This window comes from Cygnus olor, chromosome 9 (assembly GCF_009769625.2).
Source record: "Cygnus olor isolate bCygOlo1 chromosome 9, bCygOlo1.pri.v2, whole genome shotgun sequence".
NCBI lineage: Eukaryota > Metazoa > Chordata > Aves > Anseriformes > Anatidae > Cygnus > Cygnus olor.
The window spans coordinates 11,184,898-11,255,712 of NC_049177.1; the positions used below are offsets into that span (position 1 = coordinate 11,184,898).

General features: G+C 43.7%; 1 protein-coding gene across 3 annotated transcripts; it reads left to right on the forward strand.

The window, feature by feature from the left end:
• The first annotated feature begins 1,507 nt into the window (after positions 1-1,507).
• RYK (receptor like tyrosine kinase) lies at positions 1,508-58,987 on the forward strand. 3 transcript variants are annotated; one of them, XM_040567029.1, is made up of 15 exons: positions 1,509-1,912; positions 18,459-18,580; positions 21,516-21,615; positions 22,881-23,015; positions 25,301-25,357; positions 26,701-26,845; positions 29,891-29,991; positions 32,757-32,882; positions 34,770-34,856; positions 47,722-47,791; positions 49,625-49,757; positions 51,015-51,124; positions 53,326-53,485; positions 56,944-57,080; positions 57,918-58,987. In XM_040567029.1, exons 1-15 carry the CDS (start codon positions 1,606-1,608, stop codon positions 58,027-58,029), a joined length of 1,902 nt encoding a protein of 633 aa, XP_040422963.1. In that variant the 5' UTR covers positions 1,509-1,605; the 3' UTR covers positions 58,030-58,987. The 3 variants fall into 3 exon arrangements, with proteins under 3 accessions (XP_040422964.1, XP_040422963.1, XP_040422962.1); XM_040567028.1 differs by having other exon boundaries at positions 1,510-1,912; positions 32,748-32,882; XM_040567030.1 differs by lacking the exons at positions 32,757-32,882; positions 34,770-34,856 and having other exon boundaries at positions 1,508-1,912.
• Positions 58,988-70,815: the final 11,828 nt, after the last annotated feature.

Consider the following 70,815-nt stretch of genomic DNA (forward strand, 5'->3'; position numbering starts at 1 on the left):
CTGGCCCGATGTCCCATGTTGCAGAGCGATTGCGACGCAGGTTTCGTCTCTCAGGGGAAAGGTGGGCATCCTGGGTTGCGGTGTGGCAAATAATGACATTTGAAATTTGGTACAGAAGAGGAAAGGGGCGGGAATGGCTGTACAGGAGATTCAAGGTTTCATAGAATCATGGAATCACCTAGGTTTAAAAGACCTGCAAGATAATGTCATTTTTTGTCATTTAACATTTTTATTTGACACTACGCCCCTTAAAAGCAGCTTGGGGATCTCCACAGGCAACTGCCTGAAAGGAAGTTGCAGTGAGGAGGTGTCGGTCTCATTTCTCAGGTGGCAAGTGATAGGACACTAGGAAATGGCCTGAAGTTGGGCCAGGAGAGTTTTAGAATGGATGTGAGGAAGAATTTCTTCCCCCCAAAAGTGGCAGAGCATTGGAACGGGCTGCCCAGGGAGGTGGTGGAACTGCCATCCCTGGAGGTATTTAAGAGACACATGGATGTGGCACTTTGGGACACAGCTTAGGGATGGACTTGTAGTGTTCAGTGAGGGATAGGTCTTTTCCAACCTAAATAAATCTATCATGTGTGGGGATGGCATAAAGCTGCACCAGGGGAGGTTCAGACAAGGTATTAGGAAAAAAGTCTTTTTGTGAGGGTGGTCAAACACTGGACATGCCTCCTAGCAAGGTGGCTGATCCCCCAGGCCTGTCAGTGTCTGAGAGGCATGTGGGTATCACCCTTAACAGTACGCTGTAACTTTTGGTCAGCCCTGAGCGGTCAGGCGCTGGGGCTCGATGATCTCCGCCGGACCCTTCCAACTGAACTGCTCTAAAATCACAGAATCACAGAATCATTAAGGTTGGAAAAGCCCTCCAAGACCATCTGGTCCAACCATCCCCCTACCACCAACGTCACCCACTAAACCGTGTCTCCAAGCACCACGTCCAACTTTTCCTTGAACACCCCCAGGGACGGTGACGCCACCACCTCCCTGGGCAACCCATCCCAATGTCCGACTGCTCTTCCTGAGAAGAGATGTCTTCTCATTTCCAACCTGAACCTCCCCTGACACAACTTGAGGCCATTCCCTAGTTCTGTCACTAGTTATCTGCGAGAAGAGGCCGACCCCCAGCTCCTTAAGGGGGCACCTCAAGCGGGGGGGAAACCCAGCAAAGAAAGCGGCTGACTAAAACGCTGCACCTCAGCGGGCAAAGTTGAAAAACTACCTCAAAAAAAAAAAAAAAGGGGGGGGGGGAAGGAAACGGTGCCGAGACCGAAACTTTCGAGGAGGGCGCCTCCGAGCGGGCACCTCGGCGGGGCGGGGCGGGGCGGGGCCAGGCCGGGTGGGAGAGAGGAGAAGGAGGAGGAGGAGGAGGAGGAGAAGAAAGAGGAGGAGGAGGAGAAGAAAGAGGAGGAGGAGGAGGAGAAGAGGAGGAGGAGGCGGCCGGGCGGTGGCCGCGCGTGCGCGGGGCGGCGGGCGGGCGCAGCCATGAGCGGCGGGGCGGGGGCTGGCGGCCGCGGCGTGTGAGGAGGGGTCGGCGGGGCCGGCGGGGCGGGGGGGCCCCCGTCCTCCTCGTCCTCCTCCTCCTCCACTTCCCTCCCCGTGGAGATGGTGCCGGGGCGCCGGGGCCCGGAGCACGGCGGGGGGTGGCGGGGCCGGTCCCTCTCGGCGGCGGCGGGGCCGTGCCGGTGGTGGCGGCGGCGGCGGTGGTGGTGGTGGTGGTGGGGCCCGCGCCGCCATCTCCTCCGCCTCCTGCCGCTGCTCCTGCTCCTGCTGCCCGCCGGCGCCGCCGGTCAGCTCGGCCCCGGCTTGGGCTCCGGCCCGCACGGCGCCGGGCCCCCGGCCTGGCCCCCCGCCGGCCCCGGGCCCAGCCTGAGCCTGTACCTGAGCGAGGAGGAGGTGCGGCGGCTGATCGGTGAGTGCGGCCCGGCCCGGGGCTGCGGAGCCTGGAGGGGGCCTGGAGGGGAAGGGGGAAGGGACCGGGGGGTGTCCGGGGCCGGGGGGTGTGGTGGGGATAGGGGGGTCCGTGGGGCTGGGCAGGGGTCTGTGGGGTTGGGGGGGCGGCTGTGGGATGTGGGGGTGGCAGATTTGGGGGGCTGGGGGAGGATGGAGGGGGCTGGAGGATGTGGGGGTCAGGAGGGGATGGTGGCGGTGGGGCTGGCCAGGTGTGGGGAGCCGCGGGAGAACTGGGGGGTGTGGACAGGACCCCGAGCGGCCAGGAATGAGCCTGTGTGGGGGGCTCGGGGGGTCTAAAGGGGAGGCAAGGGGCCTGGGCTCTTGTGCTGTGGTGGCGGGGGGCTCCCTGGGCTGGAGCGAGTGGGGATGATGCGCTCTGGGAGCGGGGTGACCCCGGAGGAGATGAGCCGAGGCCCGTGATTTAATTAGCACGGTGAGTGACATTCAGAGGGCAGAGAGGAGACCTGGCAATAATTGGGTGCGTGTGTGAAAGGAATCTTAATTTCTAGGCAGGCTGACAATTGCTGTGCAAGGACTTGGAGACAGTTTGTGAAGTCCCCCATCTGGCCCGCTGCAGAAGACTTTCGTAGTAGCTTTGTGTTTGGAGAGTCTCTGATTTAAACAAAGATTTGTTTTCTGTGGACTTTGGCTTGCTTAGAGTTGATGGATGGAGTCTCAAAACAAGTATGTTGGTATCCCCAGAGATTTATTTTTCAGTAGGTGTCCTATGGCTCTGTAAGCTGAAAAACAAAATCTTCCAGCAGCTTATGACTTCCTTTGCATCAAATGGACAAAATAAAAATATCTCCAGTGAACTTGGGCTCTGTAAGCACGTAGCTGACTGCAGTCAGGGGACCCAGGGGGTGAATAACGCTGTAAACATTTTTTTCCCTTATGGCTTGCTCTGGCGATTAGCATTCTGCTGTCATCATTTTTACATCGCATGTGCTTGCTGCCAGATGCTCTGTTGCAGATAGAGGATAAAACAGTCAGGCTTGCTGTTTAGCTGAGTCTCTAAACAAGTAATTAATCTTGGAAATACTGAATGGTAAGGTTTGAGCTATCCAAAGTCTAGTGCCTGAAATGTGTCGTAGATGGACTTGCTCAGGCTTCAATTGGTCCGCTACTGTAATTATTCATCATTAAGCATAACATGAAGAAGGAAGATTTTTTTTTTTAAAGTTAAATTGTACCCCATAATTTCCCTTGTGGGGGTGCTAACACGACTAAAGTCACTTACTGTTCAAGTTGTCTGTAGCTGTTTTACGTTGCTTAAAATATCTGCGATGTAATGATCTGTTCTGCGACCCCAAAGGCTTGGAGTCTAAATAAACTTGAGTCTACCATGGAAATAACAGGTTTCTAGTGCTCTGAAAGAAATATCAATTTATAGATCCTGATGAACAGATTGCATTTTAGGGGTATTCTGTCCTACGTACTAGCTGTTGCAGATAAGGCGTCGTCTAGCTGGGCATCTAGGCACAGATCTCCGGTACCTGCATGTATTCCTCATGCAGAAGAAAGCCCAAAGGGACACAAATGCATTGGTTGCAGTTCTTCACGCTTCTGAAGACAAAACAGTCTGCTCCTTTAAAACATTCCGCTCTGTAGTATCTGTAGTGTGTTTACGTCAAATCCAGTTTATTGTTGAAAATGCTCGCATCAGCGTGGGTGAGCTGCCCAAGTGGGCAGAGGTTTTCCAGTTCCTGCAGCTTCTTTGAGGAAGCCAGTGGTTCAGTGGACACTAGGACAAGTCACAGTAGATAGGAAAATGACAGTGCTTGCGGAAGTAAACTGTTAGGTTCATTGGAACTGCGAGTATAACTATAAAAGCTAGTTTCTTGTATCTTTTGTTTCTAAAGAAACTCAGTCTCTTGCTACTGTCTTGCTGCGGTTGAAGGGAAAACTCTGAGGCTCTCTGAAGTGCTAATAAACCCAAGTGTTACACAGAGTTGCTACAGCCTGTGGTGTGTTTCCATGTTTCCTAATGTCGCTCGGGTGCTTGTTTAGATCACAAACTTGATCGGGAGCAAACGTAAGCACGCAAAAATGTTGATTTGACCATAGACTGTGATAGAGTGCATCCTCCCTGCAAAGCTGGAGCGTCCTCGGCGGCTGGGGTAAGGTCTGCTGGTCCCACTGCTTGCCAGGTTGTACTGGCTCAGGGGACCACTGCTCAGAAATAAGAGTTCCGTGCCGTACTGAAACACACTTTGTGTTTTTTATTGAGATTGTCGCTCTTCTATGTGGAAGGTGAAGAAATATTGACTTAAGATTATTTGTGGCTGCTCTTTCTGTGAAGCAGAGAAAGCGCAAATGGTATGGTTTACAGTGGAAACTGCCTTCTGCTTCCCTGGGCGTGTATGCCAGATTTCCACCGTTATTCCATGTGATTCTGACCATGTGTCTGCCTCGAGATGAATCGTTTTGAAATCATCAAAACTTTACATTTACAGACGAAAACTGGTGAAAACTGGCTCGTCTTGTTGTGTGAGATCAATTTGTATTTTGAAAAAGCTGCAGCATTCCCATGATCTGAAAGCAGGACTTGCTATATGGCAGACAGATGCTCCCTCTGTCAGAAATATCTCTTGCCGTTCCCATGGAATTTGTTCTCAGCCGTCCAAACTGTGAGCCTATGGGAAAGAAAAGCTGTGGTTTTCACATGTGCTGGGTGGTGATCCCGCCAGGCGGGGCTCGGCAGCAGGTGGTATGGAGGTAGGAGGAGATGGCAGTGGGTCAGGGCACAGCCTGAGCGGTGGCAGCAGCAGCCAGAGGTGCGAGACAGGGGTGACGTGGGGTGATGCTTGCTGGGGAGAGCCGCCCAGAGCACCGCAACTCCTCTTAGGGATGTCTGCGAGCGCTGCCAGCGTGGTGCCCCGTAGCTTTTTGCAGTTGGTTTGTGTGGACAATGGCAGTTATCTCTTTTTCCAATTAGCATGGATCTGCGCATAAAACTAAACGTACAGTTAGTCTGGCGAAGCAGCTTCCTCTACATGCATGGCAGTGCCGTGTGGTTGTAGCACTTTTTTCTGGTGACCGGGCCATGGTGCTAAACACGCAGGGAGGATGGTGTTAAATCAGTGGTGAGTTATTCAGTAGGTGCTCTGTACTTTTATTTAGTGACTTCCATTCAAATCCTCACATGAAATCAGAATATGGTATTTGTCTGCTGCAGTGCTTCATCACTTCCTTTTTGCAGGGTCTGTGATATAAAGGCACACGCATCCCTGCTTTGCAGATAACAAACCAAGATTTAGAAAGTAACTTCAAAAATACCCATTAATATAGGTAGCCAGCTCTAATTATTAAGGAATTGATCAGATCTTTTAAAAGTACGTAGCATTGTTTAGCATTTAATGCATTCAGGGTGCATCTCTCTCAGACTTGAGTTTCAGCTGTGAGTTGCTGGCCGTTCTTCCTGTCCCTGCAGTATTTTTTATTTGTGGGCTGCAAACCTGTCAGCTATGACATTGGTCGTGTGGATAGTCTTCCTCGTAACACAGCTCTGGTTCTGTTTAGAGACAGGTCTAGCCTGAATATTAACAAGACTGAAGTCCTGTAGGGAAAAAAATACCGCATGGTCCTGTAATTAAGGCTATTGTAACGCATTTATATGAGGGGCTGTACTAAAGGGAGGGGGCTAATGGGATTGCGGGAGGATCTCTAAGTCAGAGGTCCTACAGCGTTTGCATGGAGTTTGCAAAGTTACTATCTTGGTCCTAGTTTCTTCTGGTTATTCATACTGAGTGTGGTGTGCTGTTGGTTTTCCGTTTGCTCTTGCTTAATTACAGAGTTAAATTAACATGCGACTTCTCTTATGTGTTCTAGAAATTCATTTGAAACCAGCGTGCAGCTGCCTAAAAGGGGCTGTCCAGTTAAGTGAGGTGCAAAACTGATGCAAAATCTGTTACAGTGCCCCCTGCCCTGTCCCTGGGCACCACCGCAAGGAGCCCGGCTCCGTCCTGCCGGCAGCTCCCTGCAGGCACCCATGGGCACGGGTGGGCTCCCCCGGCCCTCCCCTGCTCCAGCCCCAGCTCCCGCAGCCTCTCCTCGCAGCAGAGGGGCTCCAGGCCCTCCAGCAGCTCGGTGGCCTCTTGCTAAACTGTCTCAGGTGGCTCCATTTAATGACGTGGAGCGGGTTTCTTAACGTTGCTGTTTGGGCAGCTAGCAGCAGGAATTCATCAGCAGTGCTTCGTGGTGTTTGCAGTGACCGGAGATCCTCTTGGCTGTGTCTTGCCTGGTTAGTTCTCCCTGTTGTGAAAAGGACCTGAAAATTGATGTGCTGTGATGTTAAAATTATTGGGAAGTCAAAGTATCCATTTCCTGTGATTCTTGAAATGGTTCAGAGCCTTGGTCAAAGCCTGCTCGCACCTGCCTGCCACAGCATCGCAGCCTGGAGCACCACCGGTGAGATGGCGTTGTGCTCTGAGTGAGTTTTGGTAGTAGCACCTGACATAGATTTCCACGTGAGATGGGCAAAATGCAGGTGCTTGTACACGAAACCCGCTCAGGACAGAAACCACACACCAACGTGCCTCTATCGTTGCAGCCGAACGGATGAGCTGTCTGCTGAAGGGCAGGTGTCTGAGTACCCTGAGGTCCTGAAGCACGTGTCCATGTGATATGTGACCTGTAGCTCAGAATCTGGTTCTTTTGGGCAAATGTTCTTAAATCTTCATTTTCTAGCTTTTAAGTGCTTGCCACTGAAGAATTGTAGATTTTTGCATGGTATATGCAAAACGAAAAGGAATTTTTTCACTTCACATGAACTCAAAAACTTACAGCAAGTGCACACTGCTAGCAGGAAAGCAAGCTTCTGCCCCGACGGACGCCGTGCACCAAACAGTGAGCTGCTGCTGCTGCTGGTGGCCTCAAAGTGTGCTCGTGTGTGCCACTGGAATGGATGCACCGGGTTAGGGTAACTGTTTTATCACCTGTCCCTGGAAAGCCCCTCAGGTGATAGGTGCTTACTGGATGGCTTTTCAGTAGGTGGACGTCTCTCAAGCCCCCTCGAACCCAGCGGGATGAGGGGTGGCGGGGCTGTGCGAGGCTGCGTGCAGCAACATCTGGTGTGTGGCGAGCTGCAGCAGGTTGGGACAAGTCGCTTGCATCACGGAGTTGAGCAATCTGTTTTCGGTTTGGAGCCCTCCAGTCTGCTTGGATGCTTGTCCGTCTGATTTACCGAGTACCACAGTTCATGTCAATATTGTTCTGAGGTTTATGAGAACAAGCTGCATTTGGAGTTCCTCTGCCTTTCTCCGTGCTGTTACCTTGCTGTTAATTTACTCAGTTCAAATAGCGTATGGACGGCTTTTTCTTCAGAGATGTGTGCAGTCGTATAAACCCGTGTTTGTAACGTTTACGAACCAGCAGAGGAATATGCTTCCAGGAGTTTACAGTAGCCCGTGGAGGCAGCTTGTAGCCTGGGTGAGGACTGCCTGGAAATCCCTTTTTCTGCTGCCATTCCGAGGGCTGATGGGCTGAGGGAAGTCCAGGTCTTAATTGCATTGATCTACCCTGGATTGCTGCGGTTGGTTTCTGAGGCTGGGTTAATCACACCGGTGTGTGTGCTGGAACTGAAGGATGCTGGAGACCCGTGCCGGGCCCTTCTGCAAACCGGCTGGCGAGGAGGACGCCGTGGGCAGCTGGGGCTTGGCTTCCCCGTACTGCTGTGTCTGCTCAGCCTGGGAGGAAGCAGCCATTTCGGCTCCTGCGAGGCCCAGGTCTGTCCCGTGATAAATGTGCGTGGTTCCTGTAACGTTCGTGTGTCGGGGCCTTGGGAGCAGTCTGACCTCTGAGCCTGCCAGGAAAACAAAATCCCAGAGCTGCATTCCTCGCTCCTGTGGTTTTACACCTGCGTTCTGTTTGGCGGCATCTTATTTCTCACCATTAATTGTTCGGCCTCTTTGAGCACATGCTCTCCTTCTCCCTCTGGTTTGTGGGCAGAACGGGAACAAGAGGGAGGAAATGAAGGCAAAGAGCTCCCTTCGTGCATGAGAAGAGCCAGCAAGAAGGGCTCACGGTGCTGGGAGGAAGGCAGGGACTGACACTATTAAACACCAGCTGGGCAGAGGGAAGTACAGCAGATAAGAAACATGCTTGCAGGCGTGAAGAATCCCTGGGTGGCATTTTCCTGGAAGCCAGAGCTGTGCGGCCAGCTCTGCTGTGCTCGCTGGTATGTGGGTACTTTAACAGGTCAGGTATTTGAGGAAGTGTTGTTTTGTTTCCTCCTCCTCTGGTATTCACAGTTGTGTTTTGATACTGGAAAAGCTGAATTAAAGAGTCAAATTCCACACGTTTCGTAGTTCTGAGCTCTAGCAGGAGAGGATTTCGTGCTGACTGATTCCTGCCTGAAACTGCCTGCACCAAAGGATCACCAGGGTGTTGCTGCTTGGCTTGCAGTGGAAGGGCCCTGAGCTGGAGGCTGTTCCTCTAGTAAAGCGGTGTGCGCTTACAGTTGTACCTCGGGACACAGCTGTGAAGGCAAGGAGGCTGAAGCGCATTTAATCAGATGTGCCTCACGATTTGAAGTTTTTTTCTTTTTTTCCTGAATGGCGGCAGCACCAGCAGATCCCGTGTAAGAATGAATGCTGACACTCCCTGCAAATGCCTTGTGGCGGTACAAAGGGCGCGATGGCAGAGGCTTCAAACGCATTATTCCTCTTCCAGCTCTGCCTTTGTCCTTCTTTCAAGCGGATAACTCACATATTTGCCCTGACCGCTCTGGAGATCTGGGAGCAGAAGCAACAGCATGAAACTAATGTGATGCTTTAGAATTCCGCTGCCACTTACCGGGTGTTGAATGGCCGTAATTAAATTAACCGGTATATTGATTTCACCATGCTGCTTGGGAAAGATAAGGGCAGTAACGTAAGCGCTGGGGCTGCTGCTGGTCAGCTTGAGAAGCTGCAGCTGTGATGCCAGGGCTAGCATGGTGAGTTCGAGCAGGTTGGTAAACTAAAAGTGCTTGTCCTCTGAGGTGTGTTGGCCTTTAGGAGGCTACTTGATGGCCTTGTGCAGTAATTCCTTATAAAATGAAAGCCGTGGCGCTTTAATTTTTCTTCTGAGTAGAGGGGTTGCCATGGAGGTGAAGGGACCTGTTTAAGTTTGGGTGGAGTTTGGTGGTGTTTCAGCCAAGTCATGGTGTTGTGTTGAAACCTTCCCAAGTGCCTGAACAGGCATAGGGGCTGATTTATCCCTTCGGCAGTGCTGTCAGTCATGGAATTAAAGCAGGAGTCTCGAAGCCAATGGGCCTGATGCATTGAGGGAGGGCTCTGCGTGTGTTTTATGTTTTTTATAACTTATACTCAGCTGAGTACTCGTTCCTGAGCTCATCGTGCCCGTGTGGTTGCTGGCTGGGACACTGCTCAGAAGGTGCCAGCACTGCTGAACTGTAGTGCTTGTCCTGCTGGGATCACTCTGTCAGCAGGGGGATGGATTACTCTAATGAAAAGGAACAACAAAAAAAAAAAGGTGGCACAGCTTCTGTGGGTAGGTGACACCAAAATATTGCAAGCACACACTGCTCGCGAGTCCAAATGACTCATGGCGTATCTTGGTAAGGTGGTTACCTTTCGGCCAGGAGGATTACAGCAAAACAATCCTAAAGGGTTTGTGATACCCGTGAGCATTTCACTTGAAGCTGTTTATTTCAAGGCGTGTTTTGTCGCACACTAGCAGTTCATGAGCATGGGACTTTTCTTTCTGTTATCTAGTCCCAGTGGTTACTTTCCTTCTAATTCAAAAGGAACAATTTAAACACATGGAACTTCTTGATACAATGATGGTATCTGGGATGTTTGCCATTACTAATAGGTTACTTTTTTATTTCATAAATGTACCTAGCTACGGTGTGCTAAGAATTAAGTTGTATATAATTGAATCATAAAGCAAACTTTACTGAGCAAATCAGAGTTCCCTCTGTCACCTCCAGCCCTGTCTGTGCACCATTCTTATCCCAGCCATCCCACTTACCCTTGCCTGCTGCTTCGGGTACTAGATACGTAGGTTCCTGGTACCAATTTTTGCCTGCCTTCAAATACCTCAGTGCTATGCTTCTCTTCAGCATCTCTGTTTTGGACTCAACTCGTCAGGTAACTCAAGTGCACTGACCTGGCAAAGCCACTTGTGGTTTTGTTGAGAGGTGGTGGTTTTTTTTTTCCTTTTAAGTTTCAAATGAGCAAATTTCATTTTAAAAGTGTCCTCAGAACAGTTTACTTGTATTCTACTAAAATAGTTTTCTCGCAGTTAAGGACAGTGTGGTCTCCTAACCCTTTTCTCAGCTGTCTTTGTAGCCTATCTGTCAGAAAAATGAAGATTTTTCTCTAAGTGAAGGAAGGAAGAATAAGCAGACAGGCTGTTGAGGTGGAGTTGTTGCTATTGTTCAGAGACAAACAAAAAGGTAAGCAGCTGGGCGTTAGGAGCCTTCAACGTCTTTTGGTGTGGATTAAGTTAAATATTGCCAACCTCATTATGGATCATGAAAAGGTTGGGGTGGGGAAGAGACCTTTTGGAGATCATCTCGTCCAACTCGCTTTCACTTCAGCAAGTGCCATCTCCGTGGGGAGGCTTCCTGTTGAAGGTCTGCTCCGTGACTTCTACAAATGCCTTTTGGTGAGAAAAATGTTGTTTGCCAGTGGTGTTGAACTTGCAAATTCAGCATCTGTAAGGTGAATTGCATCGATTAGATGAAAACAGCATCAGGAAGGTGCATTGTGGGCGATCTGTCAGTGAATATTTGTCAGGATTTAATGAGAGCTCTCAGCTAAGGGTTTTCCTTCCCGTTCGCTAGCTGCTGTGAAATTTCCTACTCAGATCCCCTGCTATGGAGTCTTGGTTGGTTTTCAAGGATGCAGTCGTGCCTTGAAGTTATGTTAAATAATTCCTTAGGTTGAAAGCCTTGCCTACTGTCTGCCATCTCCTGCTGGTGAAAAGTTAGCTCTGCAGAGGTGTAACAGCCCTTTGTGTAAATAACCGGTCTGTATGCTCTCCGCTCCTGCCAGGCGCAGCGAGGTGAGCTTACAGAGCAATCGTGCTGTTGGCAGTGAGGCGTATGCCTCTGCTGGGAGAGGTTTTCTGGCCAGGTAAGAATGGATTTCATTCTGGAGCCTCACCAGCCACCACGCTACACGAGCAAGCTGATGTAGAACACCTCCACAACAAATTTGCCTGTTTCAGGATGCTTTGGTGATGTGTCAAGCAGTGATTTCACTTCTGACCTTTTCTGTGCACTTAATACTGTTTTTTTTGTGTTCAAGGTGTGTGGTACTGGGTTAGAAGACACTCCTTTCTAGCAAAGCACAGACTGAAGGTTAGAAAAATGGTTTAAAGAGCTCTTGGGTGAGACAGAGATGCACATAGGCAATGATACAAAGAGGTGGGAAGCTGTTTAAAGAAAAAGTGTGTGGGGGGGTTCTTTTGTCTTGTTCTTTTCCCAAGTCTCAGGTCTTAGGGGAAGGGCTATTCAACAGTCAGGGAAGGGAAGTTTCTAAGCAAAAGTTAGCAAATGTATTGATGAGCACTGGCAGGTTGCTGCCTGGTGGTTTGTCTTCCAAGCTTGCCACTGTGCCATGTCCCTTGCCTTTCTTTAGCACCTGGGTTATGAAAGCAAAAGCTCCTTCTTCCTCATCTTCATATTAAGGTTTTACTCTTTTCCTAGTGGCATGTTGGTCATCAGTCATCTTTTCTGGAGACTTGTGACCCGCACAATGTTTAAAAGCAAATATTTCAGCCCAAATTCCCAAGTGGCAGCCATAACTGGCAGGTTGTGTCATTGCGGAGAACTAAAAATGCAGTAGGAGGTCTTCATCTGTTGCTCGTTTTATTAAAGAAAGTCTGCTTTCGTTGTTGGGTGTGCTGGCTGTGTGCGAATAGGATGCAAGAACCATTTATATTTTCAGATGCTTAGTGTTACATTTCCAATAGTTCACTGTTTTCTAAATGAAATTGATGCATATGGAATTTGTATTTGATTTCCTTGTTTTTTAACTCCCAGTTGTGTTTTCAGCCTTGTGCATGTTGATTGCCGAGCGGAACTAATTAAATACATTCAAATTAGGAAGGCTTGCTCTGGGAAAGCGCTCTCTTACCCTACAAAAGAAGTTTCTGTAGCCAAGCGCTGACTTTTAATTTTACAGCCTTGTTTTCATGTGCTTAGCCTGGTATATTAAAATATCAAAAGTCTTTCAGCGCGTATTTGTGGAACCTTCTGTGGAAGTCACCAGCGAGGCTTAGGATCTGAGGCGGGCATTTCAAGCTTCGGGTGCATTTATAAAGAGCGAAGATGGGCGGAGGGGGCAGAACTATACAGTACCTTCCCTCAACAAAGTAAATTGCTCAGTGCTGGGAAAAACCTTTGTTTTTAAGGTGTAGGTTGCATGGACCAGGGCAGTGGATGGTGGTGAAGGGATGTTGAAGCCTGAGGTTCTTTGTCTCCTGTGGATGTTCACCCTGGAGCAGAAGTCCCTGCTCTGGCCAGAGGGCTGACCTGGACAAGATCCTCAGGAGAAGAGCTATTGTTCTCTGGAGCACGTGAAGCTCTGGAGAAATGCAGTATTTACACAAAGCTAGTAAGTTGTTTCACCATGCGGCTCTTTTCAATTAGTTTATTTCGGTGCCTGTGACTCAGGAGCAAGAGTGGCTTGCTTTGTGACGGCTGCAGTGATTTTGCATCAGGCTGCAGAGATTTCTCAGCTGTTTATGAAGAAACTCTTACAAATTACAGACTAGCATATTAAGAAAATTGGCATTTATTTCAGTCATCTGTACGCAGACAGGAGCCTACCAGAGGGCTGGGTAGGCAGCTGGGAGGGCCAGTTATGTCAGCTGTTGTTACCAGATTGCTCTTACTGGGATGCTACTTGTTGCAATATGAGTATGAGCTCTAGTCTAACAGCAGTCCACCTAACTCCTGTACTGCACATTTGTTTTAATTCTCTTGTGCTTTAGACAGGGTATTTCAGAATTGCATTGGGATGATTTGAGGTCTGCTGCTTGGGGTTTTATCCTAAATAGGCTCCTTCTTTAAGGAAAACATGTTACTGCTAGTGCATGTTGTAGGACAGATTTGCTTCATAAAAATAAAGTCTAATTTTTCCCATGCTGATAGAGGCAAGCTTCTTTTGTATATTGTGCTAAAAAAAAAAAAGACTTGAAGCTAGACTGCTTTTGCACAAGGGCATTTGAAAAGAAGTGTTTTGTTAGGCTGCTAGACTGACATGATCCAATTTTGTAGTGAACGCAAGGGCTGCCCAGCATCTTTTGCATTTGGGAAGGAAAATCAGCCTCTCCCCTTCCTTTCTGAGCTTCTTCAGATGTTTTGTTATGTTAAACAGCGAGAAGAATGACACTTTCTATGTGGTGCTGCTTAAATTCACCTTTTTGTCTGTGCTCAAGTTTAATTTATTCTTTCAAGCTTGTGCCCAAGGCTGGCGGGGTACAAAGTTGTGGAAGTTCATAATGAAATTTAGGGGTTGCCTGGGTAAAAGGGTGTCGGTTTTGCCTTGAAATGAAAGCAAAGCATTGGTCTTACAGTTCATGTGAGCTGGTGTAGGTTAGTCAGGTCCCAGTAATGAGAAACTAGATCCCTTGGTATTGTGCACGTGGGCTTGTTTAAGGACGCTTGCCAAAGCACAACTGCAGCCGATGTTTTAAGTTGTTCACCGATGGCCAATGTACTGCTTAACCCAACGGAGGCATCCACGCCAAGTTGCCTTTCCTCCCGTGCAGTTTGTAACCTAACAATTTTTGGTATTTCTTTTTAAGGTTCTCCTCCCTTTTCTTTAAGTTTTACTACTTTGGCTAGAAAATCATTATTGAAGAGCTTCCCATGTTCTCTAGCGGTTTGTAATGCATCCTGTTATTTCTTCTGCAGCCTTTTTCTCCTTTTATCACTGCGTATTGCAAAAACATACCAATTTGGGCTTGTTCCAGGAGGTTCTGTGTGCTCTGGCATATTTGCCTTACTTAGGATGCGAGGTGGAGAGAGGGTTTAACATAGGAGGAGCCTGTCATCTGACAGAATTACATTTATTTTTTCCAAATGGTGTCAGTCAATATGATTTCGTGGAGCATTATTACTTTGTTAGGCATTATTGAAATCTTAGGTACTTGGAAAACTAATCTTTCTTTCCTTCTTCTTTTTCCCAGCAACCTGCTACCTAGGCTGATTACGTCTTACACTGGTACTGTATTTGAAAGAGACTTACACATTAAAAAAGCAAACATCAAAAATTGAGATTGCAGGTGTGGGCTCTACGCATGGTTTGGAGAGGGGGGGGAAAAAAAGCCTTTACTATCTGGATAAGGTCACAGTAACATTTTAGCATAAGCTCTAGGTTAGTGTTGCTGCAGTCTTGCCCTCCATTTGGGGTGCTCCTGAGCATCCTCACTAACTCAGGGAGCTAAATTGACTGAGAAGTGTTCCCCTGTGGTGTTTTTGTTGTCTTGAACCTGCATTAGCTTTTTGCCAGCTTTACTTCCTGAACTTGGCTTGCTGAAGGTTTAAATAATGTTGCATGTAGATGTGAGTATGCGTGTCTGAATTAAAAAAAGGTGAAATGCAGAATAAAGGCAATTCTGAATTAAATAAACTGTCACGGTAATGGAGCCTCAAGTGTTTCCTGCAAACTCCTAAATCAGTTTTAATGGCTGCTCTGGAGAGAGTTAATGGTATGACTTAATCAGGCTGGAAATCAAAGTAGTGAGGCCAGCACAGTTTCATCGTGTGTAAAAAGGTAGGTAGATAACTAAGAACAAAAATCCTAACTACATAGGAGTGGTTCACAGCCAGTACTCAACATGACTGAACCGATTTGACTCCTCAGTGAGGCTGAGCATTGTCCTCTTAGTCCGAATTTGTGGGAAGAGAGGCACTGGAAGCAACTTACCCAACGGGTTTGCGGTGGTGTCCTCGCACAGGGTGGCTGTTGGGGCATGGCAGGCTGTGCCACGTGGCTTTTTTTGGCGAGAAAAGAACCCGTGCAACTCATGTGGAGTGAGATTGTTCCTTACACTGGCTAAAATGCTTGTGGAGCATACCTGCTGCTGCTGCAGCATTTCTGAGTAATTTCCGTAGGTATGGGGAAACCAGTTCCTGCAAGCACAAGAACTGCAGCTCAGAGGAAGCTCAGGGACCGGCGGAGCAAAGCGGTGGATCAGGAACACGCAGTTTGCACGACCCCCTGGCCGTCACCACTGCAGCGAGTTTTCCTGTGGTGAGAGCCGCGTCAGCACCTGGCTCCTCCTGGGCAGGCACAACCTCCTGCTGGCTGTTCGCGCCAAGATGCTGCACCTTGCTGTCTCCTGGCTCGCAAGTTCAACCACTATTCTTCTATTTTTTTCTATGATTTGTTGGCACGGTCAAGGTAAATTATATAGACAAAGCACATGAGGAAATTGGGATTCTGGAGGAGTGAGGGGTGATGAAAAATTAGGGATGGGAGCATAGTCTGGAAGGAAAACCGTACCAGGGAGGGAGGTGGGAGCTTGCTTTATGAGAACCTGCGTCCACATCAGACGTGCACAGCACACTGAGTTCTGTCTGTAGTCTGCTGATGGAAAGGATGTGCTGTGGGGCAAAGTGTTTTAACTGGTGGTGTGTCAAAGTTTAAAAAAAAAAATATATATATATATATATATATATATGCACCATAGGGTGCTGAGACACGGACATTTCCCACATATGTATTTATCTGTTACAGCATTTGGACGTGCATTTATCCATGCTCATAGAAGAAGTCTAGTGAGCCAGGCAGATTTCTGTTTAAGAATTAAGAGCTGTACTAGGAAACCTCTTAAATTATTTTTATGTGCCAGCATTTTAATTGGAGCATAATTTTTTGAAGCAATAAAATTTGACATTGATTCTCATGCTGCTCTTAAATAATGCTTTTAAATTCATGTAATCAACGTCACTTGTTAGTATCTAGCTTTTTATGGAAGTACAGGCATTAATACGCTAGTGGTCTATATAATGAAATTACTCAATATTGTAGCACAATTCTTCTATTAAAGCTTAAAGATGTGATTGATCTGCTGCAGGGTAACTTGGTTTTGTACACCTTTAGATCTCATTGCACATCAAGATACTTGTTTACTGGCTTCAGTTAAAGGAGCCTTTTACATGACTTTTATAAAGGCCAATTTTTATAATGGCCACTTTTATTGCTGTGCACGTGTTCATTTCCTATAATCAATTTCTCTACAAGGGTTATATTAAATCAGGGACTGTCACCTTGAAAATTCCATGATGTTACAAGTTCTGAACCATCGTTTTCTTGAACCTCAAATTATTGGCAAGACCCTTTATCAGCGAGAGAAGGCGGTTTTATTCCAAAAGCAATTTCATTGTTCCACTTTGTTGTTTCACCTGCTAATTCTTTTGTCCTTGTAATTTATTGGAATAACTTGTACATACTGGGTTTAATATAAATACTTTGTTTAATCAGTTTATGCCCGTAAACTTTCCCGTTGTTTTGTTCAGATCTAACAGTAAGTATCAGATAGTTGTGAGCTCTTTCACACGCACCTGTCCATGTTGTCTACATCTGATGCAGATTTTGTGTATAGGGGTGTGCGCACATTGAAAGTAGGTGGGTCAGTTGTTTGGAAAGTTCTCTCTCTTCTTTCAGAGTTTTAATTTTGGTTCAAGGTAGGTGTGTGCTTGTCCCCCCCTCCTCTCTATTTTACTGGTGGATGTGCTCTTGTACTTCCCATTAATTCTTGAGTGGAAAAACAGACAAATTGGAGAGGTGAGGTTTAACCTTTACTTATATATATAACTTAATATTGTCTCAGGCTGATTATAGTCAGCACATAAAGGATCACGTGTCTTTTCCTGTTCGGGGTCTTGTTTGAGAGCGTGTCTCCTTCGGATTGCTCTGTTCGATGAATGCGTTTTGTACATCCAGTCTCTAGGGTTCTCCCCCCCTGCGTCTGTGGTTATATACCCTTGGGTTTTGGTCGTGTTTCAGGATGTTAATGAGCCAGCAGGGAATAAAAGTGGCTAACGGTAACAAGAAGGAAGAAGAATGTCTTGGCTGTATTTCTGTGTCTTGTGAAAGCAAGGTGGATTAAATCAAGTGCTGGAACACGCGAGCACTTAGCACTCTGCCCTGATCTGTGCTCAGTTTTTGCATGAAACAGGAAGAATTATTTCTCTTAAGCTGATTCTCCCTTTCATCAAATGCAGCATGTCTACACAGTTTGTGTTCTATTTCTTATGAAAGGAAAAAAAAAAACACACACAAAACCACCACCACCAAAACATACAACCTTTTGTACTTCCCTAAATTCTTGGAATAACTTCAGGGTGCCTTAAATGCTGTCTTGCTGGAGTGGTAGTCTCTCCAGTTTTCTTGACTATCTAGCCATAATAAAAATAGCTCCGTTATTTATGTTCCCAGTCGTACTGTGAAGATTTTAATTGAACTCTGTTCCTGCTGCGTAGCTCCTCCTTGGGGCATGCACCTGCGTCTGATGTGCTCAGTTGTTCTCTTACTGTGTCGATGTTTTGCTGAGCATGGGTAGCATTGAACTGGGAGCAGTGGAAAAAGATGCCTCGAGATGAGACAAAATGGTGTTGATGACAAATGCAGTATTGTTTTGGCCTGAGAATATGGAGCTGACAATTTAGAAGCTGTAGGGAATGGGACTAATTTGTAGTGGCTGCTTTGCCACTAGTTGCTAATGACACCCAGGGCAAGCTGTAGGGTCCTACCGTGTATTTATTGCGTCCTTGGAATACGTGCAGTGAAAGATAATGGCAGCTTCAGTATTTTTAATATCAGACTGCGTATCTTTTTTACAAAAAATGGACTTTAATGTTTTGTAGTAAATAGCTCCGTGGGTCTTTCAGTTTTCTAGGTTTACTGAAATGTTCAGAAAGCAAAGGGTAGACATTAAACATTAGTATTACTTGGTGTACAAATGTCATTTCTCATTATGTGCTTTGTGTTTCCAATGCAATTGCCTTAAAGTTGACTCCATAGTGCATGTGTCAGCCTCAGTGGTTTGGAGGGTGCTCAAGAAATGGGCTATTCTGGGAGGAATTACCTACAATTAAAGAGCTGATAATCCAAAGCAGTTTGTTTTGAGGGTACACAGTTGTAAATAAGAGCAAAATTGGACGTGTGATTCCCAGCAGCAGACAGAGGTTCATTCATGAAGGTCTGTAATGATCCTTGTGGAGTAAGGACTCTTTTGGAGGTAATGCATCATGTGAAAAGTCTTGTTTCCTTCCACCACATTCCAGCTTCTACCTGTTTATTAGGCTGCGGCATCTCTGTGAAATTGTTGCTTTCCCAGGAGTTTGAAGCAATCTGACGTGTGAGCACTGATCTCCAAACCTGCAATTGCATTTATGGACTTGAGGAAGTATGTGCTTAAACATCCAAGCAATGAGTGGAGCTGGTGGTACTGAGAGCTGCTTTGTTGTGGTGTGGTGCTGCTGGTTCTGTCCTGCTCTCTTACTGCTTTCCTTGTTTGTTCTGCTCTTTTCACAGGTCTTGATGCAGAGTTATCTTACGTGAGGAATGATGTTGTTAATCATTATGCATTGTCCTTCAATCTCTTAATACCCAGCGAGACCAACAACCTTCACTTCAGTTGGTATGCTAAATCCAAGGTAAGCAGGCGTAATTTGTGTTCGAGTATTTGCTGCATGATTCACTTAGTGAGTACCTGCTACTATAATTGAATTTTTTTCTTTGCAAAAAATAGCATCTGGTAGTGCAAAAGAAATAAACTAAGAAGCTAAAATAATAATTATGTGATTGCAGACAATAAATTAAAATACTCTATATCCAAACTGTCCCTCTCTCCTTTTAAAAAGGGTAAGCACTTCTTTTGAAATATGTTATACTTCTTGCTTCAGAATAGACAGATATTACAGAGCCAGTAGTTTGTCTATCTTCTGGTGGTGAATTGAACACACAGAAGTGGCAGCCATGATCTAAAGCCTCTGAAAATCAGATGCAGAGCACTTGTATTTTAGAGTTTACCAGAAACAAATGCTTGGAGATGAGGAGAATCTATAAAAGTGGCATCTAGTATGTTATTATTTGAGTCTCAATTAAATGGAAGGGGATTTTCATTTTACTTAATCACCATAGCTGGGGCATGCAGTAACAGCTGTCATAAGATTGCATATGCTTTTACATTTCGAAGGATTTTCAGTTACTTAATTTATTTTTGTAGCTGAAATGATCTATTTAGTCTCTGCCAGATGTTTGTTCATTTTTTAAACTCAAACAATAGTTATTCTGCTCTTAAACAAGAAAGACTGCGGTAAAAGCAGTAATGTTTAACAGCTCTACCAGTGCAATTTCTAAAGACTGCTTCTGCCAGTGTTCTTTCCTCTGAGGTGTAACTTCTTACAAGATGTGAATTTTGGCCCACAGAGTTATTGCATACAATGCAAGCCAGCCCTTCTACTTCATACCACATTCCACTTTCACAGACATTTCAGTCACTTGCCGTTTGAATAGGACCTTTGAAGGAGTTTTCTTGTTACTAACAGCTTCAGCTAGGAGCTACGTGCATTGCTGTCCCTGCCCTGAGTTTCCTTGTCCCCATCTGTGAGTTTTGAATAGAAATTTTTTTACAGAATCACAGAATGGTTGAGATTGGAAGGGACCTCTGGGGTCCATCTGGTCCAACCCCTGATTAAGAAGGGCCAGCCAAAGCAGGTTGCCCATGACCATGTCCAGAAGCCTTTTGAAGATCTCCAAGGAGGAGACTTCACAACTTCTTTGGGCAATTTGTTCCCCCTGCGCAGTCCAAAAGTGCTTCCCGATGCTTATGCAGAACTTCTTGTGTTCCAGTTTGTGCCCGTTGTCCTGGCACTGGGCACCACTGAACAGAGCCTGGCTCTGTCCTCATTGCACCCTCTCTTCAGGTATTTATATACATTGGTGAGATTTCCCTGAATATCCTTTTCTCTAGGCTGAAGTTCCAGCACTCTCAGCCTCTTCTCATAGGAAAGGTGCTCCAGTCCCTCCAGTATCTTGGTGGCCCTCTGTTGGACTTTCTCCAGTACGTCCAGGTCTTTCTTGTCCTGAGGGGGCAGAACTGGACACGGTACCCCAGGTGTGGCCTTACCAATGCTGAGTAGAGCAGAAGGACCACTGCTGGTGATACTTTGCCTAATGCAGCCAAGAATACCATTAGTCTCCTTGGTGGCAAGGGCATGTTGCTGACTTACGTTCAACTTGGTGTCCACCAGGGCCCCCAGGTCCTTTTCTGCAGGCCACCCAGATGGAAAGCAGCTCTGGAGTTGTTCCTGCCCAGGGGCAGCACTCTGCATTTCTCCTTGTTGAACTCCCCAAGATTTTTGTCAGCCCACCTCTCTAGCCTGTCAAGGACAGATGGCTGCATGGCCTGCTGGTGAGGTGGCCGTTCCCCCCAGTTTTTTGTCATCTGCGAATTACCAGAGGGTGCACTCTACCCCATCATCCAGGTCAGTCCCCCAGTGCTGACCCCTCGGGGTACTCTGCTCAGTACTGGCCTCCAGCTTGATATTGCACCATTACCCTCTGGATCTGGCCCTTTAGCTACTTTTCCATGCACCTCACTGTCTGCTCAATAGCTTCTCTATGAAAATCTTATGGGGAACAGTGTCAAAGACCTTGCTGAACTCCAGGAAGACAACATCCACTTCTCCCCCCTCATCCATCTGGCTGTTTGTTTCATTACAGAAGCTTAGTTCCCCTTGGTGGATCTTTGTGACTCCTCCTGATGATGTCCTTGCCTTTATCTTTTGCATGTGTAGGTAGCCCTGCTTCAATTACTGTGATTGCACCACTTGACGTCTTCAGTGCTAAATGTTGTAGGATTGGCATATTGCCATTTCTAGGAGTACAGAAACTGGGTTACGCTTCTACCGTTGGCATCTTGATTGAAAAATTAGTTCCCAGTAGCTTGCGAACATGAATGTATCCCATGACCTTTTAGAAAGGGGGAAAAAAGAAGCTAACACACAAAGTCAAATGGAATTAGTTCAACTGAGTCTGGAGGGTTAGGGTGAGTTTCCAACAGGAACTTGTAACTCAGCTACAGTAGGTCCTGTGCGTAATGAATGACCGTTTGTGGAATCAGCTTCTTCAAGTGAAAACAGAATTTCGACTTCAGTTGAAGATGTTCTTTAAGCAATTTCAGCTGTGTAGTTTATAAAACTGACTAAAGGAGTGGGATTTTTTTGAATTCCTGTGGTGTTAACAAATTGCCTTCTGAACAAGCAAGTGTGAAAATATCAGTGAGTGAGGTTAGTGGTTTTATTTATTTATTTTTTAATACAGTGCTTTAATTTCTGACCAAAATTTTTGAAATGATTTCAAGAGTGGCTTTTCTTCTGACTTTCTTAATTTGAACCGTCAAGAGTCTGATATTTAGACTTCATATAAGAAACCTTGAATATGGGCACTTAAAATCACCAATATTCTCTAAAAATAAGAAACAGGCTTTTTTAATGTTAAGAAAACTAATCAAAAGGTATGCAGCATTTCTTTTTACTACTGTAGAGATTTCTTTACATGTTTTCAATCTCCCAACTGTTGTTACAGGTTGAGTATAAACTGGGATTTCAGGTAGATAATCCCATGGCTATGGCTATGCCCCAGGCCAACATTTCTTTACAAGGAGAAGTTCCTCGCACCCTCTCAGGTAAACAGATCACCCCATGCCACCGGACATGTACTGCTAGTGCTTTCTGATGGTACTTGTTTTTTTCCAAAGTGTGTGTAGTGTTGCATAAGACCATAACCTTTCTCTGTTAAACATTATAAGCTTACAGGTCTTCTGCAACTGTTATGACATTGCTGAAAGGGTATTATACATTGTGACTGCTAGTGTAAGAGTAATGTTTTTTCCATTGTGTAGTGGAGGATGAAGATCTTCCTTGAAATGAAACACAACGTTTTTGTGTTTATAGACACGCACACGTGTGTGTATATATATGTATGTATTTATATGCATCCATGTGCGCACAAATTTCGTTTCAACAATAATAATTAGCAATTGCATGGACTTCAAAAAAAAAAACCACAGCTTTTAACTTTGCTAGTCTACAGAGACATAATTTCAAGATGTGTGGAAGTTGTTAACATGTTAGTGTTTTTGGTAAGTATAAAGTCAATAAAACTATTTTGAATATGTATTAGCTGCTCTCTAGAATTTGTACTAGAAACAAATGTGTTTGTTTCAGAAAGTGCACAAATGATCATTGCTCCTTGATGTTCCTTGATCATTCAGTTATGGTTCCTCACTGCCTTGTGCTCTGTTAGATACACAAGTGGGAACAAAATACATGTTTTGATGTTTTGCCTTTGTACCACTTCTTTGTGAAGGCGGAGACTGGGGAATTAGACTTGTTGTGTCTGCTCTGCTGGCATCAATAATGCTGCTATGTAAGCTAGAAAGTAAATACTGTCCAATTAGTTTAAGCTTTGATTCCAGTCAGATTTGCAGAGACCAAAATATTTAAACTTAACTGTTGTAGAAAAAGCTAACCTTCATGGTGTTTGAGAAAGCGGCAAGGGAAATGGAAATTTCTGTGTTTCTGCTCTAATGCAGTTTTATATTGTGAGTCTGCTCTAATGCAGTTTTATATTGTGAGCACTCCGAAGCTAGTGGAAAGCTAGTGGTTTACCTCCATTTACCTCCAGATATAATTTTAGTTACGTGTAAACTTTAATGTGGCTCACATAAGGAAATTTATTTAAAATTACACTACTTAATGCTTTCACAGTTGTCAGAAATTACAAGACATAGACACTAACATAGCATTTTTTTATTAATAGAAAATTTTTACAAAATGTACATTAAACATCGTTTATAAAGACCCCTATCTGTTTAATATTCTTTCACCATGATGTCTGAAATGTGCTTAAACTTAATTGTAATAATGCCTGTTTGTTGTATGCTTGCAGTGTTTCGTGTCGAACTCTCCTGCACTGGCAGACTTGACTCTGAGGTCACAATACTGATGCAGCTCAACTTGACAATAAATTCATCCAAAAACATCACAGTTTTAAATTTCAAACGGAGGAAAATGTGCTACAAAAGTAAGACACTGTTTCAAATATTCAATGGTTTTTAGTGTTAAAGCAGGATAGGAAAAAGGTGTGGGAAGATACATGACAAGGATACATGAAGGACAAGCCTAACAATCCATGAGAGTGAATTGTGGAGAGGACAGGAAGAAACCAAGTAACATTTTGACTTCCAGAGAAAAATGTGTACAGTTGGTAAAAGCAGAAGCTGATGAATGAACAAATTCCCTAAGTGTTGGGCTGCACTGAGTGACCTTCTCACATATATAGCAAAAAAATAAAATATATACTTTCTCCCTTTTACTTGGAAGGAAGAAATTAGATTCTTCAAACCTGCAGTACTCTGAATATTCAAAGTTTTCTAAAAATTAACAGCCAAATCTAATTTATAAACTGAGATAGACTTAAAACTAACTACTTAATAAAGACTAACATCTGGTCACATTTCAGACTTTGAGTACAAAATGATCTTAGTAGATTGATAACGCAGGCTTCAGGAATCCCAGATTGACTTTCCTGGGTTTTGACTTAAGAATCTGCAAGCACAATTTATTCTTGAATTGTTGCTATCTCCTATTGCTGCTTCCTGGAAGTATTTTCATAGGCATCAAAAGAAGATTATTTTTGAGAATCTGGAGAGCTGTAATCTCCTTAAAAATGGCTGCTGTTTCCTGTCCTCAGGCAGAGTTTGAGCATGGCCACCTCTGTTTACACGCTCCTCTCAGCAGTGTTCAGTTTACGTAGAGCCTTTGAGGACAGTAGTTGGGTTTCAGAGGGGAGCCTGCAACTTCCCTGGAGTCTGAATGTCCACAGATGCACTTTTGCTAAATGTGCATGAAAGAGCATGTGTGGCTTTTTACCAGGTAACACCGATACCCATGCTCCTTGTACTGATGTTATGACAAAATCATTTTTAATTCAAAGTGTATCTCTTTCTAGTAGAAATGGAGATCTTTCTGATACTGTTTAAGACAGAAAATTTACCTTAGTTCATATTTTCTTAGGTACTTTTTCAAATGTTGTAAGTGGGGGAAATGTAGACTGTGTATGCATTCATACCTTATTGAGCTGCTAAGTCAGTTGAGGGGGTTTCCGTAGGTACTGCACCAGCATCAGGGTGTGGGAAGTAGAGCCACTTCTTAAATTATGCAGAAATAATTCTTACAAAGATCATGTTTCTGTGGGTTCATAATCATGTCAATGGCTTTTTTGAAAGTTGTATGTGGAGTGGTATACAGCATCTGGGGATTTCTAATTTAATTTAGTGCTTAAGTTAACAATATGCAGGAACTTGCTAGTGGTTTTGCTCAAGGCATTCCTAATACTTCCTCCTAAGGTTTAAAAAAAAAAAAAGCAAAAGCAAAACTCTCAGATCTTTTTTCCTTTTGCTTGATGGACTTTTTGACAAGTTTATCAGGCTGAACTAGCTCACCAAGGAGTCGGAAGGGGACTGTACTGGGGAGGCGGCAGCTCTTTGCAGCTAGGAGAAGGAAGGGGGATGTGCAAGTGCATCTGGGCTTTTGCAGTCACAGAAATCCATGATACTGCATCAGACGCATGTGAAACCTCAGTGAGGTTCATCTGAAGTCACCTCCACAGCTTGCTTTCCCTTGGTTTGCCCCTCCTATATTAGAGAGACCAGTAGTAAGCGTAATGAAGACACATCCCCTTCCTAAAGGACCATTTTCACCCCAGAACCCAAGCATTGTCCTTCTGGTTTTTATTCTTTTACCTTTTTTTTGAGTATTTAAACTTCATCCTTCAGTTTTAAAACACTCATGATTCCAGCATCAGATGAGAAGGCAAGGTGCTCAGGGCTGCATTTCTTAACTTCTTCCTGGGTGAGTTGCATTAAAGTCTTAGTATTCATTGGACATTCAATTAATAAATGATTTCGTATCCTATAGTAACCAATTCCGTGAGGTTTTTGTTTTGTGACTGTATGTATGCACACTTACTCTGCACCTGCTTTTTCTACTATCTGTTGCTTTGGACTTTGCAGACAAGCCAAAGGGTTTTTAAGTAGGTAGATCCGGTGGGTTCAGACATGGCCTCAGTGGGCATGCATGTTAGTGGTGACATATCTGACCTATGTGTCTTGAAGTCTGGTGATTTTTTTTATTTATACAGTGGTTAGGTGTTTAAAAATGGAAATCTAGAAATAACCATAGCCCATAAGCCAACTTGCCAGTTTGGAAAAACAGATTTGTTTTTCAAGAAATAGGCAATTGATTTTTTTTGAAGGACTTTAGTAATAAATGTGTGCCAAACTTAATGGTTTTTTCTCATCTGTTTAGAGCTTGAACCAGAAGTAAAATCTCCAACATCTGACAAAAATAGCAGCAAGGCTATCTGTAAGTAACTCTGAGTGTACCAGGTACTCCAAGTGTAAACAAATGAAAAACTTGTGATGGTCTTTGTTTCTACAGCTTTCCCTATGAACACTCTCCCCAGGTGTTTCTGCTAAACCTGGTGTTTTAGTGGGGTTTATGTGGTAACTTTAGCTGGGAATATATTCTAGTGAAGAACTACTCTTCCTACTATTGTAACAACTTTTTTTTAAAATCGTGTCTTGGGGGCTCTGTTTTCCCATACGTGACTCTGATCTATCTTTTTGACTTCAGGACTTGTCTGGTTTGCTGTTTTGACTTGTCAGAATCGAATGAATAGAATTAGGTGGTTTCCTTTACTCTCACTCCACTTCTACCTGGAAATACCATTGACAGGCTGTGCTCAGCCTTTGTGGAACCCAAAATGTAAACGCTTCTCCCAAAATGCTTTTTGAAAGCGGCAGAGTTGCTTAGTTTTCCCTTCACCACCCACTGCCTCTTGCAGGGCAGTTGTTCTCCACAACACCACATTGTAACCTGCGGGTGGCTGGGGTTACTCAGGACCCCCTGATGATAAAGCAGCTAAGCCAAGACCTGCCACCTCCTGCTTCCAGTCCCTTTGCACTGTGTTGCACCCATGGTGCAGTGGCAGAATTTTGCCCTAAAGCTTTGTGCAGTTGAGAGCCTTTTGAGAAGGAGGGTTAACTAGCTAGCCCCTGCTGGCTGTGTTAAGATGTGGCTCAGGGATCCATATACCACCCATCATACACCAAAATCAGAAGGAGAAGGTGAACTTGTGTGCTCTGCCATGTTTGGTCAATGAGCAAGCACCACCAGCACGTCTAGGCACTAATCTCACTTTATTTTACTGTATAGGTATATGCCTTGCTGTCCAGATAGGCAAATCCTGCTCTTCCAGCCCCACCTAGCAAGTCGGTGCCACTTGCTGTGTCTGGGCTTAGCTGAGCTGGAGGCTGGTTTTGACTGTGCTCCTGTGTTTGCAGCGTGGGAGCCATGGAGGAGAGTCAAAGGATTGTGTGGGGCAGGGCCTGCAGCACCAACAAGGCCATTTTAGGAGGTTGCTGGCTAGCTTTTATCATTCTGTAGGAACCTTCCTTTTTTCCCAGCAAATAAATGGAGGCATTGAGTGACCGCTGGCCTGTGCCCTGCCTTGCAGCAGCAGGAACCACCCATTTGAAGGGTACTGTGGTCTACCTCTGTGCTGGCTTCATCTTCCTATTCCTGCTGGACCTGGGTGGTGGGGACACTTGGGGCGAGTCTGGGAACAGTGCTGCTGTCCTGCCATGTAAGCACACTAGTTGCTTTTTCTGAGGAAGGTTCAGTAACTTTTCACCTTCGTGTTTCAGTTGATCCTGTAAATGCAGCTCCCACCACTTCTACCCGTGTGTTCTACATCAGTGTAGGCGTGTGCTGTGCTGTTATATTCCTGGTGGCAATCATACTAGCTGTCTTGCATCTCCACAGTATGAAAAGGATAGAGTTGGATGACAGGTATGTATTCAAGGTTTCCCAGGCCATTTTTTGGGACAGAACTCCCAGACTTGTGGGAGTTCTGGCCTCCAAATGAGTCTTCTGTAGTGGCTTGCAATTTCTGCTCTCAATGTCAGCCTGCAGCAGTGACTGCCTCTACAGGGTTGTGCTGAGTGCTGTACTCCAGAAAGGCAGCAGTTGCAGATGCTCTGCTGGTTATGGTCTGGAGGCTTGTGGCTGTCAGGTTTTTGCCAGTATAGTTGTGTGGATGATGTACACTGGAGAAATTTGGACAGAATCAGACCTCTGGCGATTGTCAGGATTGAAGGAAAACTGGATTGATATCTTGGCACGCTGAGAATATTTGTTTTTTCACTGACTTCTTCAGGCGCTTGAACTTCAGCCTTCTCTATTTCAATTGATTTACCATTGTTCAGTTTGGCCCTAGTGTAAAGTTTGGGGATTACAAGTGGTTGGTTACAAAACTGAAAATGTCTCTCTTCCAAATGGGTTATCAATCCAGTTAAACCAAAATGGCATGTGCACGAGAGGAGGACTTGTAATGTCAGCCCCAAGGGCAATACAGTTGGCATGTCCTTTCCTTTTTTCATGTATTGAGTGGGGTTTTGTTGAGTGGGGGTTAAACATTGAAGAGGAAAGCAGGTGGACTGAAGCTCTCTTGGAGGCTATGTGAATAATCTGCATTAGATGCAACTGTTAAGGAGCCAAGGGTTTTGAAACTGAACACTTCAAAAATGCAGTTGGGAATGTAGGTGGTCAGCGCTGTTGAAAAGATAACCTTGAATGGTTTTCGTTCCTGCCTACAGTCTCTCAGGCTAGCTTGTCCTCTGGCTCAAACAGATGCCGGCCTGTTTTTCTTTCAGTCTTTACTCCTTCTGTGTTCCCAGACCACTTGGTTTTGGGGGGGTTCAGTGTGCTAAGTGGTAACAGTACCTGAAGACTATTTCTCAGTGTCAGCTTTCCTCAATTGGTTTGTTCCTAAATTGTCTAAGGTTTTTTAATCAGTAGAAGTTCTTAAAGGATGTGCAGCTTCCTTTGCTTCATAAAGGAAAAGCATTAAATTTAGAGTGTGAATATACTCATCTAAGAATTTTTGAGAGACTCAGTCTCAGTCTAGCAGCGTTATTCTCCATTCCATCATACTTGATTTTTGCAGCGTGCACAAGAGCCAGCAAAGACCCTGCAAAGTGATGTTGTCAGTGCTTGGCTGAGAAACTGCTTTAGTGTTTTAATTTAAACTGTCTTGCATTAGTAATAGATGTGATCAATGGCTGCCTGATGGAAAGGCTAGCCAAGGAATGTGTGAGAGAATAAACAACTTTTGATTTGTTTTTAAATAACAAGCTCAAAATGGCTCTGTAAAGAGGTTCTGAATCAACTATGATAACGTCATTAGGGTTAACAATGTCCCAGGAGCAAAAGAGACTGAAAACCCCACTGCTTTTGCTCTTAATTTCAAAAGGCAGAATTAAATAAAAATGAGAATGATTGTTAAATAGAAGCTACAAACAGGCAGCTGAGTTTATGGGCTGCATATGGACTATTTGAGAAGATTGTATTGAAAGTTCAGTGCAAATGCTTCCATACCTCCTATCAAAGGTGCTTGAAAAAGTGCCAAGGAAAGTTGGCATGGCTTAACAGCAGGATAATGGGCGTTACTGAAAGCAAGAAGGCATCTTTCAAAAAGCTGAAATTTTGTGCAAGTGAGAAGATTTAAGATCATAAAGACAAACAAGTTAAACCTAAAACCAGAGTAAAGCCAACCAAAAAAAGTTGTTTCTCAAACTTGCAACAGGCATAAAACAAATAATTCTTTTTTCAGACTTGCCTGCAGCAGGAAGCCAGCCAGAGAAATCGTACAGCTATTAGGTGATCAAGTTACAAAAGGAGTTTTCAGGGAAGATAAAGCCATAGCAGGAAAACAAAGCTCAAGTTCTGTGTTGGTGTTTAATGTGGTGACCATGGCAGAATGCTTCCTTCTGGGGGACTTGCTGTAGCATGAATCACAATGGGGAGCTTTGAAGATAGCACAAAAAGTTAAAATGAGTGGTAATAAGTTGCCAGCACCAGAGAATATTCTTTCAAAAACTAAAGGAAGTTAAGGTGGAATAGCTATACCATCATCTGTGGCTTTTAACCTTGTCCTAAAAAATATGCTGGAATCATATGCCTGGAAGACAATGAGTGTGGCAATAACTTTAAAAAAAAAAAAAAAAAAATCTTGAGAGTTTTATAGCTGGTCTGGATCTCAGTAAGCCAGGTATTTTGTATTGTGAGAATTACTTTCTTTACTAACAACAACAAAAATTAGTAGGTGCATCTGTGATTATGGTACAATGAGGAGGAATTGGCTTCTTTAAAGGAAGTCCTGCTTCAAAAACTTAACAGTGGGCCTTGAGGGCATCACTAAATACGCCCAAAAAATCCTACAAGGACAGCTAGCATTGCTAGCTCAGTGCTCAAGAGCAGCCCCAAAAAGCAAATAAATGTTAACTATGTGGCCAGGGAGAGTTATACCCAAAAGCAATCTGTTCTTTGTTCTGCTAACTGTGTCGGCAGTAGTGGAGAAGTTTTTAAGTCTCAGAAAGGAGCGTGTGTGGGGACATGTTTGTGTGTGCTTGCAAGGGAGATCAGGAAGCTTGTTCCAGCCTTACCAACTGAGCTAGTAATGGGTACTGCCTTTGTCTGCAGGGTTTCTCACCTGTTCTTAGTCCATTGCAATTACAATAACTTTTTTGGTAGTATTTTGTCTCATGGATAGGGCAAGAAACATTTAACTACATCTTAAGTTTGCATGTTTGTTGAATACTGTGTGCAGCTGTGGTCCTTCTACCCCCCAAAAATCTCATTGTAGGACTGTTGTAGGAAGAGGAAAGAAGGGTGATGAGTGAGGAATGACAAAGTAGGCTAGTGAGAAACTTTAAAAAGGCCATTTGTCCAAAGTCCAGTCTGAAAAATCTTCTGTATTTAATTTGATACATTAATTTTGTATTTATTACAGTATCAAGCAGTTGTGTTCATGTCTATTTTTGTTTTTTGAAACAGCATTAGTGACAGCAGTAGCTCCCAAGGTTTATCCCAACCTTCCACGCAGACAACGCAGTACTTGAGAGCTGATACGCCAAACAACGCAACACCAGTAACCAGTAAGTGTTAATCTAATTACAGAGCCTTGCAACAGAGTGTCTTGGACACAGCTAGAGTATTAGTGGTAGGGTCACACTGAGTCTGTATTCAGAAATACAGAAACAGAAGAGCAGGAAAAATCTCCTGTCTCTGTTAGTTTGTCTCTTTTGAGTTCATGGTGTGTGGTTTTGTCTAGCCACGTCATAGTCAAGATTGAGGACTCCATAAGATCTGGGACACAGGATTCATCACGTGAGTGTGATACTGCCTTTGGGTCAATGGGATATTCTCCCTGCATGTAGATCTGTCAGTGAGAAAGGCTGCTCCAGTGTCTGAAGCATCTGCTTTCTTAGTGCTGGAAAGAAGCTGGCTTCTGCAGTATCAAGCAGAGGGTGGGATAGATCTGGCAGAGATAACAGTAAGGAAGGATCCGAATAGCCTTAGCCTGACCACTTGTTACTGACTGGAGACCAAAGCAAGTGATGTCATCGACTCCTGATGGTTATTTTAATCTTTTTGCCCTGTTGCTGCAACTTGCAAAGGAAAAGAACGGGGCAGAAAAACTTGACAAGGGTTATATATTCATGTCTCCTTTTTAACAGCTTTGCTTGAAAGAATACGGGGGCAAAAAAAACCATTTCCGTAGAGAAATAGAGAGCGAGCAGCGAATTAAAAAGAAGGGTGAAGTGGCAGTGGTTTATATGCTCTGCGATGAACTTATATGAGCTGTGTTCTATGCTAACTCTAATTCCTAACAGTATTTGTTATTTGCTGAGTCCTTACTTCTGCAGTTATTGTCTGTCATCTCTAGGGGAGAGGTACCCCGTATAGCATAGTTCTAGTAAAGGGACCTTCCTGAGATAAGTAAGGAGGAATTGATGCAGCACTGGGTGTGCAGGTCAGTCTCATCTAAGGCTGGACTGACCGTGAGCGTTTGCCTTGTCCCTTGTGCATGCACACTGATCTCTTCTGACCGCTTCTGCAGAGTGACTGGCTTTTCGTTGACTCGGGTCTTTGAGCTGGCACATAGCCTACCTGTATGAGTGCTGGTGTTGGTGCTTGGGGGGTATGGGTCTGCGTGACTGAACACTGAAAGAAAGCAGGACTTAGTCCAGACTAAATTGGCTCAAAGCACTGCTAGAAGGCCTGCTTTAAAAGATCTGAAGTGAGGTAAGGGTTTATGGTAAAACGTGAGGGGAAAAATGGGGGGCCCAGCAGGAGGAGTGAACAGTCTCTGTTAATCTCAGTTGGCTGTTTTTTTTTTTCAGTAGAGTAGAAATTGCCAAGCTGAAATTGTACGGTGGCCCTTGAGATCTCTTCAGGAAGTGGCTTCTGTTGTCATCTGCTGACACCAATGATTCTCTATCCTCTAATGCTCAAGAGTTTTGTATTAATAACCCAAAGAGTCTTTTTTCAGCAATCTGATAAGTAGAAATGTCAATGTCTACCCTTTATACATTCTAATGTTTATCCTTTGGAGCTAGGTTAAAAACAGTGATTAATGGCTTGATTGTTTTTTTAAGCAACTAATAAGACCCAAAAATCTCTCCCATTTTCTTCTGACTGCACTTAGTAGTGATACTAACCATCTGAAATCACAAGGGAGCAGTGCATGAGTATCACAATTACTGTTCAACCCTAGTGTCTTCCTGTTTCCTGCCCAGGTGTGGAAGCAGGTGTTTACCTAGGACTGAACTCCTGCAGCTTTGGGAAAGTCTTGGCTTTCTAAATTGAGTGAATTACCTCCTGAAACAAAAGAGATTTTTGTCATCTGAGTTCATCTTCTCTTTGTAGAAAGCTGCCTGGAAACTTTATATGGTAGAAGCATTAAGAGAAATGCATCTATTAAAAATTTCCTTTCCACATAGTTTGGAAGAAACCACGCTGTTGATGTGCTATCAACCTCAGGTTTTTAGGTTGGCCCTCTAAGTGGCACTGTTTAGTTAAAATGATTCTTGGAAACTCATCAATGAGCCTCATGCAAAACGGAAGACTACAAAGCAAGGTGGCCTACAAACGAGGTCCTTATTGATTATTAAACTCTCCTCACCCAGATACGTGTGGAAACAACTGTAATGGCACCTGTTTGCTTAGTGTGTTCAGTCCGCACTGCTTCAGAACGCCTTGTCTTTTAGGGGTGGGGGAACACCCCCAGAAACATAGGGAACGGTGAAAATGAATATAAGAAAAAGGGTTGGATGCAGAAAATGAACAGGAAGATCAATGTTAGACCTTCCACAGTCGTTTTAACTTTGCATTCAGTGACATTTAAATTTAAAATTTATTGTCAAAGTGACTCTCAGGCTTTTTCTCTAATAATTCATAGTCTTCATCATGAAAAAACAGTCAGGCCTCTTATGCCCAGAAGAGGGCACTGATATTTCTGGTTGTATTCCTGCTCCAGTGTTGGGGTAAGGTGTTTTCCTGCTGCCACCAAGTCTTCCAGCAGCCTCCAACCTCAGTCTTTACTTCCCTACTGGCAGGGGAGTGCAATGTTGTGTTAATCAGCTTCAGTGTGCAGGAAGGAGTTTTATTTACCTGGTGTTAATAAATAAAGAGACTTGGTTGCACGGCACTGTATAGAATTTGTGATTTTTTTCTTCAGAGATTATTACGTTCATGTGGCTTCTCCTGTTTGTTTTGTTGTTTAATGCTCTACGTAACCTTAAGTACACGCTGCTTGCATGTCTTTGTACCTGTAGGTGGTGCTGAGGTGAAGCAATGTGCTTGTGGTCTTATTATAAGGGTATTTATATTGGTTTGTTTGGCTCTGCTGGCTCCTCAGGTTATCCTACATTACGGATAGAGAAGAATGATCTTAAAAGTGTCACTCTAATGGAAGCGAAAGCTAAAGTGAAGGACATAGCCATCTCCAGGGAGAGGATAACTCTAAAGGATGTGCTCCAAGAAGGTATTTAAAGGACTCGGGACACTTGTTGGTTACAATATGGGGTATATATATGTATTTTTTTATAGCTAGATTTTTCTGAAATTAATCACAGGTGATGTCTCAGGTCTTTATGACTTTGGTGGAGGTAAAGAATGATGGATGATGTTTGTATTTGGGGTGTGTGGGGAAGCAGCTTCCAGAATTCGTTAGAACAGGGGAGCGACTAATTGTGCAAAGTAAATAATTCAGGTTGTCTGTGTTTAATAATCTGGTTCTTTAAGAAAGAAAAATAAATGAAAGGGTGAGATGGCTAAGGAGTGAGGTAATCGGTTGACGCTGTAGGTGGCAAAAACTCATTTCTGTAAACTGACGGATAACTTCATTTAAGGGGAAAAAATGCCACTGTCATCTAAATTCAGTCAGTCTCCACTTACAGCTTCTACTATGGACATCTAATCTACAGAGGCAAAATTAACAGCTCTATTATGAAAAATTTGACCTTTTTTGATCTTGTTTAATGTTTGTATCAGAAGTGCTCATATGCAGCAATAACAGGTTCTTGTTGATGTCGCATTTAGGAAATAGACTTCAATATTTAGGGGTTTTGCCAGTAGTTGTTGCCACTGCAACTTCCAAGTCTGCGTCCCTGTAACCTGATGAGAAACCACATTTTCCAAAGCTAGAGATCTGAGATACTAATCCCTTATAGGCAGAACTGCTAAGTGCTTTGCATCCCCCTCTGAAAAACAACGGGAGAATGCTTTTCCATTTTTAGGAAGTAGCGTTGTTCTCAATCCAATGGTTCTGCAGTAAGCTTTGTGCAGGTGAAGGATGTCTTGTGCTCCTGTATATTGTCTCTTGCCTGTAGCTGTAATGTTCAGAGTTATCTGATGACTGGAAGTGTAATCACAAGCTGAGATGGTGTCACAGCTATCTCGCAGAGTTGGTTTGCAGTCACATGGTAGATGATAGAAATTACTGCACTGTCCCTGAAAAGTATTCAGGATCCAGAAGATAGCCATACTTTATTCTGAGAGATGTACAGCCAGGCTAAGGCAATCCCTACAGAATATCTTTCAGCCTAATCAAACAGGGCAAATTAATGGGAAAGGGATGTAACAGGGGCCTGAAGGTGATGCGCACGTTGGTGCCATCATAATAACATGATCAGAAAGTGTCACTAACTCGGTCTGCATAAAGCATTAATTCTGTGTGTGTTACCACATTGAGATTGTTCTTACTCCAGCTGTTTAACGTAGCTTTTCTTCCTGCAATGTCTTTGTTAAAATATGTGAATGGAAAAATGTTAGACTGGAAAAACCAAAATAAAACAAACAAAAAAAAAACCTTCCAGCGGAGGTGAAACATTTGAATAATGTGATACTGTTTTTTCAGTCTGTTCCATGTGTACTGGTTTGTTTGAATCCAGTACTTCTCTGAACATGGTGTCTCTGAGGAATGTTTTGACCAGAGAATTCCTAACTAGTTGTGTGAGAAAAAGATGGAGCTGGAAGTTTTAGTGCAGGCAGTTGATGGGGACTGTGAATTGCGACAAATAGACCCATCATCAATACTGATGCTTAAATTAAATGGATTCTGTTGCTGTCATTGGTTCACTCCTGGCTTTTCTTTTTATATTTTCCTCTCAAATTATCTAGAACTTTCAGCATCTACTACATACAGTTCTGGATCCAACTCCTGCTGGTGTAGCTGTGGTTGGCTTATTTATTGTCAGTAGTTCTATTGATTTAATAGGGCATTCAAGTATTGTGGTTTACCCTCCATTATTCAAAAGTATCTGCTATGGCTGAAATGTTTTAAGGCAGTGTTTTCTGAATAAGTATTAAATTCTGTCAACGTTATCAAAGTGTTTTAACTGCATAGTACTTACTACTTTTCTCTTCATAGGCACATTTGGGCGCATTTTCCATGGAATTCTAATAGAGGAGAAAGACCCTAGTAAAGAGAAACAAGTTTTTGTCAAAACTGTTAAAGGTATGTTTACGTAAAGGGTGTGTGTGTCCAGTTGTTTGGACTGTGGTACATACTGAGTGTAACAAATCCATCTTTAAAAAAAAAAAATTGAGAAAAAGAATTCAAAAGGAAGCTGCTCAAAAATCAAAATCAATTTGGATGTTGTTGTCAGACAGAGAACAGAAATCTTATATGGAAGAAGAATGTGTGTTCACCACTGCCTTTGGTTACTGCATCTTGGATACTTTAGTTTAGTAATTCTCTTTGTAAAAATCTTTTTTCCCCTGGCATGGAACAGGTATTTCCACCTACAGCCTTCCCCTCGCCTCCCAATTGCTGAAAAGGCACCCCTTACGCATCCTAACATCTCTTATGAACATGGATGGCTGTACAGAAGATAAGGCATGGTTTCTGTCAGCCTTAAACTTTGCAGCTAAAGCATGAGAATTATCATTTAGAATGGAATTCTTACAAATACAGCATTTTTGTTCAAGAAATATGTTCAGTGATTTAAATCATGATTGGTAGGCTTTGGAAATGAGTTAAGTATAGATGGAAAGCATATTACCTATGTCCTGTGGATTGTGTCCAGCGTCTTCTCCGTCTATTAATCTGGGATGTTTGTCATTTACATTGGGTATATTACTGCTGTTGGTTTTTCATTTCACAAAGTCTTTAATTCTTTATTTTAAGATTCGGAGTGCCAGTTACTCTCATAATTACAAGATATTTCTGTTATTTCTTTGGGAGTGCCTCTGAGGTAGTACACTTTCATTCTGTAGCATTTTTCTTACCTGCTGAAGCCAGATAGAACTTCTACAGAAGTAGATATGCCACCCTTTGGAGGATCTTGGAACTTACTGCTTAGCAAGATTGTGGAAGCTGACTACTCCTGACTACTGAAGTTGTCTTTGGCTTTGTTTTTGGCATAACAAAAATAATGTTCCCCTTGTAAAAGGCAAGTATTTTAAATGATCTTTTTAGCAAGAAGCAATGTAACATCCTCAATTAAAAGAAAATTATGCTTCTTTCCAGTATCTTGGGAACTTTTCCTAAATTCTTCTTGCTTTTCTGTGTGCCCTTCCCTACCAAACAGTTCTGGCTGTTGTTTTGCTTTTATTTTATATAGTTTCAAAAAAAAAAGTATACCTTGTCACATGAGTCTCGTGTTCCTCTGTGAAGAACAAGACTGTTTAACTTGCAGCATCGTTCACAATTACTACCTTAACTTGTGATCTCCTTTGTTGTGTTACTTTGGTTCTTCTCTGCACAGATGCAGAGTCAACAAATGCTACTCCTGTGATACCTAAAATTGTTGTGGGCTGGGGCAGTGTGACATCTGTACAGCACTATCAAGCATGCTTACTCTCTATGGCATAGAATTAAATGACAAGACATCATCTGCAAGAACACATCTTAATTTAGCTGCCTTCCATCACCACTTGTCCAATTGCTTTACCAAAATGGGCTTTCTGGTCTAGTCTTAAACACGTTTCTCTATTGCAATGGCTTGTGTTTTTGACACAGTACATAGCCTGCTTTTCCTTAACCTTTTTGCTTGCTGGCTGCAGTGAACTGGAGAATGGTCTTAAGGGACTAACGGTATTCACATAATTGTTAGCGAATTTCTCAGCTTTAAAAAGGATCTATAGGGACAAGTTTATAGTGATTCTGCTGATGCTTGCCTGTGAAATAATACTGGTTTGGGCAGCAGAACGTTGCTAGGAAAATAACTATAAACATCCCTTCTCCTTACTGCATTGCATTTGCAGTGCTAATATTAAGCAGCTTCCTCTTCATACTCTGGCCATGATAGCTGTGTGTGCAGCTGGGTCATGTACTAAGTTAGGAATTTGATCTGCTTGAGGGGAAAAAAAACTGCAAAAATTCTCTATTAACCTGATTTTTTCCTTGATCTAGTTCATTCTGTGGCCACACACACACTTCTGTTTTGGCACAAACGCAGGAGTAAGGCAGGACCACAAAAGTGAGATGGGTATGAGAGCTATTAAACTAACTTAAGTACTTCATTTGCTGAAGGCGAAAAAAGGAGTCTGAGGGTTATGGAAAAGAAACAGGGAAAAAAGGCTTTGTCTGTGGAACCAAGTTATCTGAACAAAAAGCAGGAACTGCTATCTTGTTCTTCCCAGCAGTACACTCTGAGGTTGATAAAGTCCAGTAATGCCCTCAATTACCAAAAAATGGTATGGGAGGGTGTCAGGCTTTCTGAAAAATGCGAACTGAAATTCTTTTAGCTGGTGCTGTGGTGAAGAAAGTACAAAGAGTAAACAGTTCCATAACCTTCTTGAGAAGAAAGATCTTTCTTCTCATCAGGGTCGGACCTTAAGGCATCAAGGTAGTTGCTGCAGCTTTACATCAGGAATTGCCAATGACCCTTTGGTAGGAGAACACCAGGACAGGGCAAATAGAGTAAGTAAATTTGCTTCCAAACTAGAATTTGATATTCTTAGAAAAAATAATAATAGAGAGCTTCCAGTTAAGTGGAAAAGATTTTGTTAGCATGGCTAGGCTAGCGTCTACAATATTCTTATGCTATTCTCCATGAGAAACATCTGAAACTGATGGAGCTTTGTCTCCCATTTTCACGCTGGGTTCTTTGGCATTGGCAGCAAGGAAAGGCTTAAAAGTTGCCCCACTGACTCGTCTTAATGCTTATAGAGGAACAGTAGAAACGATGTAAGTCTAATTTACAAAAAAAGCTTTAATGTATTCAAACTTCGTGTGGACATGACCTTAGTTGGTGTAGTTGTCTGCTGTGTCACTGGATACGTTCCTTCAGACCCCAGTGAAACACCAGCATATCGGCACACAGGTAGCTTTGTGACCAGGTGACACCAATGCAAGCTGTATTAATTGCAGCAACTTTGCATTGTGCAGAGTAGGAAAGCTAGTGGATTAAGTGATTTATCCTCTGGATGTGTCCAGGAATGTCCAACCAGCAGTATACGGGTGCCTGGAGGGCCTCTTTGAGGCATGGTAGTATGTATGTTGGCTTGTAGGAGAAGACCTCCGCTGTACTAAGGGAGTTGTCGGGGGGTTATTGTGCCACTTGGGTAATGGTTTCTGAATACTTCTCATTGGGAAAATCTGTGAAGAAAGCTCATGCCATAGATGTGACAGCAGCTGCATGTCATAGTGGATATCTTTCTTGCATTCCTTCTTCAATTAATAATGCTTTATAAAATCCATAACCATTCAAGTTGGGTTACATCCTAGTAATGTGGACAGGAGAATGTGCTGTCGGTTTTCTCATTTCATATCCAGGAGATGATGAATATTCTGACAGACATGCTCATCAGACAACAGATCTGTGAGTGTTTTCAGTTCAGAAAAGAGTATCTTTTTGCAGCCTTGTAAGTTTGCATCTTTCCTATTTTCTTACCTCTCCCCAGCGTTGATTCTGTTACCCAAAGGATCAAAAAGCAAAGAAATGCTGGTTATGGCAGTGAAAGCAGCAGCCTTTTCCCCTTTCTTTCACCTTCTAGCCTTGTGGTGTGGATTGATGTAAAACAGAACAGTGCTACCTGAAGTTAAGAAACCTTGATTTTTCTAAGCTTAGCTTCAGACAAGAAAACAAGTACTGTCTGTTAAGAAAATTGGTAATACAGAAAAAGTAAGAAAGTCTGGACCTGCCCACCTTTGTTCTGAGATACTCCTCAAGTGAAAGAGGCCATTCAAAGAGTGCCTGTGATTAGTTTCCAGGAATGTGTTCACCATGTTCTCAAGTGGGGAATTACCTATTAGGTCAGACTTTCAAAGGCCAAGTTTGATCCTAATACTGCAACATCAGTGCAGGAGGCAAATAGGTGGGAGTTTGCTTGTTCAGCATTATTTGACTAATTTCTTTTACGTCACAGAATTTGTTTTACGTCACAGAATTTGTCACTGGAATTGGACTCTTGTGTGTCTTGGGTCTTTCATCTGAAGCATTTGTGAAGTGACTGAATTGCTTTTTGACTAATTCAGTGACTTTTTGTTACATGGCTTGAAAGGTAATAGGACTACAGATTTGGTGACACTTGTTGAAATCTCAACACCGTGTCTAGGATATTGTCTGAAGGCAAAATTAATCCCTGAGTGCCAGAAGTTCACTCCAGATCTTTAGAAAATATTTATTTTTTGCTTAACTGTAGTACACTCCAGAGAAAAGTTGTAACATGCCCTGGATAGTGACAAAGCTTTCTACCTGCATGTTCATGAAATACTCTAATTTATAATGTGTTTTTTTAATGCTATATCATCTAACACTTGAGAGCGTGTCTGGATGCCGCAGTCTTCCCTTATGTGGAGTGCTCTGTGCCAAAAAGGAGAGCTTAAAAGAAAAAATGAGTATCGGTTGGCAAAACTAGAGGCAGCTTTCTGGAAGCTCTGATGACTTTGGGAGTACGAAGATTGCATGCCCAGGGCAAAAAGTGTCATTTGTTCATACCTCCTCTAGATCCTTCATGTTGGCCTTGCAGTTAGTTGTTCTTTTCTAGTTAGTTTATGGTTTAACTGCATTAATTTTCTGGTTGTCATTGTGAAAGCTTCAGCTGCTTTCACGTTCAGACTTTCTCTATGGATAACCCGCTTCCTTTTTTACTTTAAATGGTCATTCATGAAGATTAAGGATGTGTTGTCAGCAGTAAGAGCAAGAACATGTGCTTGTACTATATTTGGGATGTCAGAATCCACAGATCAACAGGACCTGAATAGGTTCTTGGTGAGGAGACGAGAGACTTAACTGCCACCTAGTTTCCTCACTGTGTTTTTTTCCTCTGCAGTAGAATTATTTCATGTAGTTGTAATGTTTGTTTCCTTTCTGATAGGTGGTTTCCAACCACTCTAAACTTTGGGAATTGTCTCAGTTGGACTCAACTCAGTTTATCAGAGCTGGAATTGCATCTCTTGCCAGCGATTGTGAGATCTCTTTTGCCTTTATAATGGTGCAAAATAGCCTTTCTCGTGCATCTTTAGACCCTTGTACCTCAGAATAGAAACACACAGTTTTGCATTCTGGTTTAAAGAGTACATTGTTTAATGGTGCTTTTCATTCAAAGGAGAAAATCTTTCAGGAACAAATGGAATTGTATTATTCCAGGAATGCACGCAGTGAATTTGAGCTGTGCAGAGCCTTGACTCATTTAGTACATTCTGGCCAAGGTACATTTTTATTAAAAACAACCAATCTTGCTATTCAAGATAACCTGACTGCGTCTGTGTCATTTTTCTAACCACTTAAAATTTTTCTTTTGTACAAGAAAGGAGTGCTTGAAAACAATCCACCCATGAAAAGCACTGGAAACAAAGTCACAGCATAAGTGAAGATTAACTCTTCAGGCTCCATCGTTTTACTAACTTCAGCAAAGCTTTGAGTTTTGTTCATGTCAGCATAGATCACTAAAGGACTTTTTCAGCAGCATTGGCCAATTCCAATGTTATGCTATTGCTTTTTGTTTTTGTGTTCTTAACTAGTTAAGAGTGGATACTCAAAGTGTACTCCACATCCCCACATCCCCAGTATGGATCTTGATTCTGCAGTGGAAGCCTTGGAGGAGCCTAGTGGGGTTCAGCTGGTATATCTCAGGACCACTGCTGACTTCAGAGTGTTTGTAGGATGCAAGGCATCTTTAGGATGAGTCCAACAGGTCAGCAGTGCATGCTTGTGCTGTGGCGTAGACAAGAGGAACCCCCTAGCTGTGAAGTTGTATGTTGAAGCCAGTCTGACTTAACTGTCCATAGCTTACAGACCTTTTACTGCCCTCATTCACGTGATGCCTGTTGGGGCCTATTTATGGCCTGGCTTGGTGACCTTTAGGACTTCTTGTGTACATTTAGGTAGTGTCAGAAGAAAGATCCTGAGAATTTACACCATGCAAAGCAGGGGAAAGCAAGAGGCATAATTAGATGAGTTGTATGTTTAATAAGCTTTGCCTTAACAAAGTTGAAGAGCTTCTTCGCCATATTGGGCATACTGTATACCACGACCTCGAGCGTACAGAGTGATTCTCAAGGTACCATTTTAAAATTGCGTTGACTTTACATTCAGAAGCAGTACATTGTTAAAATTTACAAGTTTAAGTTCATTCTGTAAATGTCTTAACCACACATACAAACATCTTCTGAAAATAAATAAAAAGTACTTAATGTCCCAAAATCAGAGTACATGATCCTGCTTCTTTAGAAGACAGTTTACAACAAAAAAAAAATTAAGGAGTTCTGCTTCTTCTTGGAGTTCTCTTAAATTTCATCATAGAGGGAGGATACATGAATTTAAATAATTAGGGAAAAGTAATAAATTCATGGAAGTTGACTAAAAAAAATGTACTGTATGTTATTCAGTCCTAGTTCATTAAGAAAGTATACTGAGAGACCTTTAAATAGTACAATCTACATTAAAAAAAGTGCTGCACTTAAATGTCTTAATTTAAATATCTGCTATTTTGTATGTTTCTGCAGAAAAAGATTGCCCTTTCATAATCCGAAGTACACTTAAATTTGCAAAGAGTTAAAACTAGTACTTGTATTTCACTTTTGTTAGCTGCTGCCCTTTCAGCAGATGCTGAAACATTAAAGCAGTTATCTTCCTTCCCCAGTTCTACTTCAGGTTCATTTTTTACTTTCTGACTTAATTTGAACAGATCGCTAAGCAAAGAGCCTTTGACTTGTTGCTGTATGCTGCTGTGCCTCTAGATTCCTCCACTGTTAAGTAGGCAAATAACACTACTCCCAAATCATGCTTCGCTCCACTCTTTTCTATGGTTTAAATCTGTGCGTACATTTGTAATGTAAGAAAACCAGAACAGCATTCCCCGTTTTAGTGGTGTTATGTTGAATCACTTCCAGAATGCATTAAAATTGGGCTTGAATTTGAAAATGTAAACTGCCTTGCTTTGGAAAATAACTGTGTGGTTGTGGTGTGGAAACAAACGTTAGAAATAGCTTTGGTATTAAGATCGGAGGAGAAATCCTGCTGTGTTGGAATTCTAACAACACTAAGCATGGTGACCTACTCCGTGTCCTCCTTGGGTTGTTGGATGGATGTTTGTTTTAACATAGAGTATTTGAGGTCTGTATGATGAGTGGTTGCCTTGTAAAGCAGAGAGCTGATGTGTGAAAGTACAGCCCTTACCTGAGTGGCTCTGTAGCTCTCTCAGAGTTGCACCTGTAAGAGAACTGTGAAGAGGAGCAAGGTTTTTTAACCCTTTCACTTCAGTGGTGGGCAGATCAGATGTTGCTGGCATCTACCTTAACTTGTCACTCACTGCTGGGACCTCCTGAAGTTTTAAAGCATCAGTGTTTGTGTGTGTATGTCCTCTTCCCCCTATAAAAAGTAGATTGGATTGTGACTACTTGCATTCATTTTGATTTGATTTATAGCTCCTAACTTCCTTTAACAGCTCATTCCCCTATTGAAGGGAAGTTCTAAAAATGCCTACCAGCGCAACAGAGGTGAACTCAGGATAGTCTTTGATTGTTCAATTTCTTCCAAAAACCAAAGACTTGCTGAGAAGGGTTAAAGCAGTATTCAGATGTGTGTAATCTTTGAACTGTGATTGAATTCTGCCTTGGGAGAAATTTTATGTAATGAATTGTTCTGCAGAAGCAGCAGTAATTAAAAAGAACGTGTTGATAGTAGGAGTATTTCTCACCTCAAGCTGAATATTTACAGTCAGGATTTTAATTTCCTAGTCTCAGTTCCTATGGACACAGTGTGGGACTGCCGTGCCTGCCCACGTGCTTTTCTCCCTTCAGTAACTTGAGCTAGTGGACTTTGTCACTGTATGTTTGGCAAAGCCTTCAAATTTGAAAGATAATTGAAGTAGTACAACCCGTGTGAAAATAGATAGCCATATATAAAGTGGATTGTATAAATACGTTGTTGTTAGGGAAAGTCTGCTGTGTAAGCTTGTAATGAGACAGATGGAAGTTGGCATAGGAATAAGACACCACAGATGGGTCCAAAAGTGAGAAAAGGTTTAGGTAAAATATCTCTTCAGATGCTGTCGTCAGGAGTCGCGTTCACTGGAAGCCTTGATTGCTGAGCTGCTGTGCTTTGTGGAGCTACTTCTGATAGGAATGCTGGAAGAAATTGCTGTGTGTTGCTGTCCGTAGTAGGCTATGGAAAGGCTCTGGAATATCTTGTTTGAATTTTGAAACCTTTGGTTACGTCGTGCTTTTTCTTTACCTTCCTGCTCTCTGAAGTAATTTATTTTAATGACCGAGGTGCGATCTGAAGTCTGAAGCTGTAATACAGTGTTTGCTAATTTGTGATTCTGGAAGATCTGACCTAAAATGTTGTTCTTGAAAGCCATCCAGCTAATCAGATAACCCAGTGCAATATTCAAGTAATTGCTGCTTTTCATCTCTGGTGGGTAATTTGAGGTGTGGAGCGACTCTTCCTGACGTACAACCACCCAGTGAACGCACAGCATGATGCTCAGCCATTGCTGGAGCACCCAGTCTCGTAGCAAGCAAATTGGTGCAATTTTAGTGTCATCGCAAAACTCCCTGTAAACATGTCAGCTGTGTCATGATGATTCACGTGACTGACAGTGCTGGTAAATGAGGATTTAAAGCACAGTTTTGCAGATGGGATCCTGGAAGTGGGTAAAAATCAAGTAGGTGCTCTGTCCCCAGGAACTAGGAGGGGCCTCAGCACATAAAACGCTTGCCAGAATTGTGTGGGGAGATTAGCCTCATACATGAAAGTGGCAGTGCCAAGAGCCCCATTGTGCCTAGCTGTATACAAATAATGTAATAGTGTGAGATAAACTTGTAGCCATATCAAAGCTTCCAGAAATTCTAGCCTGTTCTTGCTCCGTGCCCCAAGGTAGACTTTCCCAGCCCTTGCCTTGTAACAGCAAGGGTAAGATCATCTTCATAGTTCTGGGATGCATCTACATCATCTGTCTTAAATCGCTTCTGGTCTTGCTTTTGAGCACCTTACAAAACTTGGGCCCTTCTTGTCCTAACTGAACATCTAGAATCACTGCTGTCTCCCAGATATTTGTCCTAACTCATGTCATCTCCATTTTTTTTTGCAATTCAACTACTCAGCTGTTGGTGTGTGACAGCTTTGTGAAAATAGATGATGCTTTCTCAGGGCTGAGCAGCAGTGTCCTGACTGTACCTCAGCTCACTATCATCAGGCTGCAGCTCCATGGATTGCTGAGTACAGAGGTATTCCCAATCACAAATAGCATTAATATCTCAAAGGGAAGTTTAGCTTTTTTAGGGCTTTGAAGATGTTGTGCAACAAGCCTTGCCCAGGATTGTTCAGCTTCAACTCGACACTGTTTCCTGATGACAAATCTAATGCATGTGAGACTGCGGCCTCCTCTGTCGTGGCTATTCTAATTTGAGAGGTTTATGGCTCTGTGGGAGGTTTTCCCCTTTCTTTTCCCCCTATTCTCTCCTGTTTACCTGTATGTGTGGCCATATTCAGATCAAATAACCTCAAGATCCCATACAAAAAGAAAACAAGCCGCAAAAGCCTGTGGGCATTCTTGTGTGTTTGACAAGATCATTCTACAAGTCTTGTTTTGTGTGGCTACAGAAACAAGAAAATACTAAATAAAACCATTGAAAAACAAAATACTAAAATGTGTGTGCTTACAGTTTGTGACACTTAGAGATCTGAAGTATGGTTTCAGCAGAATGTTTGGCTCAGGCAGGAAGATGAAACCTATAAAATTTGCCTTAGTGTGTCCTCACTTGTGTCTCACTGAGCTGGAGCTGACAGGTCAGGGCTGCCCCTGCACTGCCCAGGGACTGTGAATTTCTCATATCAAAGCCAGAAAGGCTGTGGGGTTTCTTGACTGCTTATGTGGGTTTGCAATGCAGGATGGTCAGGTTGCCCAGATGATCGTGTCCTCTACAGCAAGATGTTTTATTGCCAAAATCACCTTCGTAATCTATGAAGACTTATCTGGCTATAATCTAATAAATATGACTTTATGAAAATAAATGAGTTTAATTGCACTCTTTATCATGTAACTAAAGAAAATGGTCATAAAATTAGGTTTAATTGCAATGGGAACTGTTGGAATAGCAATACCCTGATTTTTATATTTTGGACTCCTTTTGGCTGGAATCGCTCAATTTTCAAAGTGATAATTTATGTTCTGTTTTGAATTATATCTAGTAAAACCACAATAATCAAATTGTATTCTTCTAAATTGGCACAGGTCTAAGTTGGAGGAGGATTAGCCTTGCACTGCTATTGTTTGTTCTGCGTGTGTTGTTTTGGTTGATTTTGTGTAAGTTTTTTCCATGCAGAAAACAAGGAAATAATATTGATAAGAAAACACAATGTGGATGCTGGGACTGTTTCACCAGATAAGATTTAGATTTCCGTATATACTTGAATGGGAGTCAATCATCCTTTGGGTGCTCGGGAGTTCTAGCATAGTCTATCTGAGCTGAAAGAAAACACTGAAGCGTAACAATGACCTTGTGACAAACACCCTGTGTGATAGAAAGGGAAAGGCATTGACACAACAGTTCGTCTGTAACAGCGTGAGCATGAAGAGATGATGGGTGTGTTGTCTGGACCAGATTAACTTGTTCTGTAGATTTTAAATCCAGTTTTAAATAAACTCTGATTTAGCACTCCAGATCATTGCATGGTGAATCTTGTAATTAAAAGCAAACCAGTTAAGCGAGCACAGGGCCAAAGAGTGTGTGAGCAAGTTCATCAACCCAAACTCGCACCTGGTAATCTTTCAGCACTTCATTGTACATTGGGATGAAGAAGCTGTGGTCTGTTTGAATGTGAGTGGTTAATGCATTTTAAAATTGAAGCTTTATACTAGTAACCTGCTAGCAGTTCCTCTGGCTTCCTGTAACATGCTTTTGTGCCTTATTTTCAGTGCTTCTTGCCCTGTGGAACAGCTGGATGGTTCAGCCATTCGTGCCTATATGAACTGATTTTAATGAAGCGTCTTGTTTTTTCTCGTTCATTTACAAACCTGAGGTCTGTCTCCTTTAGATGAAGTTTGTCACGTATAAAAGGCTAAAATAGCTGGGTGCTATCGCTGCCTAGTAGGTAGGGCCTTCTCTTTCTCATGGCATCGATGGAGTTCAAACTGGAGACATTTGCTCACGTGAGGCCTCTGTTATTGCAAGAACCTATTTGTACCCTACCCCCGTGCATATTTGTTATCAAACAAAAGGAGATGCACCATTTTGATGCATCCCGTAAGACACCAGAGCCATGAATGTCATGGCACTTGGAGTGCTGTTTCAGGGTTTGGTGGTCTTAGTCCTTCAGCCTGCGCAGGGGCTGGGCAGTGATGCTCCCTAGGGGTTTCCAAGCATACTCAGACTTCAGTGCCTCTGCCCAGGACTTACATCTGAATTTGTAATGTTGATTCCCCAGTCTCTTTGTTTTTTAGCATCTGGATGCCTTTAGGAAGGCATGCCTCCTTTTTGTTTTCTCCCCAGCTGAGGTGGTAAAAGAGCCTCTGCAGCAGTTTGCCTTGGGATATCCTTTCTTCCCCTGGTGAAGTTTCTCAATCAGCTGATGTTTAGCAGCTCCCACGTTCTTGAGTTACACGATTTCTCTTTTGATGAACCCTTCCTAGGTCCATCAGAAGGGCTGCGGCGTGCCTGGAGCTGCCTGTGCTTCCAGCAGGTCTAAAAAGCTGGAGGCGAGCGTGTTGTAGGTAGAGCACATCTAGTAGCTTGCCATTGCCATGACGGGGAGGCCATGCTCTCTCTCTGGGCCTTGTGCATTCCTTCCCTACCTTGTGCTCTTCTGCACTGACCACGTGCACCTCTCCTTCAGCCAAAAGTTGCTTTTTCTTTTGCAAGATTACAGTTCAGTTAGGAAAGGGTCCAGTGAGGTGCCAGAGCTGGTATGAGGAGGAGGGCAAGACCATGAAGAAGGGAGAGGAGTGGATGTGTGTTCTGTTCCCTATCCTCTTCACCTCCATTTCCCCTCCTAGGGCAGTAAAATGTTTGACTCAGATGAGATATGTAAATTCATTCTAATGCAGCAAGGAGAACTGATTGGCCTCAGCTGGGTTCTCTCCTGTGCTAGCTTGCTGCAGGAGTGCTGGTTGTAACATGAAGGAGGGACAGAAGAGTGCACCCAGGTATGAAGAGGGAGGGTTTGTGTGAGCCCTGAGTTACATTGCCTTAAGCTTGCCTATTGCTTCTTGCCACCAGGAAAAAACAAAACAAAAAAACAAAAAAAATCAACACAAAAATGTTTGTGGGGAAGAGGGGTGCAGCCAGTGCTTCTGTCCAGAAGATGTTCTGCTTGCTGTGGGTTGCTGGAGTTATCAGAGAAGCTCGAGTTCCAGCTGGCAGCAGGGATTTCTTTTGGTTTTTTAAAGGCTGGGAGGAGAACTGCAAACATTTCTAAGGTTACCAAGAGTCAAGTGTTTCAAGTAGGGAGCACTAAATATGTGAATCTAGGAATAAATGGTCTCTATCAACATGAAAGTAAACTGCAGAAGCCTGTGTTGTTACTCAGCAGCAAACTGGTGCCCTCTGCGCACCTCTGTGCTTTTGGGAAACACCTGGCAAGCTCTCCTGCTTCTAGCAGTGCTGGCTGTGGGCGCAGGATTTGACCCATGCTGCCTGGTGCAAGAGGTTCGTGTGTGCCCAAAAGCTGTCAGGAAGTGGCAAGAGTACATTCTGTCAGCACCTGCAGTTTTTTTCCTTTTTCGGCTTCACCGCATTTGTTTAAGCAGAAATATACCCTAGAACTTGGCTTACTTGTGTGGTTTTTTTAAACTCCATTTAAAAAATGTAGGTAAACAAATTCTGTTTGTGCTCAAGTGACCTTAGCTGACTTGCAAATCTGGACCAAATTTCAATTAATACATTGGTTTGTTGCCAAAGTTATATCTGTAGCTTTTATTTTTTTCATTAGATCAAGCTTCAGAGGTGCAGGTGACAATGATGCTGACTGAAAGCTGTAAACTCAGAGGACTTCATCACAGGTGAGCTACTCAGTGTTTATAAGCCAAACTGTATCTGTGCAAGATGAAAATACTTGTGCTTAAAGGTCTTTGGGAGGAGGCAAAACGGTTGTTTACAAATTGAACAACGTTTTATATATTTGAAAATTTTCAAGCCATAAAGAGCTGAAAAGATTTCTGCATGACTTTAAAATGCAGAGTTCCAGGCGTGCTTCCTATTGCAAAGAGTGCCTGACACGCTTTTAGAGCTGCACAGTCAGTGAAATCAGAGGGTAGCAGTATATGGGGGAAATGGCAAAAGTCTTTGGTTTGGTGTTCCAGGCCAAGCAGTGAGAGATGGTTAGATATTCCTTTAATACATGGCTAGATATTCCTTTCATTCTCAGTTATTACAGAAAAAGGTGCTGTTGGCTTATACTGCTTCTTGCACAGGCTATTGTTAAATGTGGTGAGATCTTAGTAATGATGAGGGGAAGAAGTCTATATACAGGTTGATTATCATTTTAGGTAATCAACTAGTCTGCCTTGTACTATTCGTAATTTTCTACGTGGCACAGAGGAGTCCTGTGACTAGATATTTCTGTGTATCCATGTAGGACACTGCTCTTTAGGACTCTTGCATGCATGTGTTGCCCTGGTATGGCATCGTAATGTCACTGATGGGATTTATTCCTTAGAATTACTGGCGTGATTTCGGGGGTGATGGCTTACATGTTTAAATTAATACCCCAAACAGCTTGTGTTACTTGCAGTTTTGCAGCTTAGATTGAAGGCTGAAATTGCCCTTAAAGACCTTTGTTACTAGCAAGGATGCAGGTAAGAAGAAACCCACGCTCACTGTCAGGTTCCATGGCTGGTAGTTCGTTTTCACTGGTAACATAAGGGAAGGGAAGTTCAAGCAGAACTGTTAGTTCTACAGTGGATTTAAAAGTTGCTTTTCTAAGAATTGTTATAGTTAAGACCTTGTCTAAAAGACAGGATTGTGTAAAGAGCAATAGCAGCTTCTTGGGGAAATACAATTAAAACTGAAACTAAATGAAACAGCCTTTCTCCCATCATTCAAAATCAGCTGTTATCCTTGCTTTTACAAGTCAAACTTCTTAAAAAATCCCCAAAGCTTTTCTTCTCTATGACACCTATCAAGCTGGGGTGTTTATTTTTGTTGAAGGTAGAGCTAAACAGGCACGTAGAGTTCATGGGTGTAACAGCTGACTACCAGACCACTTCTTACAAGGACATGGGATTTCAAAGTTCCCCTCTAAAAACGATCAGAACTCATCAAAATGTTTCTGATAGAAAATACAGTCATCTGAAAATGTTTCAGGGAAAATTGAAACTCTAGAGGCTGTTTCAAGTTTCTACAAATTTTTATGTTGATACTACAGGAAGATGTTCGTAAACACTGCAGCACAAGGGTTATCTGAGCTGTCAGGAAGAGTGAAACGCCCCTGGTAGAAGCCCTGAATTACTTCTGCATTTATGGTGCAATTTAATGTTAAGCTAATTCGAAACTAAAAGTTGCTGTTCTGGCATTTTGAAATGCATCAGGCACAATGTTTTTTGTCTTCATGCAAATGATAACCTGTATTCACCAAATCTTAATTCAACCCTCTTGGACAAGTGAAAAATCTGGGGGTTCCTTCCTAATGGGAAGATACTCAAATATTTCTCTACCCTCTGCCTCCCCCAAATGTCTGCTGCCTCAGTTATTTGGAGGCCTTTTGCTCTGTGATCTGTATCAAAGGTTAATGCTTTTCTTTACCATTGAGTCACTTTCATTTAGTGTGTTTAGGGATTGAGAAGATCTTTGTCAAATTTCAACTTCATAAAACTAGGAATTTTGCTCTCTTCCAGGAATCTGCTACCTATCACTCACGTCTGTATAGAAGAGGGAGAGAAACCAATGGTGCTGCTGCCGTACATGAACTGGGGGAACCTTAAACTATTCTTGCGACAGTGCAAGCTGGTGGAGGCCAACAATCCTCAGGTAAACTCAGAAAATCTGTCACTTCCTGGCTGTTCAGCTTTTACTCAGAAGCCATGGTTTGTCATCTGTGTTTGTGCCTTAAAAGAAATAGTTGTGTTATTTACCTGTCCTGACAATGAAAGAATTGACAAGCAGGTTCCTTAGCGTGTATTTATTTTGATTCATACAAGGAAAACATTCTTGGCTGCATTTATCACAGCTATTCAGAGACTAATGAAGCTGAGTTAAACTCTTGGTCAGGGTAGTAGCTGGTATATCAACATATCTGAAAAAGAGGCGGAAATGATATATGGTTGTGGATTTAAGTTACACAGGGGAAACTGGCAAGGGCTACCTGCCTCTGTTAATTTACAAGACCAATAAATTGTGATAAGCTGCTAGGATCTTTCAACTTTGATTCACTTGTTTTGCTGCTTAATCTGGGTTATAAATCTCTGTGCAGCACACTAATACCCCTTTCCAAGAATTCAGACAAACTGTGTTTATATTATTTCAAACAGGAATTGCCTCTTAGTTGGTATGCCATACTTCCCACCTAGCAAAAGTTGGGATGTTTGGTGTCGGAGATGCTTAATTGAAGATGGAACTTTTATACAAATACCTAAAGCAAACTCTTGAATTTTGTGAAATAATAAGTGGTTCTTATTCTTATTAACAAGCAGTTAACAAAGAAGTGTCTTTTTTAATTTAGTATTTAGTTTAATCACAGTCTTGCAGCTTCAGTGTCTACCTACATACTGGAGCTTCAGGAATACTGTAGAAATGAAAGAGAAAGTGGGTTATAGATGTATGCAAGGGTTTGATTTATATGGAACTGTGAAATTGTAAAAGTAGAAGGAGCAACAGCCTTTAATAGTAGCTTTCAGTCATAGGCAGCAATGAGAATTTTGTCTGCTGCTTGAAAAGGAGTTGGTTTCTAGAGAAACAGAAAGTGAAAATACTGTGATAAGAAGGTAAAATCTGCCTACGTTCACCACTAATCCAGGAAAAGGCTGTGTAACAGTGAGAAAGTTGCAAATTGGAAATGTTTGCCCCTGCCATGTCAAGGAAAAAACGGGAGGAAAATTTTTTTTTCTTAAAAAAAAAAAAAGAAAAGAATAAAGAACAGATAGTGTCTGTAAACAGCTAGAAAATGAGAAATCACCGGCTACTAAAGGTTAGTGCCCTTTCCCTCTCCTCTAGAATGCAAATAAAATACTAACCTAGTAGGCACTGGGCTTGCAGTTCTGCATTGATTGCTCTTCTTTGCTCTTGCAGGCAATTTCCCAGCAGGATCTTGTACATATGGCTATTCAGATTGCCTGTGGAATGAGTTATTTGGCCAGACGGGAGGTCATTCACAAAGACCTGGCTGCTAGAAACTGCGTGTAAGTACTAAATGGGGTAGAGTCATTGCAAACAGTGTTACCTCACTAACCAGGGCTAAGATAGGCTTTCTTTAACTGACCCAATCTCTACTTCAAAACATACCACTTTTTTTCGAAGTTTTGTGCGAGTGCTCTTGTCAGTAAAAAAAAAATTTTCTTTTAAATATAGGGTGAGCCAGAATGCTTCTTTTTTAAAAGAGCAGAGCATCCAGTTCTGAAAGACTAGTAGTAGCTTTTTGTCTTTCCTTATTTTTTCAAATGCTCACTTAAAGGAAGCCATTAATGTTAATAGGAACTTGGAATATCTTGGCAGTTTACTAGTGGACAGGTTTTCCACCAGGTACTGTTGGACAGAGGAGGCAGGAACATCTACCCTCTAGCCACCCCTCGTGCTTTTGAACCAATGCTACAATGCCACCTCAGCAAAATCTTTCAGGCAGTGTAAGGACGCTTAGTTTGATACAGTTCCTTAGACACTCTTAATTCTTATTGTTTTTTTTCTCTGGTGGATATATTGAAAAAGTGATACCACAGAAAGCAAAAATCATAAGCAGTGCTCCAGGGAAACTACCTGGTGACAACGTCTCATTTCAGTGCAGAGGATTAATTGCCTCGTGCCATTCCTGTGCAAAGGGTCAGCAGTCTAGCCAACTTTACTCGCTGCCCTCCTGGGGCAAATTCCAGCTTCGTTTTAGTTGCCATACTTGTGATCCTGAGTGCTGGCAATAGTACTCAATTTGTAGTGCATCTAGTGCTTCTTCTCCATGGCAAATGCAGGCAGGAGCTGAACATCTACTGATCTCTGCTGCAGTACAAGAACTACTGGACTAGCCTTGGGTTTTTACATAGAAAAAGAGGTGGTCAGTAGCCAGGATTCCTTGAAGGGGTTTGTTCATCTGCTACTCCCTTCTTTCCAAGGTTTATTCCTGGGAGTACCTCTGTGTGGGAAAGACAAGGAGGAGTTCGTATGAAGTGTATCAGGTCTATGTGTCTGTGTTAATTTGGGGAAGGGAGCCAGGATTGCGGTGTTCTTAGCAGGTTTGTGAAGGGGGGGCGAAATACTCAAGTGTCTTGGGCCCAGTTGGAATGGACATAGTCCATAGTCCATGACACAAGTCAGGGCTCTGTAGTCACTGGAAAGTATCCTTTGTACTTGCTCATAGGCAGATCTTTTAGGAATTTCTCTGAACTTCATTTGTGTCTATTAAGAGTGACAAGATACGGAAATGTCTTGGTATAAATTTTGAGGTCAATGAACAGACCTGAAAGCACATAGGAATGGGGTAAATATGAAGGTACCTGGAATAATAAAGCAGCAAGCACACAAATTGAGCATTTATATTTATTTTTTCTCATCAAAATAAAGAAGTACTTGAAAAAAATGAAGATGGCAAACACCATTAAAAAAAGACAACCAAAACTGCAATGTTATTTTCTTATTCTTGTCACAAAATATTTAAGCTAACATTTTCCCCATATTCTGAAGTCAGATGTTTGAGAACACTGAATTTTGACTTTTTTTAAGTTTAAAAGAGCATGAATTAATATCCCAGAGGGGGGAAAAAATCAGTAGACAAGTTTATTCCATAAAGGTTCCTCTATGTTACTTTGAGATGTTTTTTTTGTTGATTACAAGTTTTCCTTAGCCAGCTTCCAATTTCTGATTGCCCAACAATCAGAGTGAGTATCTTTTGCTGAGGCAGTGTTTGTGGAAATAAATATTTTATTAGAGCAAATAATATTGATTAGGGACGAGGTTTTAGGTCACAAATGATACCAGTTGCTTTATCAAGATACTGTTAGACCTTGTTTTGCTTGAGTCTTTAGCTCATAAATGCCACAAAGGTACTATAGCTAAAATAATTCAACTGAAAGTGTATCTCCAAGGGAGCAATAATAATTAAGGGAGTTCTTTGTTTGCCTTAACTGTACTTTTCTGCATTTGTAAATGTTGTATTTTATTTAATCTAAGACTGCTGATTTTGTGGTGCTTGTCCGTTAACACAGAATAAATACTTTAATTAGTATTTGATAACCACAGAATAACTGTATTGATCAAGAAGAATGCTAACACTTTGTGTTGATAGTGTGATCAGTATTCTCCAACGAAACCCTGAGTTAGAAACTTAAAGTGGAGTGTAAATATTTTCTGTAAAACTGTAGTGCTGAGGTTGCTAAATACTTCTGTTCTTTTAAATTAGCATTGACGATGCACTTCAGGTTAAGATTACAGACAATGCGCTATCTCGAGACCTGTTTCCTATGGACTACCATTGCCTGGGGGATAATGAAAATAGACCAGTTCGATGGATGGCTCTCGAAAGCCTGGTTAACAATGAATTTTCCAGTGCTAGTGATGTGGTAAGTTTCATTGTTTTTCTTTCCCCTTACATTTTGTAAAAGTATTTTGATAACTTTTTTTCCCCCACTGAACCTTTCTCAGTAATTACAGAATCATGGCACTGAACAGAGATCGGTGATTTATCCAGAACTGCACTCCTGTTTCCTGCATTTGCTGCTTAGGGTAGATAGTTTAAAGGTCAAGCAGGCACTTCTCGCCTGGTGGAATTGTCCGTTGCTCCTTGTCCTACTTGGTAGTGTTAGCAGAAAAGACAGTTACATTCAGTGAGCAACCTGTATCAGCACATTTGCTGTTTGAATGAACATGATCTGTAGTCCACTGAAGATCTAAGAAATAGTGATGGTTCTTAAACTCTTTCCCCTCTGGGAGGTTGGCTTTGGATTTGGGATCAACAGGTGAAATTGTCAGTGTTTTTCTCTTGTATGGGGAAGCTCCAAGTTGAACAGAGTATTTTGCAGGTAGGGAAAAGGTGGGAAGAATTGTTTCCCTTGACCTACTGGCTATATTCATGGTAACAGAGTCCAGAATACAGCTGGCTTTTTGCTTCAAAGACACACTGCTGATGCATTCAGCTTGTTCATGAGGACCCTAAGATCCTTTCCTGCAAAGCTGCTTCGTAGGCTGCCAGCCCCAGCCTGTCCTGTTGCAGGGGGTTATTCCATCCAAGTGGTAGGACTTTGTATTTGCTTTTCTTGAATGTTGACATTCAGTCCACTTCTCCAGTTCTTCCTTCTGCAGAAGCCCTGACCTCCAGCCTGCCAGCTACTCTGAGTTTGGTATCATCCAGAAACATCCTCAGAGTCCAGGTTGTTACTGGAGATGAAACAGTGCTGATTGCTGAGGACTGTCACTATAACCAGCTGCTAGTTGGACTCATGTTGCTGATCACAGCAGTTTCAGTCCAGCAGTCCAGTTGCTTTACTGATAACATCTTGCCACTTGGGCTGTAGGGATGCTATGGAAGATGATGTCAGTGACCTTGCTAAAGCCAAGGTGAACATCCATCCGTTGCTCTCTCTGTACTCACTATGTTCTCAGCAGAGTAGCAGACAGCTTAGTTTGGCAGTTTGCCCTCAGTAAGGCCGTGCTGGCTGTTCCCAGTCACCTTTATGCTTCACGTGCGTGGAAATGGCTTCTAGTGTCCTGTGCTCCCTGACCGTCACAGGAGCTGCTGCTCGCCCAGCTCCTGGCCTGTAGTTCCCTGGGCCCTGCCTCTTGAGGAGCGTGCCTTTTGTCCAGTTGCCTCTTCCCCAGCTCTCAGGGCCTTTCAGAGATGAGGAGAGCAGCATTGCAGTGACTTCAGCCTGCTCCCTCAGCACCCTTGGATGCATCCCGTCTGGTCCAATGGTCTTGTGTTCATGCACGTGATGAGCTCTGGTTCTCCAGACTCCATCCCTGCATGCTCATGCAGTCTCACTGCGTTCCTCAGGCAGCCTTCTCCTGCATCCACCTTTCTTTCCTTCCTTGGTGCCTGGGCTTAGTCAGTGCATCCATGGTGGCCTTGTACTGTGCTTGCTCAGCTTCCTGCACATCCAAACAGGCTGTTCTTGTGCTCACAGGAGGTTGTCCTTGAAGAACAACCTTTGGTAATTTGAGTACTAATTAGATAAACCGCTTCCCCTTATGATCTGTCTCTTCCTGCTAAGGGGGTATTTTCTTTGGTAACGATGCTTTCCTTAACGTGGCTACATCCAGACATTGTAATCTATTTCTTAAAATGTGCTAGTTTAGGAAATTTTTGAAAAGATCTGGTTGCATTTTCCTCATTGCCATAGTCTTTGTACATCAAGCCATACAAATAAAAAAAAAAAGACAAAAAGGAAAGAAAGGGAAGGGAGTCAGCTCTGCTCCAGAAATATTTCTGTTCTCATTATACTCGTGTGGGGTTTTGTTATACCAAACTTGAAGACAGACCAGGAAATAGAAATTGCCTATAAAGGCATGTTTTTATGATACTAAACGGGATCAATAAAAACATTGATTTCTTCTTACTCACTTTCTAAAATCTGGAACACGAACATATTTGCTGGTCATGAAGACTGGACTGGAAATGAATGTTTATATAGCACTGCCAGTAGAATTTTGTTAGGAAGAAGGCACCTTGGTCTCATAACCATTTTAGAAAACTTCAGTGCAATTCAGCTTACAGTATTTTAACACAACTCCCTTTTGTATTACATAAAGTCAGCTTCTACTATGTAGTTCTGTACTTCATATGCGTAGTTGTTTGAGTTTTGTAGCATGCAAAATGGGAGATCTTTCTGGGTATGGGATATGTGCCCTAACTATCATTTTTGCAATTACCTGGATACTTTTCATAAATATGTTGTAATATGTTTTTGTCTGTTCACTTGGAACAAATCTAAATACCAACTGCATGCAGCTTTATCGGTGATGAAATCTGTTACAAGAGATTTAGGTGGTGTCTGCTAAGATGCAATTAGCGTGTGTTCTAAACTTGCTTTTTGGATGCATTTCTTTAAAACGGTTTTCCTGGCTTGAAACATTTCTAACGTATTCCTCCTCTGCCAACAGTTATACCAGTCAGCTAAAGCATATAAAAACAACTCCTGATGACTTTTGTTTTTTTCCCCTCTCTGGTGGACATGAAGCTCTATCTTTTTATGCTGTTTGTATGCAGGTCCTTATAGAAGTAGCTATATTCTCAAAGTAGTTTTGCTTGAATTGCTTTTTATTCTAATGCTCTAGGTGCTCTACCACCTGTTCATTGGCATTTTTCTTACCTGCCTTTTCCTTACCTTCCTTGCCTCCACGCACTGCTAATAGATAGCTGTTCAGAGATGGGCCAGGTCTGTGTGCCTGCCATTCTCTGGCTCTGAGCTTCTCAATGTACACTGGCAGCATCCCTTAATTTAAACACTCCTAATCAAAGCCACCTTTGATTAAAACCAAGAAGCTTTCAAGGCTGAGAGAAAAGGCAGTTCTGCCCCTTTTGAAATAAATCATGATGATTGCAGCACTTGTAACTTCTGCTGTGAATCTTCATTGTGCAGTATCAGCATCCTCTTTTGGTTTTGTCTCTTTGGTCTCTGGATACCAGCTAGTTAAACCACTTTACTTGTACAATGCTTGTGCTTGTATTGATTAATTGAGTTTTCATCTTTTTAAGCTCCTTTTAGAAGGAGTGTCAGATGAATGATGTGTTGAAGGCTGATCCAGCTGCCAGGTTTACTTAGATAAAATCTTTGTTTTTCTCAGAAGTCCTACTTCTGGGCGTATACTCAAAATATACAGAGAATTTTGATTTAGAAAAATGGTTTATTCACTCTGTTCTTCTGAACCTTTGAATTTCATAGGACTTCTTTGAGAAATTTCGGGTAGTGTTTTTGAAGGGGTAAACATATTATGAAATCATTAAACCAATTTTTATTAAAATAAATAAAAATTTTAATGTTCCTTAGACTTGTTAAGTGGGCTGCATGCTTTTTCTTTTCAGTGGGCCTTTGGAGTAACACTGTGGGAGCTGATGACTTTGGGACAGACTCCGTATGTCGACATTGACCCCTTTGAGATGGCTGCTTATTTAAAGGATGGCTATAGAATAGCTCAGCCGATCAACTGTCCTGATGAACTGTAAGTGTGCATCTTTGGAGAAAGGGTAAAATGTCTCTTTTGGAACCAGCATGTTAAGCCAACCTTGTCAATGAAAGAGCCAGGTCTGCCTCTCCCTTTCCTGTTTGTTTGTTTTTGCTGACCCTTGTGTAAGTATTTGTGTGGCTTCACAATTATCTGCCTCGAGGAATGCAAGCTGACATTTTTTGTTGTTGAGTTTCATTTAATCCTGACCCACCTCTGTTCTTAATTTTGATATGTGGGTGAGACGGGGTTAATCATCAGGCTGAGAACAGGGAGCCAAAGGGGGTGGAGGTTTTCCACTTGGTATTTGTGGGGCTGCAGTGTAAGGAGCTGCTGGGTTTGTGGGGAGTTTCAGTTCTCTCAGCAAGACTAAAGAGAGAAGCACTCTGTGTAGTGGCGCTCAAATAGTAGCACTTGCAGTGTTTAATCATAATCTTAATGGGATGGGAGAAGGCAAGAACACAGGCACCACCTCCTGCCTCTCATGTTCTTCCAAATCCCCTTCCCGTAAACCTACCACAGAAGCGCTTTGAGCTATGCTTTTACAATACTTCAGCAATTTCCGATGAATTATGTATTACTTCCTCCTGGATTGCCTCTGACTTGTATCCTGAATCAAAACAGTGCCTCCAGTCATGGCGTGTTTATTGATCGTTCCAGGTGTCTGTCTGCAGCAGGAGTGATTCAGCACAGTGTATCAGAAAATGCGGGGTTCCTTTTCTCTTCCTCTGGTTGGCAGGCTTTCTTGTGCCAAATGTTGTGTTGTTTTTCATTTTCAGGCTTGGGACTGTGGTTGCCAAGTGTGTGTTCTCATGTCTTCTGTTTGTCTTCCAGGTTTGCTGTGATGGCCTGCTGTTGGGCCCTAGATCCTGAAGAAAGACCCAAGTTTCAGCAGCTGGTGCAATGTTTAACTGAATTCCATGCAGCATTGGGAGCCTACGTCTGAAACCGCGGGGGAAAGATTCAATTCACTGACTGGGAAGAAGGCATGGCATACATTTGCAGCTCCATGCATCACTCGGACTCGCACACGTGATGTGTATAAAGCAACACTAAAGGGAGAAAGCACTTCTTCCAAAACACTGTGCCTTAGAATGCTTTAGTAGTCTGAAGTTTTTTGTAAGACCTCTTGATGTTGAATATTTTCTAGATTATCACTTTTGCTAAGTTAAATCGAGACCTTTTTATTTGCCAGCAGGATTTTTAAAGTGTAGTGATAGTGAACTTGAACACAAGGTTTGGATGGACTTTGCACTCTTACAACAGACAAGTGATTTTTTTTTTGAAGGGTATATGGAACTGGTAGAAAAGTGAGGATAGGGGGAATTAATGCAAAAAACACATTGCAGAAAAAATTCCCTGCTTTTTAAAAATGTTGAAACTGAATCTTTCTGACCAGCTCTAGTGTTTGTACTTGTATGTATCTGGAATAGCTTTTTAGTATCAACTTCTTCTATTTTGAGACAACAGCACATTGTGGTTGGATCCACAAGCGGCATCTTACTTTTTTTAACCCATTCATGAATGTTTTTTTGGAAAAGCTGGTCTTCAGGATGCAATATCCCCTTTTTAAAGCAGTAAGTGATTATGTAAAAGTGATTCCAGTTTACCTCACACAGAGAGTAGTAAAGGGGGGGTGTGGCTTGAAAATGGTACCCCTCCTTGCAGATAAAAGGCTGATGTGATTTTTAAGATGGTTTTATGTGCTAAATAGAGGCCTTCAGAGAAGTGCCAAAGCAGCCCTTGCTTGGGAGTCTTTCACCTCAGACTTCTGGATCACAGTTTCTCTTGTTGAAAAGGTACTGGTTGTTTTTTTATGGGCTTTTATGGCCTGAAACGGGCTTAAATATATAAATATATATTTGTAAAGACACTTGCAGAGTAAAGAATGTTTTTCTATTACATCTAATGTGAAAGCTTGGTCCCTCACATTGCCTGTATTGAATGTACAGGTTGGCGATTGTCGTTGGGGGTAGAGTTGGTTTGAAGACACAGTGCATTGCTTTCCACCCTCCCTGCAGAACTATTCCCTGAGACTTTATATATTGTCTTGCTGCCTTCATTAACCCAAATATCCAAACTCAAAATGATCTGGGGTGGAATGAACATTGAGAGTACTGAAGAAGGTTTTTCAGAAAAATGTGTGATGATCCACTGACTGAATCACAGAATCATTTAGGTTGGAAAAGACCTCCAAGGTCAAGTCCATCTGTTAAACTAGCACTGCCAACTCTAGGCTGAGCCTCAGTAACTTTCAGATTCCACACAAAACAAAACTGTGTGTGAAATAACCGTCAGTTCTCCAAATTCACTGTAGAATGCATCCTCTACAGTGATTGTAGGCTGCACCATGAGGTTTCACCTTAGCATAATGTAAAGCATGAAGAATTTGCCTTTTGTCTCATGCCATCGTCAGAATAAAGCATCCATCACCTAGAGTGTTTGTGCAACTGCATGTTGGGGAGCATTGCCCTGACAGGCTCCATAGTGATCGCGGCATTTTAGGAGACTCTGGTCTGCAAGTACGAGCAGCTGGATTTGGCTGTGTTGTGCAGTTGTGCAGCTTTTGTTCTTTTCAGAGTTCTGAAAGCTGAACCTAGTTGAAGGCAATTAATCCTTTCTAATTAGTATTGCGTGAGGCAGAACTCTGGGCAGTCAGTTGTCATTCTCACAGGCTTCCCCTTTGCCTTGCTAAACTAAAACAGAGCATCCCCCAACATGCAGGACCTTTTCTGCCTGAGCTCCAGTGCTACTTATCTCTGGCTTTGGAGCCAAGGCTTGCTTTATCCTAGAAGGAAAATTTCCTGCTGGCTTTAATATAACTCAACTCTGGGCACGTTACGACGGGCTGTGTTTGCTTGAGTGAACCGAAACTGCTTATATTTGGTTGGCTTTGGACTCACTGGGTTTGGGGGTAGCAGAGAGGTTTTGTTTGTGTGGCTTTCTGTGATCTTGTTCATTTCTAATCCAGGAAAACTACCCAGTGTCAATACTTGTTTATGAAGACTTGGTTAAAGCTGTCAGTGACAGAATTACTCGAATTAAGGTCTGTGTTATGATGGGATCTAAGATTATTTTTGAGATTAGAAAAAAGCTCAAAGTGAAGATGGTATGCACGCTGTATTTCATAGGGTAGCATATGCTTTGCTAAGCGCACTGCAGTGGTTGCACACAAGATGTGTGGGGTTGGTTTGTCTCTGATAGGTACCCAAAGTGATGTCTACCTGCTGCGGTCTCAAGGTGGGCTGTGGATGTGCTGAGCTTCAGTCGGCACTGGCTGGGGGAATGGCAAACTACATCAACAGGCTGTTTCTTAGCTGCTCTCCGATGAGTGTGCACATTGACAGAGGCAAAAAGTGTTCAGTGTGTTAGGGTATAGATACAATTACCGCTTTTGGAATCTCTCCTTTCATTTAAACATGCTTCGCTACAGGAGTTAAGGCTAAGGTATGCATTTTACTGATAGCACAGCTGCCTTACCTTGAGGAGATGCTGTGAAGGCATTTATTGCATCCAAGATTGCAGATAGCTTTCATGGTTGCATTTTTCTTTGCTGCATGCAATACATCTTAGCTACATGACCCTGTAGGCAGGCTCTGAGGAGCAAGGCATTAAGGTAGAAGATGAAAATACAGACTTTTTCGAAGGAGAATATTGTCAGTAGCTGCTACTACTTTGGACTCAAAGTGTGAAGGTGATGTTTTGTGTGCGGGAGAGACAGGAGATGAGCTAAAGGAGAAGGGAACAGCTGTGAAAACACTAATCGAATTTCTGGGGAAAAGAGCAGGATGGCCTTGGAGTTCTCTCTACCTAATGCTTTGGAGCATGGTTGTTGCTTGCTGTGGTTTCTTTGTAAAAATAATGTCACTGGAGACTTCTGCAAGAGCAATTTCAAAGTGCTGATGTTGGAACTGTATGGGAGGTGTTATAGGGCTGGGGAGAGGCACCTGTCAGTAGCTCTCTTGGTGGGCTTAGGGACAAAAAATAAGCAAACCAGGTGGGATGGGTGAGCTTCAGAATCTGTAGCGCTCCTGTCTTGAAAAAAAGCTGAAGGAGAGGCTAAGGAGAACAGAAAGGAAACAGCATGAGAGTGATGCTTGGAGAAGCTAGATGGAACACGACTGGTGGGTAAGTCAGGGAGGTAAAGGAGCTGTGGTTACAGGAAAGGGGGAATGTGGTCACTTCCAGGTTTTTGGGGCATAAGGATAGTGCTGGGAGAGAAAGTAGGCAAGGAGTAGTAAAAGGCAGGAGGTGGTGAGCTTGAAGTTGAGTGACATAGAGGAGAAGGTGCCTGAAGAACCGGGCATCGCAGGGCTCCTTCCAGGGGCAGGGGACAGGGCTGGCTGGGGCAACACCACATGGAGCAGGGCTGCAGAGTGAAGAAGGGGATCGAGTCATAGGGCGGAAAAACAATGGGGAGAGAAGGCTGAGAGCAGACAATTCATCAGCAGTAATGATTTGAGCTCTGTGGAGGTGATAAAGAAGGGATATGAAAGGGACCTGGAAAGAAATGCCAAGGGAATGGCTGCTCCATGGGCAGTTTTTCCATGCAACTCAAACGAGGGGCGTCAGAGGATCAAAGCACTCTTCTTGTCTGTTTTGGCCAGCTTTCATGTTCACATTGTCTTTCTCACCACAACTGTTTGCAGGTTTTCAGAGAAGGGTGAGGCTGACATGGCAGAAGAGCAGAGGGAGAAGATGCATGTGAAGATGTTGCCACTTGTTTCTACCAGATATGACCTTGTTTTATTGAAGTTTATTTTATTTTTTACTTGAGTTTGGCACTCAGAATCAGCACCCCACCCCAAAGTGTTTGTCTTGACAGCCTTTGTCCTAGGATTCGTGAGTAGATTTTCAACTATTTGCTCTGGAAAAGACGCATGTGTGGTGTACTCTAAGCTGCGTGCAAGGAAAAGGGCTTGAGTCAGCTGGTGCTTTTCAGCAGACAAATTGCTGGGACAGTGGATACTGTAGAAGGGCACTGAGTTTTGAGCAATTCTGCAGTAGCTGATGGGTATGAATCATTCTGAAGAAAAGCAGGATTAAAAAGGGGGGGGACGTCCATGAAAAGAGTGCAGCAATCTTATACTGCATATTTTCCTCACGGGTAAATCTGCATACTTGGCCCCAGGTGCAAATCTGGAATTTGGTCCTGAAGTAAGACAGCTCTGAAATGCTAACCTTCGAAAGCAAGCAAATCTCCGTGCTACACAGAAAGACCAACGCTGGTGTTAAAAATCTCGACACAAATGAAAGTGAATGTGTGTAAAGGGTGTGTATGGAAGCGTTGCTGTGAGTGCTCTGGGAACTGGTGTATTTTCTAGCTAAATCATGGTGTATTTTTTCAGCATTGTACATGACTTGTAGCACAAGTGATCTGTGACTGTGCACATTCAAGGTGGTGTTAATGCAGGTTAAGAAATCTGTCAGGTGAACTCCTTTCAGAGTTGCAGGGTGCAAGGTGAGTTCAGCCCAGCCTTTATCTCGGTGAGAATCCATTGGAAGAAGTAGAAGAAATCAATCAAAATAAGGAAAAGGACGGGCTCCCTGAGGTTTAGACCAGATAGCTCACCTGAGACACAGAGCTCCTGATAAGGAGCAATCAGGCAGCTGAAATCTGCAGTGCTGCTGGTGAGTGAGACTTTTATGCCCTTGCATGTGCAGGTTGTTTATGACCAGATAAGGACATTCCTCCACTCCTTGTGTGTTCCACATGGAGATGCTCTCTGTAATTGCTGCCTCTGCCCTGGTAAGGGTGCAGAGAACATATCTGCTCTCTGGAGTGCCTAAATAGCAGAACGAAGCAGCATTGCAGGGAGGGTATATTTTGGGGGTGGAGAGAATGTGCTTTATTTGTAGTGGCTTCGAGCTGCATCTTGCGTCTAATGCTGATAAGCACTTGCTGAATGTTGCTTGTTGATACGACGAAGGGGCTTGTATTACCATGCAGTAGCTCTGTAGTAGAAGGCAAGTTTTGATTGTAAGACTCAGGGTGGTTTTGGTCAGTTTTGGGCCTGATTGGTGCTGAGTGTGCTAGGCCTAGGACTTGGGAGAGCTTGCTATGTGCTCTCGCATCCAGGCTTGTAATGGTGGTGTTCAGTCCTGCTGGGACAGCACCAGCTGAATGCTCCTTGGCTTGCTCTCTCACTTTTGAGCCATCTGCCATTAAGCTGGAAAGGGCAATAATGTTAGTTTGGTCTCCTTCCTTTCATGGCACAGAAACTGTTCCCAGTCATGTAAAGAAGTGCGCGTGGCTCCCTGACTCCAGGCTTGCTTTCCCTCCGAGTCTGATGCTCCAGATAGCAAGTCAAGGCTGCATGGCAGCCGAGGCAGTCAGGCACGTCAGGTTTATAAAAGCTCCAAAACAAAACATTTTCCACTGAGAAACCCAAGAAATATGTAAAGTTAAACAAAATAGCTACCCCAAGTGTATTTCTGATTCAGCTATCTGTTTCCTTGCATTCCTGGGGTGGGAGAGGCTGGATGCATCAAGTAACCCCGTCCCCTCCCCTCCTGCCCTCCCAGCCTCCTTTGCAGCTCACAAGGCTCATCTCTAGCCTCAGCTTCCACCTTGTTTTCTCCTGCTCAAGCAAGATGTGCTTCCTTTGTACTTTCTTCTTCCCTTTTTTCCTTACTAAGTTTCAGCTCAGCCTCTTCCGCCGTCTGCTGTTGTGTTGCCATCCCCACAGCTTTTGACGTGATGAGCTGGGTTGTCTTGGGGAGTAACCCTTCGGGAACTCTTCCCGTGCCATACATAAGTCCATGCAGAGCCAAAAGACGTTGCAGCCAGGAACCCTGGCGCTGGCTGCAAGCAATCCCCTGGTCTGCAGACGTGGGCTCATTAGTGAGGCAAGATTAATCTTGCTGAAACTGTAACTGGGAAGAGAGGCACCTCTGTGGTGTGGTTCATTTCATCCTGCAGCTGACAATTACCATGGCTCAGACCTGTGTCCCAGGAGGAGCATACCTCCTGGCCAGGCAGCTCTGCAGTGAAGGGGTGGTTGGCTTGTGGCTCAGTGCGCTGCTTCTGCCCACTCCGTTTGAGCTAAGCTGTCGTGGGCTCCATCCTTTCTGATTAGCAAGTGGGGGAGAGGCCATCAGTGCCGTTTCTCTCAGCTCCTTGATTCCCCTTCCTCCTCAGATACCTTCTTTAGACTGCAGCGAGAGCCCCCTTAGATTTGGGCAGCCCCTCGGCACAGGGACTTGCCCCAGTCTGGCAGGAAGAACCGCAGGAGCGTGGCGTGGCGCAGCTTGTGTCGGAGAGACCCAAAGCCAGGTCTGGCCGCCTGAGGCTCCGCTTGGGGAGCTGTCCAACAACTGCCAAAAAAAAAAAAAAAGATTTTCAGCATTTTTATTCTTTGAACCAAGTTCTGTGCATATCCTGGGCTTGCTTTCTCAACAAAAGCTGATCGCCCTCTAAGGATGAGGGGTAGGGGTAGCTAAGGAAAGTGGCTCCGATGGGTTTGTGATGCCTCTGGAACAGACTCAGGGAAGGCTGGTAGCTGAAGGCCTGGGTGCTGAGAGCGTTTCTGCTGTGAGGCTTGGGTGAAAGCAAGCAAGAATCTCTTCTGTACATGCTTGAGATGCAATACCTGTGTAGAACGCAAGTCAGATGTAGCTAGCATGTAATAACTCGTCGAGCTTACCTGGTCCTGCTTGGGGCTGCTCAGCTCTGTTTTTGTTCCCTACCACTGTCCAAACCCCTCAGTCTAATGCTTGCCATCATTGCTGTGAGCACTTCTTGGTTCTTCAAGCCCTTTACATCTTCCTTTGTGTCCCAAGCTGCAGAATGCTCCCCAGAGATGGCCTTCCCCTAAACCCAAATGGAGCCAAGATGGTGAAACTTTAAATGCAACTGTCCTCTAAGTCTTGATTTGGAGCTAAGAGAAGCCCGCAGATACGGGAAAGTGCTATGTTGGGGATGATTCATTCTCTAGAAGGAAAACATAAACGAATTTTCTGTCCTCAGTGATGCAAATGGCACAGAAGTCGGCAACACCTCCCTAGGAAATGCTGAAGAACAAACTGAATAATAGTGTTTGGCTGAAACAGGGCTTGAAAGAACAGGGAAGTGGACTGACTAAACTTGTCCTTGCACAAATGTTAGAAGTCTTGGAGGAGGGGAGGCAGTAACCTGGCTGTAAATGAGAATATTGATATGATGGGTGTATGAGAAGGATGATAAAAGCAGCAGAAGTGGCGAGATAGGCAAATAGAAGGTGATGACGGGAATGGTGACCTGACCGAAGACCTCGGTCTTTTATGTTAGGTAAATGTCATAGCAGAGCACTGTCTGAGTTTCTCTTGTTGATGCATAAACAGCTATTTTCATGGAGCAGCTGGACAGCCTCCCCTCCAAAAAATGGAATAATTCAGCTTCATCCTGAACCAGGATGCCTAGGGCTCCTAGGATGCCTAGGGCCAGCCTTAAAATGGCTGCAGAGCTGCTTTGTACCAGCGACCAAACTGGGCTGGGATTAGGAGTCCTCACTGATGCAGTAAATGCAACAAAAAACTTTAAAAGTATTTAACTTTTGTAAAGGGGAACTTCATAAAACAAATGCAGTGTAAAAAACAAAATGAATGCTGTGAAAGGGGTAACATGCTCTTGGGTTCTGCTTGCAGGACCTCTTTCCTGGTTTGAGTGCTGGCCTCACATTACTAAAGGGCTAAAATCCAAGCTTTGAATGCTCTCTGCCAGCTGGCCAGGGACTTGCATGTCAGCAGATCAAAAACATCTCCTATGTGCTTTTAAGTTTAAGGGCAAATCATGCTGCCATGACAATATTTCAGCTGGCATGCCCTGAGAAGTCTTGGGTGGTGTTGTAACTTAGCATCGGGGCCCTCCGTGGGCAGGAAAGGGCCAAGCAGAGGGCACCAAGAAGCAGCAAAACTCTGCCCTGGGGCAGGAGCATCTTCAGGTGGGAAGCAAGGAGGTGGAGGTTGGAGTGCTCCTGCCTGGGGGAAGCCCCAGTGAGCAGCAGCTCTTTATTCTGCCCAACTTTTCCTGCAAAGCTCACTTTGTGTGCTTCATCGTGCTCAGGCTGGTGCTTCCAGCTATGTAAAGCCTCCAGGATGTTTTCGGGTGGGTTAAATAGTGTAAGTTTTGCTTGTGTTTAAAACTCCAGAGGGAGTTGCTGATAGCTGCTTTGGAGGGGGGAAAACCTGTGCTGCATCTCCAAGCAGCTCTTCCATGTGGCAGGGTGTCACCGTAACTTACCTTCCAAATTTTGCCTCTGAAACAAAGGAACAGACTAGTAAAGTGATGAAGAGACCGAGCACGGGCTCATGTAATGATGTACCGGGCTGATGAACCCCGTTGCAACATCTGCCTGTAACACCGCTTTCATCTGCGTACATCCCCTCTACGGGCAGGATGATGCTCGTGGCTAAATTAAAGCTTCGGACAGCCTCAACGGATGTCCCTTGCTCTCTGCGTGGTTGCAGCTAGGTGTGTGTGTGAACAGCCCATCTCCATCGCAGAGGTGCTGCTGGTGCCATTTGTCATGCAGGCATCTCAGCTGTTTGTAGCTGTTGGCCGCAGGGATGAGTTAAGCTTGAGGCTACTTCAGGTCAGTCACCTTTTCTGCTCCGATGTTATTTTAAATCGGGATGTCTTGGTGCTATCTGCAGAGGCTCTGTTTTGGCAGTGTCCATGTTGCGATACAGCAGAGATCGCGGGTTCTGGGAAAAAGCTGTGAATTCCAGCTCTGCATTTGGAGACAGCGGTGTTGTTGTATGTCAGAGCCAATCCCGTGTTTCTGTAGGGAGCTCTTGTGCCTTGGGGAGCTTTTTGGGATGTGTGCTCGACTTCTCGAGCTTTCTGTACTGATGTAGCTTGGGATGATTTTGGCTGTTCGCCAGTCTGTGTGTGGTGCCAACTCGCAGAACATCTGACCATGCTTGCAACTTGGGGTTTGGCTCTCCCGTTGCAATTTCCAAAGTCTCTCAGCCAGGAAGGAGAACAACTTGAATACTTGGGAGTGACTTGAATGCTTCTTTCCTAGAAACAAGAGGACTTCTCTGGGGCAGAACAAACTGCCCTCGCGTTCATGTTACAGATCCTCAGGTCTGTTCAGGCTGGGACCATCTCTGTAGCTGACTTTTCCTTCCAGTTGTAGCGGACCACAGTGTGTTTCATGCCCCTGCAGAAGAGATGCTCGGTGCTGCATCTTCTGTATGAACTCGGATTTCCATTCAGTCACAACACTGGTGTGGCTACGTGTTCGCCACCCTCCCTGTGGGGCTATGCCAGCTCAACTCAGGCATTTCCACCCCCTAAGTATTGTCCTTTTATTGCTTGGCTTTACCAAGCAAACTACAATCCTACCAAGACACATGAGGAGTCTTAGCTAAGAGTGACCTAATTATTTTGGGAAAACTCCATGATAAAAATTCATCTTTCAGCCTGACTTCCTACAGCTTCGATTGCCTTAGGCCAATGGTGAAGCCAAAGCTGTTCTGCTCCTTCAGTTAGCATTCCTTACCAACTGCAGTTCCCTTCCCATGTTAGTTATGAGCTACTGCCTGTCCAAGTGAAAGATTTTGGAGCAGCCGTACTGGGTCAGATCAAGGGTCCCTTTCTTCTCTCCAGCACTGGTCAGAGCAGAGGCACAGAGGGAAGAGGCATCGCATCCCCCTGAGTCTTCTTTCAGTCCCCAGCCCTTTCCAGCATGGATGATTTTCCAAGCCCAACAATGCTTCTATCTAAGATGGGGATTTCTCTTGTGCAATCTTCTCTTAAAACCATGTGGGTATTAAACAGCCCCGATGTCCTGCAGTGAGGAGCTTTGCAGCTCGACTGCTGGGAGAGGAGCCATCTCCTTTTTGTTACCTTTTTACTCCAAAAATGCCGTCTCATCTCTCAAGTGTGCAGAGCTCTGGATGTCCCCTGCAAGTCACCCCTTTTTTGGGGACCAGAAGTGCACGCGTGGTTCCTGGTGTGGGTAAACTATCAATTTATCCAGTGGTGTAATGAAATATTTTTTCTTTCTATTTTATCTGCTCCTTTCTAAACAGCATCTAACACTTGCTTTCCTGCTGAGCAGTGAGCTGATGCTTTCGTGGGGCGTTGGAGCACACTGTGCCACCTCAGCACAGGGAAATCAGAACACTGCTTCCAATGCCTGGCCCCATAGCCCCACTAGGATTGCCCCTTCTCCTGGTGTAACACTCATGTAATGAGGAGTACATCTCATCATCAACAATTACCCCTACTGGAAGCTTAAGTATGACTCCCAAACAAGTTAAAAATAAATTAAAAAATAATAAGAAGAAAAGCTTAATGACCTTAGTTGTACATGCAAAGCTCCACATTTTGTTACAAGAAGGGACTTGTGGGTATTGTCTCTGAGTCTTTATTAAAAATACATAACTCTTTCAAAGCTCTTTTGTTCCTTTGGGTAGTAGGAACCACTCTGGGTGTGTTTCTCTAATCTTGAAATCTGTGAGCTTTAAAGGAAAAGAAATCAAGCTAATTAAAACATTTTTTGCATGTATTCCTTCCTAGTGTGGCACAGGACTATGGAGCTGGCTACAGGATAGGGAAACTTCCCTCAGATTCTCCTGGCTTCTCTCCCAGCCCAGTGACCACTGCATAAGCAGAAATCTGTTACGATTATCCCCTCCGTACATGTCTGCTTGAGTGGGACCAGAGCAGTTTGAACTCCAGTGTTTAGCTTTTTATGGATAACATCCTATTTCTCAGCATCCCTGCTCAATAGAGGCTGAGTCCCAGCGGGGGAATTTGGAGCCATAGGAAGGAGAGGTGGGTGGGAGAGTGCATTAAGCCACCTTCCCTCCCACAAATATATTTCCTCTTTGTAGCCCTTAATGAGATGCTGTGTAGTCGCAGGGAGCTTGTGTGCTGCCACTTTTTTTTCTTGTTCCTGCATCCTCGCAAAGTTCATCAGAGATTAATTGGTGTGGGGCCTGTGTCTTCCCCTAACTGCGTGGAGAAGGAGCCCTTCCCCACTTGCTCTGCTGGTGTTCGGGGCATGCGTGGGGCTCTGCTGGTTGCAACATGAGCCTTGGTGGTTGCTGCCCCATAGCTTAGTGATGGTGTGGAGCACCTCCATGGCTTGTCCTGTGCCTGGTGCGGACCCAAGGGTGCCGGAGCGGGGGGGGGACTCGCAGCTGGACTGTGCCCAGAGCTGATACGTGGCTGGCACTTGCAGAGCATCTCCTCCGTATTCACACCAGTCCAACCAGTAACCCCTGCTCGTTCCCCAGCTAGGAGCACCATCTCCAGCCCCAGGGGGGCTTCCTCCTCCATTGGCAGTCGGTGCCAGCCAGTCCCCATGGCCCAGGAGCTGGAGTGTTCCTGACTCTCCTGCTCTGTTGCTGGGTTGCTGAGGTCGGGCAGCTCCAGGGACAGAGCCTGGAGGTGAGGAGTTGCTGCTGCTGCTGCTGCCAGAGACCTCTTGGTGCTTTGGTGACTGTCACAGCAACCATGTGAGCTCTGCAAGGAGCAAAAGGAATACACAGCACAAAACTGCCAAATGATGCTTTTTAGCATTTTTTAAAATCTGCTTTCTTAAAAATCTTGATACCTGGAATCACATCTCGATGTGAAAATCTCATTGAGGAACCTAAAAGCTCCTGGCCCTGGAGAACTGAAAACTAGAAAGCACCTAGGCTGTAATGGGAGCAAAGGCACCCTCCTCCCTCTCTCTGTGGGGAGCCGAGCGTGCCCGGGGGCTGCATGGGGGCGAGGAGCAGGAACCACCCAGGAGCAAGGGCTGGGAGCATCCCTCGGGGCTGCAGCGCATGGCCTGGGCGTGCTCGGCATCGGGCGCCAGAGACTTCTTGATTTTTACCCATGTGAGGGAAAAGAAAAAGGATTATTCCTCTCCTTTTGGAGGAAAAAGTGTTTTTCAGGCACACGGAGGGTAAATACCGGTAAGACGTAAATCCTTTAGCAGCGCCCAGGTCGCTTGGACAGCGTGAGCACAGGAAATCAGGAAATTGTCGCTGCTCGGTGCTCGCCTGCACAAATATTGTAATCTTCTGAAACCATTTGGTGGAGGAAGTGGTTTTAAGCGTTGATTAATTGCTCAGTCATTTATTATTATTATTATTATTATTAGTTTTTATTTTTGTCTTGAGCATTTCAATTTCCCAATGTCAAGTTTTCATCCTCTCCCCATCCCCCTGCTCAGTCGCCCGCTCCCTTTGGCTGCTCTGTGGCAGCCCCGCGTGTCCCTTGGGGGCTGCGAAATCCCGCAGCAACTCCAAACTGCAAGAGGAGCATCCCTGCTGCAGGATGCTTGTCCAGGGGCTGTCCCCTTAGGGGGTTTCTGCTGCCAGAACGGGCAGCAGGGGGGAAGCTGGGGTGTGCCCTTGGGCCTGAATCCTGCTGCTGGGAGGTGGTGCAGAGAAAGGTCTCCTCCTGACCCATGTGCATCTCCTGCAGGCTACGGACATCTCCCCTCCACCAAGATTTCCCTCATCAGGCATCTTCGGGGGAAATTATTTTATGGTTTCTAGAATCATCTAGGCTGGAAAATGCCTTTGAGATCATCAAGTCCAACTGAATCAATTAAAGCTGACAAAAGAGAGGAAAACACTTGTGTGAGCACATTTTTGATTCCCAAAGAGCTCCAGAATATCCCAGGTCACAGATCAGCACTTTGGCCACCCTTTTGGGGTAGGGTCACGAGCACAAGCTGGGCTTCTCCAAGTCCCCCTGCTCCCTGGGGCCGCTCAGGGCATTTCTGGGTCGTGTCCTGCT

Excerpts from the sequence above, each read along its gene's own strand:
- RYK (XM_040567028.1), top strand. The coding sequence starts at position 1,606 with ATGGTGCCGGGGCGCCGGGGCCCGGAGCACGGCGGGGGGTGGCGGGGC. Across the intron at positions 25,358-26,700 it reads AAATAGCAGCAAGGCTATCT|TTGATCCTGTAAATGCAGCT; the intron begins GTAAGTAACTCT and ends TTCGTGTTTCAG. Across the intron at positions 49,758-51,014 it reads TGGAGGCCAACAATCCTCAG|GCAATTTCCCAGCAGGATCT; the intron begins GTAAACTCAGAA and ends TTGCTCTTGCAG.